We start from the raw sequence: 72,089 nt of genomic DNA, 5'->3' as shown, positions 1-72,089 counted from the left end.
ATGGTATGGCAACTGCTCTGTCTCTGACCGGAAGGCACTGCAGAGGGTGGTGAAAATTGCCCAACGCATCACCGGTTCCACGCTCCCCTCCATTGAGTCTGTCCAAAGCAAGCGCTGTCTGCGGAGGGCGCTCAGCATCGCCAAGGACTGCTCTCACCCCAACCATGGACTGTTTACCCTCCTACCATCCGGGAGGCGCTACAGGTCTCTCCGTTGCCGAACCAGCAGGTCGAGGAACAGCTTCTTTCCGGCGGCTGTCACTCTACTAAACAACGTACCTCGGTGACTGCCAATCACCCCCCCCCCCCCCCCCCCGGACACTTATTATTTATTTTTTATTCAAATCGTTTGCTATGTCGCTCTTCAAGGGAGATGCTAAATGCATTTCGTTGTCTCTGTACTGTACACTGACAATGACAATTAAAATTGAATCTGAATCTGAATCTGAATCTGATATTTCAATTATCCATAAGTTAGCAGACTGTTAAGAGTCAACCACATCTGTGACCTGGAGTCATATATAGACCAGTATGGCAAGGTGGTAGATTTACTTCCCAAAGAATATTAGTGAGCCAAAAGGGATTTGACAACAGTTAGCATTACAGATGCCATATATTAGCTGTATAATTCCAGGTTTATTTAATTACTTGCATGTAAAGTCCCCAGCTGCCTCTGTGGGATTGGATCCGATGCCTGGCATCAAACAACTGAAGCACTGTTCAGCCATATGGTGATGTACAAAAGGCCAGGATTATGGAAATGGACAGTTCCCTTTGGCGAATGTAGAGCTCTGGGGAGTGTTCTTCAGCCAGAGCAAATCAGGGTGAGCTTTTGATCCGAACTGCTTGGTGGGTTACTGAGGGTGCCCAGGACAATGCTGGATTCTCTGCACTGCAGGAGACCACAGCATGGGTGAAAGTTTTGACACGGGGTAAGGTTAGAGCAGATGCTGGAGACGTCATGGGGAAGGAAGTATCTCATCCTTGTGTTGAAGGGAACCTGTGGTTGGAAGCAAATGGTGTGCTGAAACCTCAGAAGTTACACATGTACAGTGAGTAAGTGAGAAGGAGATAATTTAAGCACATTAGCGCCAGCTGGAGGAAGTGACTAATCTTGGAGCTCATAGACTGAAGATACTTTTGAACAAAATGTCTGGATTACAGAGAAAATAAATCTAAAACAATTATTACTTTGAGCTGGAAATGAAGTTGGTCTTATGCCTTCTAGACCAGAATATTTTTGTATTCTCCACTTAGGTTTCAGTTTAGTGCAGAAGCTGCAGTCGTAGTTTAGTTTATTCAGATTCAGATTCAGATTCAATTTTAATTGTCATTGTCAGTGTACAGTACAGAGACAACGAAATGCATTTAGCATCTCCCTGGAAGAGCAACATAGCAAATGATTTGAATAAATAATAATAAGTGTCCGGTGGGGGGTGGTGATTGGCAGTCACCGAGGTACGTTGTTGAGTAGAGTGACAGCCGCCGGGAAGAAGCTGTTCCTCGACCTGCTGGTTCGGCAACGGAGAGACCTGTAGCGCCTCCCGGATGGTAGGAGGTTAAACAGTCCATGGTTGGGGTGAGAGCAGTCCTTGGCGATGCTGAGCGCCCTCCGCAGACAGCGCTTGCTTTGGACAGACTCAATGGAGGGGAGCGTGGAACCGGTGATGCGTTGGGCAATTTTCACCACCCTCTGCAGTGCCTTCCGGTCGGAGACAGAGCAGTTGCCATACCATACTGTGATGCAGTTGGTAAGGATGCTCTCGATGGTGCAGCGGTAGAAGTTCACCAGGATCTGAGGAGACAGATGGACCTTCTTCAGTCTCCTCAGGAAGAAGAGACGCTGGTGAGCCTTCTTGATCAGAGTTAAGGTATTGTGGGTCCAAGAGAGGTCATCGGAGATGTTGACTCCCAGGAACCTGAAGCTAGAAACACGTTCCACCTTCGTCCCGTTAATGTGGATGGGGGTGTGCGTGCCGCCTCTGGACTTCCTGAAGTCTACAATGAGCTCCTTGGTCTTCTTGGAGTTAAGGGCCAGGTTGTTGTCAGCGCACCATGCTGCTAAGTGCTGGACCTCCTCCCTGTAGGCCAGCTCATCGTTGTTGCTGATGAGGCCAATCACCGTTGTATCATCTGCATACTTGATGATGGTGTTAGTACCATGTACAGGTGTGCAGTCGTAGGTGAAGAGGGAGTAGAGGAGGGGGCTCAGCACACAGCCCTGTGGAACGCCAGTGTTCAGGGTGAGGGTTGAAGAGGTGTGCTTGTCTAACCTAACAGACTGGGGTCTGTTGGTTAGAAAGTCCAGTATCCAGTTGCAGAGGGAAGGGTCGATGCCCAGGTTACCGAGTTTGGTGATCAGTTTTGATGGTATAATGGTGTTGAATGCTGAGCTGTAATCGATGAACAGCATTCTTACGTAAGTGTCTCTGTTGTCGAGGTGGGAGAGGGCGGAGTGAAGTGCCGTTGAGATGGCATCCTCCGTACTCCTGTTCTTGCGGTAGGCAAACTGATAGGGATCCAGTGTGGGGGGTAGGCAGCTTTTGAGGTGTGCCAGGACCAGCCTCTCGAAGCACTTGGTGATGATGGGGGTAAGTGCAACTGGGCGGAAGTCGTTGAGGCTTGCCGCAGTGGAGTGTTTTGGCACTGGCACGATGGAGGTGTACCGTGTACGTGTCACGTGTACCGAGGTATCGTGAAAAGCTTTTGGTGCAGGCTAACCAGTCAGGTGTTGAGCTCCACACCTGAATGCCCAGATTTCAGATTTGAATGGTAAAATGTTAAGACCATTACCATGAGTAGACAGTCAGAACAGGTTTGGCTTACTAGAGAACGGCACAAAATTTAAAGGAGTTGTAAGGAGCAGGTTTTTACACAAAGGGTGGTGGGTGGCTGGAACCCGCTGCCAGGGAAGGTGGTGAAGGCAGATATGATAACAGCATTTAAGAGGCTTTTAGATAGGCAGACGGACATGCAGAAAATTGAGCAATATGGAACTTGCAGGCGATGTGATTAGTTTATTTTGACATCATGTTCGGCACAGACTTTATGGGCTGAAGGGCCTGTTCCTGCATTGTACTTTTCTATATTTAATGCTATGTAAAAGTGAAACAATGAGGGATTGATTTAGGATTTTAAGACGGAATTGTGATACCTGGTAAATTGTAAATTGTCCCGAATGTTTAGGATAGTGCTAGTGTATGGGCGTAGTGTATGCTGGTTGGCGTGGACTCAGTGGTCCCTAGGGCCTATTTCCACACTGTATCTCTAAAGTCTAAAGTCTGGGAGTACCATTATTAACATGGATGGAGTTCAGCATTGGAGGTCTGACTCCAAAGATTTTAAAAGAATCTCAACATCGTAATCCTTGAAGACCTTCAGAATAATTTTCTTCCGTTCTGTTCCCCACCACCTTGCTTCTCTTCACCCTTAACACTTTGATGCATCAGGGGTGGGCACACTGGTGTAGTGGTCGAGCCGCTGCCTCACTGTGCCCCATCTATGGACCTGGTGCTGATAGGTGAAAGATGGGCTTATGCAGAGTAGTTCTTTTCCCATAGTCATGATGTGCCAAATGATGTTTTGTGCAGTAATGTTCTGCGACTTCCATTACTGTAAATTGGTAAGGGGGGGAAAGGCTCAATTAGAAAAGATAGTATGTTATAATTCAAAAACAAATGAATATCAGTAGAGTCGATCTCAACCTCCAATGCTCCCTGTGTATAGTTTGCATGTTCTCCTTGTGACTGGGTGTGTTTCCCACTGGTACTCCAACTTCTTCCCACATCCCAAAGTCCAGCAGGGCTAGTGGTTAAATGGCAACTGTAAATTGCTGTTAGTGTGGGTAAGTGTTTGCATCTGGGGAATGCTCTCTGATGAGGAAAGGTTGAACAAGTTAGGGCTTTATTCTTTGGAGCGCAGAAGGTTAAGGGGGGACTTGATCGAGCTTTTAAAATGATGAGAGGGATAGACAGAGTTGACGTGGAAAAGCTTTTCCCACTGAGAGTAGGGGAAGATTCAAACAAGGGGACATGACATGAGAATTAAGGGACTGAAGTTTAGGGGTAACATGAGAGGGAACTTCTTTACTCAGAGAGTGGTAGCTGTGTGGAATGAGCTTCCAGTGAAGGTGGTGGAGGCAGGTTCATTTTTATCATTTAAAAATAAATTGGATAGTTATATGGATGGGAAGAGAATGGAGGGTTATGGTCTGAGCGCAGGTATATGGGACTAGGGGAGATTATGTGTTCGGCACGGACTAGAAGGGTCGAGATGGCCTGTTTCCGTGCTGTAAGTGTTATATGGTTATATATGGTTATGTCGGGAGAATAAAGTTGGATTAATGTAAAAGCAAAGGATGCTTGATGGTCAGCATGGATTTAAAGTACTGACACTTTTGAAAAATATAAAAGTGGATAAGTCTCCAGGTCCTGACAGGATATTCCCTAGGACATTGAGGGAAGTTAGTGTAGAAATAGCCGGGGCTAAGACAGAAATATTTCAAATGTCATTAGAAACAGGAATAGTCCCCGAGGATTGGCGTACTGCGCATGTTGTTCCATTGTTTAAATAGGGTTCTAAGAGTAAACCTAGCAATTATAGACCTGTTAGTTTGACTTCAGTGGTGGGCAAATTAATGGAAAAGATACTTAGAGACAATATATATAAGCATCTAGATAAACAGGGTCTGATTAGGAACAGTCAACATGGATTTGTGCCTGGAAGGTCATGTTTGACTAATCTTCTTGAATTTTTTGAAGAGGTACTAGGGAAATTGACGAGGGTAAAGCAGTGGATGTTGTCTATATGGACTTTAGTAAGGCCTTTGACAAGGTTCCTCATGGAAGGTTGGTTAAGAAGGTTCAACTGTTGGGTATAAATGCAGGAATAGCAAGATGGATTCAACAGTGGCTGAATGGGAGAAGCCAGAGGGTAATGGTGGATGACTGTTTATCGGGTTGGAGGCAGGTGACTAGTGGGGTGCCAGGGATCTGTGTTGGGTCCTTTGTTGTTTGTCATGTACATCAATGATCTGGATGAAGGTGTGGTAAATTGGATTAGTAAGTATGCAGATTATACCAAGATAGGGGGTGTTGTGGATAATGAAGAGGATTTCCAAGGTCTACAGAGTGATTTAGGCCATTTGGAAAAAATGGGCTGAAACATGGCAGATGGAGTTTAATGCTGATAAATGTGAGGTGCTACACCATGGCAGGACAAATCAAAATAGGGCTAGTACATGGGGCTAGTGGTATGGGGAATTGAAGAATACTGGTTGAACAGAGGGATCTGGGTATAACCGTGCGTGGTTCCTTGAAGGTGCAGTCTCATACAGATAGGGTGGTAGAGAGAGCTTTTGGTGTGGTAGCCTTTATAAATCAGAGCATTGAGTCTAGAAGCTGGGATGTAATGTTGAAAATTGTCAGAATAATTTTCTTCCGACCAAATCTGGAGTATGGTGTACAATTTTGGTCGCCCAATTTGAGGATCAGGGTGGTCAACAAAATAGAGTAGAGTAGCCGCTGAGATTTACTAGAATGTTGCCTGGTTTCAACAATAGGTTACAAAGATAGGTTTATAAGTTAGTCTTTATTCTCTGGAGCGCAGAAGGTTAAGGGGGGATGTGATAGAGGTCTTTAAAATGATGATGTTCTGCGACTTCCATTACTGTGGACAAGCTGGTCCCTTTGAGGATAGGGAAGATTTAAAGAAGAGGACATGACTTCATAATTAAGGGACAGAAGTTTAGGGGTATAGTCGGGGGAACTTCTTTACGCTCCCTGTGTATAGTTTGGAATGAGCTCCAGTGGAAGTGGTGGAGGCAGTTTTCATTGGTATCATTCCAACTTCTTTGGACAGGTATATGGATGAGAAGGGAATGGAGGGTTAAATGGCAACTGTAAATTGCTGTTAGTGTGGGTAAGTGTTTGCATCTGGGGAATGGACTTGTAGGGCCGAGAATGGCCTGTTTCCGTGCTGTAAAAGCAAAGGATGCTTGATGGTCAGCATGAATTTAATGTTCCGAAGGGCCACTTTTGTGTTGTATTTCTCTAAGACTGTGCTTCCATGATTTATAGTCACTATTAAAGAATTAAAGACCTTACAAACTTTTTTTTCCTTTCTGCTCCTCACAACATCTTGCTTCTCGTGACAGCCTCTGTACATTATCATTGAAATGGATCTGGAAGATGGCTGAGGACATTGAAGAATCCTTCGACATGCCTGTTGTGACCAGATAGAGGGGGCGGGGGGGACTATGGTAAATAATTGTTTTTGTTCTACTAAGAGCCGCCTGTGGCGATCCACTTTCTGCCGATGGGACAGAAAATTTTCACAACAGCTCTGCGATGGCATCTTCAACAGGAACAGCAACATTCATTTAACGATCATAAATGAGGTTTCACATCCGAAAGCAAACTGCTGGAGGAACTCAACAGGTCAGCCACCATGGGTGGAGGCAGAGAGATGGTCAGCGCTTTGACCCTAATGAAGGTCTTTGAAGCAGGTCCTGACCTAAAATGTTGCCCACACCTCTGTCTTCCACATATGTCACCTGATCCACTGAGCTCATCTAGCAGATTGATGTAATTGTTCAAGATTTTAGCATATGCAGTCCCTTGTGTCTCCAAAATTTGGCTTCACATCAATTTCTGGGATATGAGGAGGATGATCAAAAACCTGATCAGAGAGGTTGATTTTAAGGAGGAAAGGGTTTTAGGGAAGTCGATACAGAATGTTTAGGAACTGGCAGCTAAGAACTCACAGACCAATGTTGAGGAATCAAAGAGTCATGGAGAACATGGAAATAATGGGGTGTCTCATTAAACCTAGGGACTCAATCTTCCCATCTCCTCATTATGGCATGCTGTCTTCTCTAGATCTATGCCAGATATACACAACTGTCCCACGACTCCTGCCTGGCGGATAACTCTGGCTGGACAAATGGCCACGACTTAACTGCTGAACTCCCTCCCCTAAATTGCTCCATTTCTCTACAACTACATGAGAGAGCTAAATCCTGTCCATTTCATTTTGCCTTCCAGTGCTCAATGAAATACAGTTTTGGATGGCAGATAGGACGAGGTTAGTGGAGACACAAGGGACTACAGATGCTAGAATCTAGAGCAAATCACAAAGTGCTCGATGAACTCAGTGGGTCAGGCAGCATCTATGGAGGAAATGGACAGGCAATGGTTTGGGAAGGCTGGCAGAGGAAGAAGATAGTGTTGGAAAAGACCATAAGATTAAACTGCTTCTGGGAGCAAGAGTGATATTCAATATATTTCAAGTTGCGTTTTAAGTGTTTTTTAGTAAGACTATGCAAATCTTCAGGTCTGAGGTTTCCAAAATGTGTGGAAAATTTCTGATCATATTGAATGGTGGCGCAGGCTCGAAGGGCCGAATGGCCTACTCCTGCACCTAATTTCTATGTTTCTATGTTTCTAAAATGTAAAGAAACTGAACTCTTTTGCCTGACTCTTGCTCCAATTCAAGCACATGACTCCTCTGTTGAGTTTAAGTTCTTGGACTGGTGCTTGCTCTCTGATGTAATGCATGTTTTCTGGTTGTTGCTACGATGTGGCAGGTTGCCAGATCTTGGCAGATTGGTGATTGCAGGAATAGATTCATTGATCTAAAACCTGGCAGTGAAGACATTGAGGTTGCAAAGCATCTCCCAAATGATTCAATTTTTATCAGGTGGATTTAAATCATTTTATTCTATTCAATTTAACTTGTCAAAGTCATCTAATGTGCATTCAAGAATACGAAATGTATTTGGACAAAAAGCCATTTGATTTGCAATCTGACGCCATTTCACAAGCTGATTTATAAAGAGAAAGAATTTCACAGTTCGCAGAGTGGAGGTAATTATTAGTGCCAAGGTACACCATCTGGGACGTATACTTCTGAAAAATGTGTTGTGTACTTGGTAAATATGTGAAACTAGAACAGAATTCTTATTTTGCATGGTTGAAGATGGAGTTTTTTGATAAAGACTTAAGGATTTGTTTTGAACAGGAACCTACGAGTCTTTATCTGGTTGATTTCAACTCTATTTTATACACCTTTCATGATGGACAAGTACAGCTTACCAGTGGATGAATAACTCAGGAAAGAGTTACCAGAAAAGAAAGCCCATGGGTGGACAATGTGCACTGTCTTTATAGAAAAGCATGTAATGAACTGATCCAGGACATAAAGGCCACATGAGGGGTTCCCAACTATTTAAAGAGCTGGCTTTTTTTTAACTCGACAAACATTAGTAGACGTATTGGAGAAGGTCAGGCTTTATACATTTATCATAAATCATTATCCCAGGGAACTGGGGTGGCAGATTCCAACCTTCACGTGGTCCACCCTGTTTTGACTAATGCAATCAACCAGGCGTGCTCAAACTGAAGATCAAACATAACAAGTTGTCCTACAACTTTAGGCTCTGCACACCATACGCAAGTAGAAGAAGATCCCAAGGAACTGAAGCTAAACTAAAGTTTAGTTTGGAGTTTAGAGATACAGCCTGGAAACAGGCCCTTCAGGCCATTAAGTCTGCACTGACCTACAATCCTACTTTCTAAGCACAATTTGCAGAAGCCAATTAACCTACAAACCTGCACGCCTTTGGAATGTGGTAGGAAACCAGAGCACCTGGAGAAAACCCATTATTTCCTAATTGCTGACCTTTCTAAAAACAATCCAGCTAAGATATTTCAGCAATGTATAGCACTATAAAAACTTTCCTGCTTTCAAATGCATCATGAACAATTGGTATGGAATATGTAGAAATGATGGAACTAAAGGATTAGCTTCACCAACCTTTTAGTCATATCCAGCCCAGCCTGCCGACCAAGGCGTCCCATCTACACTAGTTCCACCTGCCCACATTTGACCCATATCCCTCGAATCCTTCCCTATCCATATACCTATCCAAATGGGGTGGGAGATTGCAACATTCACGTGGTCCGCCCTGTTTCAACCAATGCAATCAATCTGGCGTGCACAACCAAATAAGATCAAATAGAACAAGTTGTCCTACAACTTTAGGCTGTGCACTCCATACGCAAGAAGAAGATCTGTCCAAATGTCTTTTAAAAGTTGTTATACTTTCTGCTTCAACTACCTGCTCTGGCAGCTCATTTCATATATCCACCATCCTCTGTGTGAACATTTTATTGTCCCATTGATTCCTATTAATTTTTTCCCCTTTCACCTTAAACCTATGTTCTCTGGTTGTTGATTCCCCTACTTTGCATTTGCCTTATCTATCCCCCCTCATAATCTTATACACATCTATAAGATTACCTCTCATACTCCTATGCTCCAAGGGAAACAGTCCTAGCCTGCCAATATCTCAAGCTCTCAAGTCCTGGTAACATCCATGTTTATTGAATTCAATCCTAACATTGGATGCAGCTTCACAAAATGACATTACATTTAAAGTGCTCCAGTTTTCTCCTACATCCAAATATTTGTACACAATTCTTCAATTGATTGCAGATGTAGTGATTTTTATTTTTAATGAAAAAAAACCTGTGGACAGATTGAAAAGTGAAAAATAGATGTTGGATGTGACTCAGTGGCAGCTTTCCTGTCGGAAGCAGAAGGTCACGGTTCAAAACATTTTGGAGACATTAAACCTGCCTCTCAAGTCAAGTGGATCTCCTAACATTGTCCAAAGAAGGGCAGAGGTGTTATCTAGTACCTTATTTGATCTTTAAGCTTCATCTAATGTCGCACAAGTAGAGATTATCAGGTTGTTATTAGTGGCAGATGTTCTGCCTAAATATCGTTGCCAAGTTTCTCATAGAATCTTACAGCACAAAAACAGGCCATTCGACCCACAAAGTCCATGCTGACCATCAGTCACTCATTTGCACTAATCCCATATACTCCCTACATTCTAATCAGCTCCCCCCTCCCCAGGTTCACTTACACACTAGGGGTAATTTACAGCAGCTAATTAACCCACCGACCCATGTGTCTATGGGATGTGGGAGGAAGCCGAAGCACCCAGAAGAAACCAATGGTCATCGGAAGAACATGCAAACTCCGCATAGGCGGCACCCATGGTCCGGATTGAACCTGGCATTGGCATTATGAGATAGTGGCTCCACTCGATGCATCACTGTGTTGCCTGTTGCTTTTTTCATGCCAGTGACTACACTCCTGAAGTATTTAAGCGCTTGTGAAGTACTTTGTTGCATCCTGATGTTGTGAAAATCCCACTAGTAACACCAGTCTTTCTTTGCCTCAGAAGTTGTTGCTGGATAAGATAATATTGGAGGAGTGCTTGCTGCCATTATTTTAACAGATGGTTTAATTTCATTTCCTTTGCCTCTGACGTCTGGACAGATATTATTATTTTTGCTTTAAAAGGAAACAGTTGCAATAGGGTGTAAAAATCACCAGGGAGTATTCTCCCAGATTCTTTACCAGGAGAAAAACTCTTGTAGGCTCTACACCACTGTATAATTTTAATGTTTTATCGCACACTATATTTTTATGTATCCCCGAATTTCCCATTTGTTTCTAAATGTTAACAGAAATACTGTGTATCTGTGGCACATATTCTTCACTGTTCAATATCTTGCTTTTTCTCCTCAGTCAAACACTTTCTTTCCCAATTGCAATAACTTTAGAGTTTACAATGCTATGAAAACCAAGCCCCTCGCTCCCATTAATAGTAGTACATTTATAAAGAACTCATAGCCTCATTGTGTGCTGTTGGTTAAAGTAAAGCTATTGGGCAGGATACTAGAAATACTACTTCTGCCATGGAATTGGTTGACCACTGGTACTAACGTGGGTCAGTGTGTTCGGATCGAGGTGTTGGTGGTGTGGACCACTGGAGGTCCTGCAACAGCCTGGGGCTCAATTACATAAGATGCCGCTCCAAGTGGCCGAGCTTGTGGATCAGGCGCAGCCTGCAGCAGCATGAAACGGCGGAGCAGAGGTGGAAACATAGAAACATAGAAAATAGGTGCAGGAGTAGGCCATTCGGCCCTTTGAGGCTGCACCGCCATTCAATATGATCATGGCTGATCATCCAACTCAGTATCCTGTACCTGCCTTCTCACCATAGCCACAAGGGCCACATCTAACTCCCTCTTAAATATATAGCCCATGAACTGGCCTCAACTACCTTCTGTGGCTGAGAATTCCACAGATTCACCACTCTCTGTGTGAAAAATGTTTTTCTCATCTCGGTCCTAAAAGACTTCCCCCTTATCCTTAAACTGTGACCACTTATTCTGGACTTCCCCAACATCGGGAACAATCTTCCTGCATCTAGCCTGTCCAACCCCTTAAGAATTTTGTAAGTTTCTATAAGATCCCCCCTCAATCTTCTAAATTCTAGCGAGTACAGGCCGAGTCTATCCAGTCTTTCTTCATATGTCTCCGGAACACTCTCCCACCTCCCATCCGTCACCTGGACGCTATTGATCAATTCAAATCACAACTCAAAACATACCTGTTTAGATTAGCATACCCGACATAACTTCCACCATGTTCACCCTGATTTTAATGACGTAAAATGTTTTGTGTATTTTTTTTTTGTTTGTTTTTTTGTTTTTAATCAACTTGATTTTAATATTGATAAATATATTGTGATTTTATGTCCTGTAAGGTGTCCTTGGTGTCCAGAAAGGTGCCAGCAAATAAAATGCATAATTATTATTATTATTATATGAAAGTCCTGACATCCCAGAAGGTCCCCTACAACACTTGCAACTCCAACCCAGTGCCACCGCCCGGACAACAGGCCTGTATGGCCAAGTTAAGAATCTACCATTTTCAACAACTCTGAACGTGAAGGCCATAAGTGGCTCCGGAAACATGGTGACTCTTGTAAACTGCCTCTGTGTAATCTACTATCTTACACTCTTATACTTAAGTAGATTTTGCCTTAAGTACAAGAGTGTCACTGAACTACATGCAAAAAAAGATTCCACTATACCTAAGTACTTGTGACAATAAAGAATCATTTAACCATTTATCATCTGAGAAGAATCTTCAATGGTGCTCCCTCGGTGTGGCTTTTAAGTATTAATCCAGGGAATGGCCTCATGTGGGTACTTGAATCATAAAACTCCTGACTCAAGCAGGAAACAGACTCAACCAACAGGATTGAGCATTGGATAGGTTCTTGCCAAGAGACTGACATTTCTAGAGTTTGGTTGCATGCTTGGAGAGATGTCAGTGATGAAATGTGATGCCTGGGCTAGAGGAGAAAAAAGAGACAGCAGATGCTGATATCTGAAGCAAGAAACAAACTGCTGGAGGTACTTAGGGTTTTGAACTGAAATGTCGCCCATATCTGTAACTTTTTGGATGCTGTTTCACCTGCAGAGATAGTCAAAGGATCATCAAGCAATACAGAAATAGGCATCTGACCTCACTCAGTTAATGCTGACCATGATGCCTATTTCCTTTGGCTCCTATCCCTCTAATCAAGGACCCATCCAAATGTCTTTCCAATGTTGTAATCTTATGGGCCTGACCCACTTAGGCGATTTTTTAGGCGACTGCCGGCGACTGTCACAGTCTTGTCAGATCGCTGAAAAGCCGTTGACTGTACCCCATCGTACCTCTATGTCTAAGACAAGCTACGTTAGCGTATGACAACCTATGACCTAGTCAAAGTCACACTATGGCAAGCTCCCGACAACCGGCGACACAATAGTGGCGACTTAGGACGTCCGCCTTTGACTCATCTATGACTACACCTACGACAACAGAAGTCAAGCTACAACAAGCTACGACCCTGTAGAATCAAGCTGCGACAAGCTACAACCTGTAGGCATCACAATGACAACCAAAGCAATGACATCATCCTATTTTACTATTAAAGGGTTTGCAGGGTGGGGTTTCCAATCATTCTGAGTCATGACTTCCATGAAGAAACTTCAGAGGGCATTGCTCTCAGTAGAAGAAGAATCCCTGCTTCTTGCTGCAGCCCTCATGCTTATAGACCCGCAAGACAGAAGGACAAGAAGAAGCCCAATAAGAGGTTTGTGTGGATGAAACCCTTGTTCCAGAGGAGACCCAGGTTGGGCCAGTATGAGAACCTGATGACTGTGCTCCAGCAAGAAGACCAGGCTGCGTTCAGAAACGTCACTAGCATCCCCCTGAGCTGTTTTGGGGGCTGAAGACATTGGTGGGCCCTCTCCTGGAGAAAAAGGAGACCTTCATGAGGAAACCACTGGAATCAGGCATGGGCCTAGCCATCACCCTCCGCTACCTGGCATCAGGAGACTCCTACAAGAGCCTCTCCGACAACTTTCTTGTGGCCCATAACACCATCAGCAAGAATGTCCGAGAGACCTGTGAGCCCATCATCAATGCTTATGAAGATGAAGTCATGGACCAGATTAGTGGAAGAGAGTGGCGCAGGGCTTTGATACAAGATGGAACTTCTAGCACACATGTGGGGCAGTTGGCGGCAAACATGTGGCCATCAGGTGTCCACCCAAGGGAGGTTCAATCTACTTCTACTACAAGAAGTTCCATTCCATCGTACTCCTAGCTGTAGTGGATGCAAACTACAACTTCCTGTTTGTGGATGTGGGCACACCTGGCAGTGTCGCAGATGGTAGGGTCTGGAAAAGAGACCTCCATTGGGCAAGCACTGGAAGAAGGAACAGCAGGCTTTCCTGATCCAGAACCACTGCCAGGAGAAGACAACCCTGACATCCACTACACAATGATTGCTGATGATGCCTTCCCAATCAGGTCATGGATGATGAAGCCATACCCTCACAGGCAGATGTCAAGTTAGCAGAGGATCTTCAGCTACAGGCTGTCCAGGGCTAGGAGGGTCGTGGAATATGCCATCAGCATCCTCGCCAGCAGATTCAGATGCTTGCTGACTACGATGGAGCAGGAGCCCAAGAATGTGGAGACCATTCTGTACGCAGTGTGTGGGTTCCACAATCTGATCCGTACCAGGAGTGCAACAGCAGCAGCCATGGAAGAGGGTGGCCGAGTGGACAACCAGAAAGGCAATATCACACCAGGCTCATGGAGAACTGGAGGACAGGCAGCACCTATGTTGCCACTGGAGAGATTGCCAGGAAACACCAGCAAAAAGAGAGCCATGGAGCAGAGAGCATCTCTGCACTTACTACAACTCTGAACTAGGCAGTGTACCAGGGCAGAACGACATGATCTGAAGACCAGCAGCAAACATCCCACACTACAAACAGAAGTCCACCACTCCAGGAAGAGAGCCCACTGCAGACCACAAGATAATTCCCTTTTCAGGACCACCCACATCCTCCCAAAAGAGTTTAATTTTAAATGCAGTGCACTGCTTATGTTTGTGTTTGTGTTTGTTTTATTGATCAAAATATATGAAAAGAATTTGCTTTTCAATGCAGTGCACTGCTTGTGTATGTGACCGCGCACTAGATTCAAGTCACCAAGTGGAGCTGTGTACTTATGTTTTTTCAATGCGCCAATCAAATTCACCGGTCAGCACCGGCGACAACCTACGTCAACTGGTGACAGCCTACGTCATCCTGGCGGTCCACTACCACTGCACCTACGTCATGAGAATTCAAGCTACGCTCCATGGCGTCAAAACCACTGTCGCCGCTAAAAAATTAGCGGCGACCAGAATGCCGTTACAACTTGTTGCAGGTTTGAGGAAACTACTCACAACCATGCAGGCGACAACCCGGCCACCACCCGCGAACATGTGGCGACCATGTGGGGACCGCATTGTCTCCTGTAGTCGCCTAAAAAGTCGCCTAAGTGGGACAGGCCCATTACATAAAAACATAGAAAATAAATGCAGGAGGAGGCCATTCGGCCCTTCGAGCCAGCACCGTCATTCATTGTGATAATGGCTGATCGTCCCCTATCAATAACCCGTGCCTGCCTTCTCCCCATAGCCTTTGACTCCACAAGCCCCTAGAGCTCTATCTAACTCTCTCTTAAATCCATCCAGTGACTTGACCTCCACTGCCCTCTGTGGCAGGGAATTCCATAAATTCACAACTCTCTGGGTGAAATGTTTTTTCTCACCTCAGTCTTAAAGAACCTCCCCTTTATTCTAAGACTGTGCCCCTGGTTCTGGACTCACCCAACATTGGGAACATTTTTCCTGAATCTAGCTTGTCCAGTCCTTTTATAATTTTATATGTTTCTATAAGATCTCCCCCTCATCCTTCTAACCGCAAGTAAATACAAGCCTAGTCTTTTCAATCTTTCCTCATATGACAGTCCCGCCATCCCAGGGATCAATCTCGTGAACCTACGCTGCACTGCCTCAATCACAAGGATGTCCTTCCTCAAATTAGGAGACCAAAACTTTACACAATACTCCAGATGTGGTATCACCAGAGCCCTATACAACTGCAGAAGAACCTCTTTACTCCTATACTGAAATCCTCTTGTTATGAAGGCCAACATTCCCATGGCAAGGATTGGGGATGTGCAAAGATTTGGGGGGGAGGAGTCAGTCTCAGTCTACCCCAAGACAGAAGGGGGAGGAGTTGTACAGTTTGATAGCCACAGGGAGGAAGGATCTCCTATGGCGATCTGCCCTGCATCTTGGTGTAATCAGTCTGTTGCTGAAGGTACTCCTCTGGTTAACCAGTGTGTCATGGAGGGGGTGAGCTGTATTGTCCAGGATGCTCCGCAGTTTGAGGAGCATCTTCCCCTCCACGAATCCCCCCCCCCCCCAGGACAGAGCCAGCCTTCCTGATGAGTTTGTTAATCTAGAATGACTGATAATTTCTTGGATGTTTCATTTGTTTTGCTTTATCGTTTAATGTGACTGTAAAGCTGCACCACATATGAATGTAATTGTTCCAGTTGTAGTGCATTTGACAGTGGCACACTCTTGATTCTATCTGCAGTCTCTGGTGTCTCCAGATTTGTGTAATTGCATTGTTCTTCCTCTAGAGGTCAATAATGTACCTCAATGGGATCTTCACAGCCCTGCAATGTCCAGTGAGGCGAAAGGGTGTTTGGTTCGAACAAAGGTGAGTGGGAAATGCTACAGAGGAAATTGGTTCTGCTTGTGTTGATTGTAGAGTGTGCAATCTATATTATTCCTGTTAAGTTTTCAAACATTTTCCTCTGCCTCTTGCACATGGGAATTGTTTATTTTTCTGTATCAGGCTTGAAAGATTGGAATGTTTTATTTTAAATACATTTGACCAAAGATTGAGGCTGCTGAATCCAGTCAATGAGAAACCTCATGTTGATGTCGTCTGATACAGCATTGCTTATTGGTGAGTTGATGGAGAGGTTTTTTGGCCATTAGCAGCGTCCTCCCATCAGAATCACAGAGGTATGACCCTTCGGCCCACCATGTCTATGCAGACTACCAGGTACTCACCATCTTTAGGAGTGTTTGCACTGTGATCTGCTGTCTCAGTGGAGTGGCCATTTGTTGCTGTGTTTGCTGTTGAGGCCACTGGAAAACACTGGCATACATGTCCATGCTAGACACAACCCACTATTCAGCAATGGAGGCATAAGCCTAATAATCTGTCCATTAATGCACACATGCGGCACGGTGGCACAGCGGTAGAGTTGCTGCCTTACAGTTCTTGCAGCGCCAGAGACCCGGGTTCAATCCCGACTATGGGTGCTGTCTGTACGTTCTCCCCGTGACGACGTAGGTTTTCTCCGAGATCTTCGGTTTCCTCCCACGCTCCAAAGACGTACAGGTTTGTAGGTTAATTGGTTTGTATACTTGGTAAATTGTTCTTTGTGTGCGTAGATTTGTGTTAATGTGCGGGGATCGCTGGTCGGTGTGGACTCGGTGGGCCGAAGGGCCTGTTTCTGCACTGTCTCAACTAAACTAAACTAAGCTTAACTAAACTAAACATTGTACATTCTTCCATATTTCTTTATTAGATAAAAAGAGGCCATTCAGCCTATCAAGTCCATGTTGTCCTACAAAGCAATCCCATTCTCCCATTAATCCCCCCTATAATCCATTTTCCCCAAGTTCCCCAAGCCTATACACCAGGGACAATTTATATTGGCTATCTAACCTCACAACTCCCATGTCTTTGGAATGTTGGCAAAACCGGAGCAGCTGGGAGAAACTCACATGGTCGCAGGGAAAACATGCAAACACCACACAAATAGCACCGGTGGTCAGGATTGAACCTGGGTCACTGGAGATGTGAGGTAGCAGCTCTACCTACTGTGCCAACTATGCTGCCTGCAGGAATCATCAAGCGAAAAGTCTGTTGATTGGTTTACCCCCTCTCTAACTCAGGGCTGTTGAGGCCATATCTGGTTTCTAATCTCAGTTATGAACAAACACAAGGTGTCATTACAAGCAAGGAACAGAGGCGCAAACCTATTGTAGATTCTGGATTCTGTTTAAAACCAGCAATTTACTTCAAATGGTGATGACATGCTAGGTGATAAGACCACACACACACACAAACCATAATTAAAGTACAAAGCTAAAAATAGTTTCGGGTCACAAGAACAGAAATGTCACCAGACGATAGTTTCGGTTCACAAGAACAGAAATGCCACCAGAGAATTTCACCAGGCAAGCAGCATCTGTGGAGAGCAAAAACAGTCAAAGTTTCCAGTCAAGGGCCATTCTTCATGTCACTCATTCAGTGGGTTATAATCGGTCACCTCGCACACACAAGCCATTGGGTGTACAGGCAAAAAAAAAGAGAAAATGTATGATGAGTTTTAGCTCTGAGATATCTTGATGTAAGCTGACACAAGTTCTGCCTTGTTACTGCTGGCATTGTACTTCCTGGATCTTAATATATCTGTGGTTCATGTCACATCGAGGGACACCCTGAAGGCCTCAGGAGCAGCATTATAGAATCATAGTCATACAGCTTGGAAACAGGCCCTTCAACCCAACTTGCCCACGCCGCCCAACATGCCCCATCTACGCTAATCCCACCTGCCTGCGTTTGGCCCTTATCTCTCTAAACCTATCCTATTCTTGTATTTGTTTAAATGTTTCGTAAACGTTGCAATAGTACTTGCCTCCACCACCTCCTCCGGCAGTTCCATACAGCCACCACCCTTTGTGTAAAAAAGTTACCCCTCAGATTCCTATTAAATCTTTTCCCCATCACCTTAAACCCATGTCCTCTGGTTCTTGATTCCCCTACTCTGGGCAAAAGACTATGTGCATTTACCCTATCTATTTTTCTCATGATTTAGTACACCTCTATAACATCACCCTTTATCCTCCTGCACCATGGAATAAACTCCTAGCCTGCTCAACCTCACCCTATAGCTCAGACCCTCGTGTCTTGGCATCATCCTTGTAAATCTTCTCTGCACCCTTTCCAGCTTGACAACATCTTTTCTATAACATGGTGACCAAAACTGAACACAATACTCTAAATGCGGCCTCACCAACGTCTTATACAACTGCAACATAATAACACAATACATAAATGTGGCCTCGCTAATGTTTTATATAACTACTCTAAGCTGATGGCCCAACATAACAGTTCCCTGCCTCTATTTCCCCATTGTTATATGGGAGCTGAGTGCTGTCCACGTGTTATGAACTTTATGAAGATGGTATGTGCAGCAGTACTGTGTTGGGAAAATTAGCAGCAGTTGAGAACACAACAACGATGCCATGAGGATTGTTGATGCAAGGAATTGGAAGGGGTAACTTTGAGAAGGTGCGTTCAGTGACAGTCTGTTGAATGAATCCTAAGTTGTTTAAAGTGACTTATCAACAACCCCTGCCTTTTTGATGTAACTCAGTGCCTTCTCTTCTGACTGGTCCATGTTTGTTTCTACTCTATGGCACAATTGTATAATAGGAGCCCTCTAATATGCTGGGCCTTCAATTCTTATTTTCATTATAGCTATGGTGGACAGAAGACTGACTATTGGTCACATCTGTGCTTGACATCTGTATGCCAGGGCCACAGAAGGGCATGAGTCGGGTTCACAGTCAGTAAATGTGACCTCCAGGAAGATATCTGTTCAATTGAACCTTTTGTCTGTGGTCAACCTTGATGCTCTTCTTGAGGCCAGGCTGTGCTTTGTGGAACTAATTTGTCGCTGTTTTGAATGAACACAACTCAACCTCCACTGCCCTCCATAGTGTGAAACTCCACTCCAAACACTGTGAAGCAATTTCTCCTCATTTTAATCCTAAATAGCCTACCCTTACTCTCAAACATTGTCATCTGGTTCTATTCTCTTCAGTCAGGGAAATAAAATCTCTGCACATAGTCCGCTGAACCCTTTAAGAACTTTGTAATTTCAATGGGACCAGCTAACTCTTCCTGGATTGCATGCGATCTAACCTTCCAGAGCAGCCTACCATGCAGAACCTTATCAAAGGCCTTGCTGTAAGTCTATATAGACTTTGTCCATGGCACTGCCTTCATCAAGCTTCTTGGTTACTTCTACAAAGAATTCAATCAAATTTGTGAGGCACTACCCCCCATGCACAAAATCATGCTGACTCATTAATCAACCTCTGCCTTTCCAAATGGCAGTACATCTTATCTTATCCCTCAGAATCTTCTGCATTAACTTTCCTACCATAAATGTTAGGCTCACTGGTCTATAGTTCCCAAGTATTTCTTGATAGCCCTTAAGTAAAGGCATGTTAACACAAAAACAAAACAGATAATATACGATAAATAATAACACAATAAACGATCACTTGTACACACTACGATAGTACAAGCCGACGTACATAGTGCAAACTATAAGCAATCCATAATTATTCATTGTTGAAGTAGGATTGTGGTTAGGGTTATGGAGTGTAGTTCAGGAGCCTGAGAGTTGATGTAAAAGAAGCAGTTTCTGAACCTGGAAGTACTAGTTTTCATGCTCGTGTATCTTTTTCCCAATGGTAGAAGCAAGATAAGAGCATAGCCCAGGCAATATTGGTCTTCAATAATATTAGCTGCATTCTTTAGACAACACCTCCTGTAGATCCTGTTGCACAGTTGTGATGCTGGTAGAACCGCTGCCTCATAAGGTCGGACACCTGGGGATAAACCTGTCCTTGGGTCCTGTTTGTGTGGAGTTGCCCCATATGTTTAAGGAATGGGATAACATGGGGTAATTCTGTAAAAGTGCCCCTAATGTTAACGGGGTAACATAGAACTACAGTGAATGGGTGATCAGTGGTTGGCATAGACTCGGTGGGCTGAAGGGCCTGTTTCCATGCTGACTCTAAACTAAACTAAAAATAATGCTCAATGGTGGGGAGGTCCAGACCCATGATGGACTGAGCAATGTCCACAACTTTCTGCAGCTTGTTTTGTTCTTGGGCGTTCAAGATACACCCTGTGATACAACCAGTCAGTATGCTCCCCACCATACACCTGTAGTAATTTGATTGTATATTTGTTGACCCAGGATAGGGAGGACTAGAGGGCACAGATTTGAGGTGAGAGGGGAAAGATTTAAAATAGGCCTGAGAGGCCACCTTTTAATACAGTGTATGGAAAGTATCTTTTCATGTACATACATGGAACGGGATGCCAGAGGAGGTGGTGGAGGCAGGAACAATTATGACATCTAAATTACATGATCAGGTATATGGATGGGAACGGTTTGGGAGGATATGGGCCAGGGGAAAGCTGGTGGGACATGTTCAGTTAGGCAACATCGATGATCTGGGTCATAAGGGCTGTTTCTGTATTGTTTTGCTCTATGACACTTTGACTTTGTGATTCTTTTGCTAAAGCTATTCAACTTTTGAGTGCCTCTGCCAAATGCTCATTTATCCTCCTTTTCTCCATTCTGAACACTCACGAGTTAAATAGTGAAGTTTGCTTCAGATTGTTCGTCATTCATTAGTGGTAATGCATTTTGAAACCTTACCTCACATCGCCAGAAGTGTGGGTTCAATCTTGACCTTTGAGATCTGTGGAATTTCCACATTGCCTCTGTGACCTTGTGGGTTTCCTGCATGATGCTCTGGTTTCCTTCCACATGCTAAAAATGTGCGGGTTGGTAGGTTAATTGGCCATTGATAATTTCCTCTACTGTGTGTGGGTGGATGGTCCAATCTGGGGGGGGGGGGAGTTGAATGGAATGAGGGGAGAATAAAATTGAATTAATGTGAATGAGTGGTTGATGGTTGCCATGTTCACAGTGGGCCGAGTGGTCTATCCCGTGATGTATCTCTATTATTCTGCAACCTTGGAATGCTGTTTCTCATCCATCATGCTCAGTTTGAACACTGAAAGACAGATGTCTTTACAATTCAAGAATCCTCTATTATTTTGTGCAGGCCACATCCACCAGATGTTGAAAGATCCTTCCAAAGGGAAAATAAAATCCAGTCCCTTTTTCTGAAGTGAAGGAATGGTGCCCATTGGCAAACTGTGCTTCATTTACCTGCTTCACACATGAGTACACTATTCCTTGGCTGGTGTTCCTGGTGCTTTTGTCAGCTAGGAATGAGTTGGAACTGGAAAATTTCAAGTGTAAATTAACCAGAGCAGATATTTGTAACCTCAATCAAGCTCGTGTAGGGTCTGGTTGCAGATTAGTGTGTCAAAGTGTGCCATGGCACTGTTACTTCCTTCCTGCTGTGCGTTCTACTCAACCATGTCTAACACCCAAGCAGATTAATGGTAGTTGGAGACACAAGAGGGATGGAAGATTGCAACCTTCACGTGGTCCGCCCTGTTTCGACGAATGCAATCAACCCGGCGTGCACAGATCAAATAGAACAAGTTGGCCTACAACTAGGCTGTGCATGCCATACGCAAGAAGAAGAAGAAGAAGAGGAAGAGGAAGAGGAAGAGGAAGAGGAAGAGGAAGAGGAAGAAGAAGAAGAAGAAGAAGAAGAGACACAAGAGACTGTACATATTGGAATATCGAGGGAAACCAAGTTGGTGGAGGATCTCTTGGGTCAGGCAGCAGATAAGGAGGCCGAGGGATGATGGATGTTTCGAGTCAAATGAAATGAAATGAAATGATTCAATTTAATTGTCATTGTCAGTGTACAGTACAGAGACAACGAAATGCATTTTTAGCATCTCCCTTGAAAGGGAGACACAGGGCGTCGCGGTGTGCCCGCGCCTGCCGCCGTAATTACATTCCATTACACACAGGCAAAGGTGGGTGAAGTGTCTTGCCCAAGGACACAACGACAGTATGCACTCCAAGCGGGATTTGAACCGGCTACCTTCCGGTCGCCAGCCGAACTCTTAGCCCATTGTGCTATCTGTCGCCCCTCCCCTTGCATCAGGATCTGTGTCAAACTTCCCTTTGGCTCTACAGTTACTGCTTGGTCTGCTGTTCCTGCACAGTTTGTTTTCTGTTAATGGTGGATGGGCCAGGTACACAATGCAATCCAGCTTGTAATGCAACCTCCTATCTTCCTCACCCTTATGTTTCAATCAGCTCGCACATATAATAAGTGATACTCAACAGGTACACTGGTTACAATGTGGACTCAATTACTTTCAAAGACAAGGGCTCAGAACATAAGAACACGGGAAAATAGGAGCAGGTGTTGGCCAACTGGTCCTGCCCCACAATTCAAAATGACCATCGCTGATCTGTCTCAGGCCTCAACTCCACATCTGCACCACTTCCCCACCAGCCTCAATTTCTTGACCCTTGAAAGAGGTATTTATTTCCACCTTCAATATCCCCAATGACCCAGTCTCCACAACTTCCAGGGAAAGAGAGTTCCAGAAATAGCCACCTTCTATGAGAACTTCCGTCACACCGAGATGCCAACTTCCTCATCTTGTAGCCATGTCTCATCAATCATGACTCTCCAACTAGGGGAAGCATGTCCACATCTACCCTGTCATGCCCCATCAGGATCTTGTATGTCTCAATATGATCAACCCTCACTCCAAAGAGAGTGCATCTGCTTGGCATCAAAATTCATCTCTTCTGCTCGCTATTATCTGTCAGAAGAGCAGATTATCTGATCATTATTACACTGGAGTTGGTGGGAGCCTGCAGTGCATGATGTTTGCAAGAGTTAGATATAGCTTTTAGGGCTAATGGAATCAAGGGATATGGGGAGAAAGCAGGAGCGGGGTACTGATTTTGGATGATCAGCAATGTTCATATTGAATGGAGGTGCTGGCTCGAAGGGCCGAATGACCCAGTCCTGCACCTATTTTCTATGCCATTTCTGTCAATACATGGGGATGCTTGGCTACTGGAGCACAAAACTGCTGGAAGAACACAGTGGGTCGGGCAGCTTCTGTGAAGGCAAGAAATGGTCACTGTCTCAGGTCAAGACCCTGCATTAGGACAGATGCTGTTTGACCTGCTGGGTTTTGCCAGCAGTTTGTTCAAAAGTAATTTGTTGGTGATAAGCTGCCCTGAAGACATGCAATGTTCTGTGGAAATTATGGATTATCTTTTCTCTTTCACGGTGCTGACCTGAACAAGAAATAAAACCCAGAACGAGTTAATCACAGTCAACAACCTTGTTGGCTGCCCCTTCACATCTCCTGTAACACACGAGGGAAAGTTTGAAAAAGTGCAAACCTGGAATAAAACTGGCATGGATGTCGAAATGACGGCATTCCTGGCACGGTTCAATAAATCAGTGAAGGTCCTGTCTATATTTGGCTCAGATCCTCAGCTGAAATCCCAGGCAGGATTATACGTCGCGGCCAAATACGGTACTAAAGACTAGCAGAGTTCTGCAATGCAGTTAGCCTCTGAATCAGTGATGGCGATGAGCAGTATGTCAGTCAATCAGAAGTGATTAGTGCTAGTCGTATGGTATGAGGGTGATGGTGGTGCGAGGAAGGGGATGAGGATAGAAGAGGTGGGTTGGTTGGCTCTGTCTTGCACTGAACCATTTTCTAGGTGGGGTTTGAGAGTGTAGTCGATGGGTTCTGTGTAGGTGTCCCGGTGATGAGGTGAAGATGAGTTTAGTTTAGTTTAGAGACACAGTGTGGAAACAGGCCCTTCGGCCCATCAGGTCTGCGCCGACCAGAAATCCCTGCACATTAACACTATCCTACACACACTAGGGACAATTTTTGACTTTGACTGATTCTTTTGCTAAAGTTATTGAACCTTGGGTGAATTGGTGTGAGGCAGATGCTTTGGAGGGTCTCAGAGGCGGTTGGAGACAAGTTGTGCAGTGCTCGGTCCTATGGTGGAGAGGAGGTTCAATGTTCCAATGGTGCATTATTGTCACATGTGCGATGTGTAAATGCACAGTGAATTTATTTTCTTACACACAGTCCAGTAGAGTATTACCATACCCCCCACCCCCCTCCCCTGATTAGCAATTGTACAGCAAAGCCTACTGACCTACATGCAAGAGGTGCCATGTTCTGGATTGGTGTAGGATTAGTGTAACTGAAAGTTTAGTTTAGTTCAAAGTAACAATGCGTAGACCCTTTGGCCCACTGAGTCTGCGCTGACCAGCGATCCCCATACACTCGCACTTTCCTACACAGTACGGACAATTTACAATCTTCACCGAATCCAATTAACCTACAAACCTGTACTTCTTTGGAATGTGGGAGGAAACCAGAGCACTCAGGGAAAATCCACACAGTCATGGGAAGGCCATACAAATTCCGTACGGACAGAATAGAATAGAATGCCTTTTATTGTCATTCAAACAGCTTGGTTTGAACAAAATTGCATTTCCCGACAGTACCCGTAGTCAGATTCAAACCCAGGACAACAACTCTACCGCTGTGCCACCGTGCCTCGGAGTGGTTGTTGATCAATATGGAATCAGTAGGTCAAAGAGCCAGTTTCCACGCTGTATGACTCCAAGTTTTTATCCTGTCACTATCAAATTATTTCCTGTAGGCCAGCATACTCTCTGCTACATTTCTAACTACTCAGTTCCCCACCATCTCATCCTGCCATCTCAAAGTTAAATTCTCAGGTTTCAGAAGCAGTTTTGCAGCTACATGTAACCTGCACAGGTCATAACAAAGTGCCGGGGTGCAGGGACCAACACGAAAATTCTGGGAGAAAGTGGTCCCAAAGGGTACCACAGATTAAGGCATGTCAAGTGGTAGTAGAATTAGAGAACATTCCTGTTTGCCTGCAGTTGATCCTCTGTAAAAGTTGGCAGACGAGACAGTGTCTTGGAATGAGAATGGAAACAAAAGGGATTATTTTTTCCCTTGAGGTAAGGTAATTTGTCCCAATGCTCCACCTCCCTTCTGCACTGTGATTTAAGAATCCCCACCCTACTATTAACTCAACAGCCTCCCAGCAGATTGGCACAAAATGTTTATCACTCTTTTAAGCAAAAGTGCATCTTTCCATGATTTATTTTGGCTGTAACTGTTTAATGATTTAAGTTAATTTCCCTTGGCCCCACTCATCCAACTTAAAGTTATATATCCAGCTGTCCTTATCTAGAACAATGCACATTTAAACCCGGTGCAAGTAAAGGTGCCCTGAGCTGCTCGACAGGATAAGGTCAGGTTTGTTTCCGACACCCTCCACCTTCCCACTCTGCTGCCATACCTCCATGATTCACCCATCTAAAAATCTGGAAGAGAAGAACTTTGTTTAATTTAGTTTGGATAGACAGCACAGAAACAGAACAGTACAGAATTAAAGGACGTTCTTTTAGGAAGGAGATGAGAATCAATTTCTTTAGTCAGAGGGTGATGAATCTGTGGAATTATTTGGCATTTTAATTCTCTGCCCACGTATCATCACTGAGTTCTCCAGTGGATCTCCTATCCCCGAAGGGATGGCAAATAATGTGACAAGAGACGGAACTCCTTCATATGATTAAACTGCAGCATATCCCCCATAAGTTCAGGGGATTTGAATTCCTTGTCAATATCCCCATAGTCGGATTTACTTATGTAATAATCTCCAGTACTCCCCTCGACTGAGCGGGAGCCAAAATGACGCAACCCTGAACCAGGTGTTGCTTCCCCTCTTTTGAGCGGGAGATATTGAAATGCAAACCTGAGCCAGGTATTGCTTCCCCTCTTCTGAGCGGGAGATATAACGCAACCCTGAACCAGGTGTTGCTTCCACAGGCATCTGACTGGAGCAGCCTGTAAGTCTCTCCTGAGCCAGGAGCACAATTCTATTATATACTGACTGGACAGGTCGCACCTGTTAATGAATCCATGTCCGGGCTTGCTCCCTTCTGGAGCTTCAACGGTGGTAGCTGCACCGGCCGAGCCATCAGCCTATTGATTCCAGCTGCCTGCTCCTTTTCGGAGCCTCCACGGCAATAGCTGCACAGGCTGTGCCAGATTCTCCGGGCCCGCTGCACCTATTTTCGGAGTAGCAGCCCGTTCTTGAAACAAAATTCCTTATATGGTTATACGGTTATAGTTCTTTACCTGCCAGTATCTCTGACTCCTGGTCGCCTTCCTTATTGGAGCTTCAGGACAGGGCAAGAACAGGAGTACGGAGGATGCCATCTCAACGGCACTTCACTCCGCCCTCTCCCACCTTGACAACAGAGACACTTCTGTAAGAATGCTGTTCATCGATTACAGCTCAGCATTCAACACCATTATTCCATCAAAACTGATCACCAAACTCGGTAACCTGGGCATCGACCCCTCCCTCTGCAACTGGATACTGGACTTTCTAACCAACAGACCCCAGTCTGTGAGGTTAGACAAGCACACCTCTTCAACCCTCACCCTGAACACCGGCGTTCCTCAGGGCTGTGTGCTGAGCCCCCTCCTCTACTCCCTCTTCACCTATGACTGCACACCTGTACATGGTACTAACACCATCATCAAGTATGCAGATGATACAACGGAGATTGGCCTCATCAGCAACAACGATGAGCTGGCCTACAGGGAGGAGGTCCAGCCAGCAGCATGGTGCCTGACAACAACCTGGCCCTTAACTCCAAGAAGACCAAGGAGCTCATTGTAGACTTCAGGAAGTCCAGAGGCGGCACGCACACCCCCATCCACATTAACGGGACGGAGGTGGAACGTGTTTCTAGCTTCAGGTTCCTGGGAGTCAACAGCGATGACCTCTCTTGGACCCACAATACCTCTACACTGATCAAGAAGGCTCATCAGCGTCTCTTCTTCCTGAGGAGACTGAAGAAGGTCCATCTGTCTCCTCAGATCCTGGTGAACTTCTACCGCTGCACCATCGAGAGCATCCTTACCAACTGCATCACAGTATGGTATGGCAACTGCTCTGGTTCCGACCGGAAGGCATTGCAAAGAGTGGTGAAAATTGCCCAACGCATCACCGGTTCCACGCTCCCCTCCATTGAGTCTGTCCAAAGCAAGCGCTGTCTGCGGAGGGCGCTCAGCATCGCCAAGGACTGCTCTCACCCCAACCATGGACTGTTTACCCTCCTACCATCCGGGAGGCGCTACAGGTCTCTCCGTTGCCGAACCAGCAGGTCGAGGAACAGCTTCTTTCCGGCGGCTGTCACTCTACTAAACAACGTACCTCGGTGACTGCCAATCACCACCCCCCCCCGGACACTTATTTTTTTTTTTATTCAAATCGTTTGCTATGTCGCTCTTCAAGGGAGATGCTAAATGCATTTCGTTGTCTCTGTACTGTACACTGACAATGACAATTAAATTGAATCTGAATCTGAATCTTCAGCGAAGTTCCATTGCAGACCAAGTCTGACCACACCTTGAGCCCCATGCTTGCCAAACAGCTCCCTTCCAGAGCTCAAAAGCGACATTGCTGTGCAAGACACACCTGTCAGCATTTCTGAGCCCAATAGGACAGACTGCTCCTTTGGCCTACAGCCTCTTTGGAGCCTTGCTGGAGCTTACTGTGCAGGGCACGCTACCAGTTTTACTCCCAGCCTGGATAGCCAGGCCGCTCCTTCGGCCCCTTCTGTTCCATCGGAGCCTTAGTATTCTGAGTTTAATTTGACAGCCTTCTGCCTTTTTTGGCAGATCGCGCTGCCAGTTTCTCCCAGCCTGAATTGACCGGCTGCTCGTTTTGGCCAGCTGCTCCTTCGGAGCCTCAGCGGGGCTTACTGGACAGGTCACGCCTGCCAGTACTGTAAACCTGGACCCACAGGCTGTTAATGTGGGGCCAGCTAGTGACTCCCGACTGCTCCTTTTTGGAGCTTCAACGGAGGAAGCTGTACGGGTCGTGCCCTTCAGCTTCTCTGTGTACCGCTGCCTGCTCCCTTCTGGAGCCTCCACGGAGGTGGCTGAACAGTGCGCCCGTCAACTCCGTGGTCAGCCGCCTGCTCCCATCCGGAACCTTACTGGCAGCAGCTGTCATGGCCTGTAACATTCTGAAGCCGCGGTCTCCAGTAGGAAAGCGCCGATTCGGGACCTCCAAGCCGCGAAGTGTGTTCGACCGCCCCAACAAGAGGGCCTGTACATCGGGCTGTCCGTAGCGGCGACTGCAGAGGTTTATGGCCCCGACCACGGGTGAATAATGGAGGAGGACTGACTGTCCTTTGTACCTTCCACCACAGTGAAGAATGCTGTGGTGGATGTTTGTGTTAAATCTTGTTGTGTGTTCTTTTTTGATTGTACCGCTGCTGGCAAACTCATTTCATTGCACTTATATGTGTATGTGATTAATAAAACTGATTGGTTGGTTGATTGGTTGATTGATTGATTGATTGATTGATTGATTGATTGATTGATTGATTGATTGATTGATTGATTGATTGATTGATTGATTGATTGATACAAAAGGACACAAAGTGCTGGAGTGTCAGTAGATCAGGCAACATCTCTGGAGAACATGGATAAGCAAAGTTTTGGGTCACGACCCTTCTTCAGACCATTGTGAATGACGCAAGTAGTTGGTACTAATTGAGAGAGGGTTAGGCTGTGGGCCAAGGAGCTTTATTCTGCAGTTTCGTGACCCAAGTCACCAAACTACATGAAATTTTCACATATTGTGTAAAAAAAATAATATAAATCATCCCTGAAACTAGATATGAAGATGACTTGCACCTTTTAGTTCGAGTTGGTCCCTGGCTGTCTAAATCTTTGTGTTCCAGGACCTCAGCAGGGACTTTGCTTTCAAGGCTTTCTTGCACTTTAATCCACTTCGCAGCACTTTCTTCAGCCTTTTTAATGCTTTTCCCACTAAATACAATTACCTGCTGCAAGTTTCCACGACATTTATTCCACAGAACCACAAATCGGAATCTCCAGTAAAACAGGCATCTGTGAAGCCCCCTCAGCCATTTTGTGTGCTAGCCTGAAACAAAGCGCGTGATTGGCCAACTGGCAAACAAATCAATGTTAAACGTGCTTTGATTGGACTAAAAATTACCCGAATATTTTCCGGTTTTTCTCTAATTTAATAAAACTGTGCACGTCTTCTTCATATCGAGTTTCAGGGGTGATTTATATAATTTTTTTACACAATATGTCAAAATTTCATGTAGTTTGGTGACTTGGGTCACGAAATCCCATTTCTAGACACATTTTTGATGCTCGGCCCACAGCCTAGGTGTGAAGAATTGTTAATCACAGTTAACCTGCAGAATAGGTGTAAATAGGAGATGAATGAGGTTTGAGGAGTGTGTAAAATAGAACTTATTCAATTGTGAGATAAAAACAATACAGTGGCTGGGACTGAAATCGAAGGGAATGTTAAATATAATGAGTCTTTAGGGAGAACGAAAGAGTGCTAACATCAGAATGAGTCAGTTCTCACACAAACAGGAAAGGCTGGTTATCTGAAATTGTTGCATTCAATGTTGAGGCTTGAAGGCTGAAAAATGCCTGATCAGAAGATAAGGTGTTGAACTTCTTACAACAGTCTAAGGCATTCCCTAGACTACACATTAACAATGTGCATACCCTCACATTGGGAAACCAGATAATGGTCTTGACCCCAAATGTCGTCTATCCATGTCCTCCAGAGATGCTGCCTGAACTGCTGAGATTCTCCAGTACTTTATGTTCAACGCAAGATTCCAGCATCTACAGTTCATTGTGTGCGGTTCATTTGCTGCTCCACTGAAAAATCTCCCCAAGGTATGCTTACTTTCAAGAAGTTCTCCATGAAATAAGGGTCCCGACCCAAAATGTTGCCACACTATTTCCTCCAGGCAGCGATGCAGTCTGACCCGTTAAGTTACCCCAGCACTCCGTGTTCCTGCAAGATTCCAGCATCTGCACTTTCTTGTGTCTCCATTGAACACAGTAATTTCTGAAAACCAGCCTTTCCTATCTGTATCAGAACTGGCCAGTTCTGTTGAAAGATCACTATCTTACCTACTTTTTTCCACAAATGTTGCCTGATTTGTGTAATATGTCCAAATTTTCTTTTACTTAACATTTCCAACAACGATTTTCATCTTTCTGGTATTTTTTTTCTCCCTGCTTTTCTATTTTCACCCCTTCTCTCTATTTACACCTTTTGCTGCAATGACTCAAACTCCTGAAAAATCACCTGTGATTTACAGACCATCCTCACCAAGCCCTCCCATATCATTCAGTCTCTGTTCATCTTGTCCAAACATTCCCTTTCTTAACTTTTCCCCTTTGTGCCGCAAAGGTTTGGTCAAAATCACAGATTCTTTAGGAGCATTTTGAAGTGCCTGCCAGTTTATCTCACTGGATATTGTAGTGCCATTTGTAGACACAAGGAACTCCACATGCTGGTGTACAATGAGGTGTTGTCATATTTTGTTCGGGTAGCTTACAAATCTAATGTATGAACATTAAATTCTCCAATTTTATGTAAGTAACCTGCAATACCCACCACCTCTTTTTTCCCCCCCCTCCCCCCCCCCCCCCCACCCACCCCAAACTGTGCCCCACCTGGATATGCAGTCATTTCTCCCTCTATTCTACCTGTCTCCTCATCCCCTGTAACCTTCCACCTATATCCCTTCCGTTGGCCTCATATGTTGCACCTCTTCTCTCCTTATCTCACAATCTTAGGTCTTCCTCCCATCTCTTGCCTTTGTCCACCCTTGACAATAACCCCCCCACCCCCATCCCTTCATCTGTGTCCACCTATAACTTGCCTGGCCTTTACCAGTCCTACTTCTCTTGCAGTTTTCTACCACCCTACTACAACTGAAGAAGTCCCAACCCACAACTTCGCCAATCCATGTTCTCCAGGGATGTTGCCTGATGTTTTCGGCAGGTGGGACTAAGGGGAAAAAAATTTGTTCGGCATGGACTTGTAGGGCCGAGATGGCCTGTTTCCGTGCTGTAATTGTTATATGGTTATATGGTTATATGATCCATTGAGTTATTCCAGCACTTTAGAGTCTTGTGGTGTTTGCGTTTGTTGGGTTTGGATCTATCTGCAAAGAATTTCACACATGTTTAGATAGATTTGTCAGATAATCTCACAGAGCATTCAGACACTTACTGCGAACACTGCTGACAAATTTTGGAAGACTTCAAATTTACTTTAAATAGTTCTCAGAGTAATTTTTATGCTCAGCTAAGGGAAAGGAGCTGCCGGCAATTTGGAAACCAGTAACAATAGCACATCTGTACTGAAGGAAATGGACCTCCCGCTGAGAATAAATATCAGCCGGCAATGTGCTACAAGACTGCAGCTCATAAAGGGTTTGGATGATGTCATGAACTGCACAAATTACTTCTGAATGTTAACACCTTCCAAAACATTGCTTAACTTTTACCAGCTTAGGCTCTTATTTTTCTCACACAATTATTATCCAGTTTGAATTCTTACCTTTCATTCAGACAGGAAAAATGCCGGAGAAAGATTAGAATGTAGGTCCGCTAGCTAGATTTTAATGGAGGAAGTATTTTTATTGGATTTATTTACAGGATATTGCAGGGCCAGAGTCAACATTGTTGTTATTCACCACTCACTTCCCCTGATGTAAGTGACTTGCCAAGAAGGGTCTCGACCCGAAACGTCACCTATTCCTTCGCTCCATAGATGCTGCCTCATCCGCTGAGTTTTGCCAGATTTTTTGTCTACTGCCAATTTCAAAGGGTAGCTAAGAGTCAGCTACATTCATGGATATCAAGTCACATAAAGTCAGTCAAAGAGCCATAGAGCATGGAAACAGGTTCTTCGGTCCCAACTTGCCATGTCATCTAAGTTGCCTATGCTGCTAGTCCCACTTGCCTGTACCAGGTGCAGATCCTTCCAAAACTTTCCAATTCATGTAACTGTATAAGTGTCCTTTGAATGTCGTAATTGTACCCACCCCTACCACTTCCCATGGTAGCTCACTCCATATACGCATCATTTTCTGTGTTAAAAAGTTAATCCTCAGGTCCCTTTTAACTACTTTCCTTCCTTTTTTAATCAAAATAGATAAGAAATTCCTTTCCTGAGGGCATCTAGCTTTTGATGACTGAGTTGTGATTTCATTTCATTGTCATCGCTATTATATGGATTTAAACTAGCCATTTGCAACTGTCAGAATTGAATTTATGTCCCCAGATTAACAAGGTCCAATGATTTAACATTTATCCTCCCATTTCACTCCCTCCCAGGAACAATGTGTGGGGAACTGGCAGTAAGGAAGGAAGTAGAGAATGTGTGTGTTTGGACTTGGAGGAGGCATTTACTTACCTATCCAAGGGTTTGCTAAAACCCCAGTGCTGGAGGCAACACAGACGTTGAATGTGCATTGAAGAGTGAGAAGGATCAGAGGAATGACAATTGGTTAAATGAAAAGTCGCTGAAAAGGGTCAACATGTGCCAGACCATTGATGTGAGGCTAATGTAGTCTGGGAGACATTGCATAGTCTGGTCTATTAGGACATTCAGTTTCAGTTTCATTTATTGACACATGTACCGAGGTACAGTGAAAAGCTTTTATTGCGTGCTAACCAGTCCACAGAAAGACAATACTTGATTACAATCAATGCATTTACAGTGTATGGATACATGATAAGGGAATAACAGTTAGTGCAAGGTAAAGCCAGCAAAGTCCAATCAAGGATAGTGCGAGGTATGGGTAGCATGGCAGCAGGGCAGGTTAACCAAAGAAAATAAATCAAGAGGAAGAAAAGGAGAGAGGTTGATAGTGTTCACAAATGGCTAGTCCTGGTACAAGGCCAAGTCATCTGAAGTTGAAAAATTCAATATTGCGTCTTGAAGATTGCAACGTGCTCAGACGAAAAAGTACGTCAAAAATATTCTTCCAATTGGGGACACATTGGGGGTTTAGCATCTTCTGGCGAGAGCACCTTAAAGTTTCATCAAACAATACTTGTTATGGTATTGCAACCAGAATGCTTGTGCTGACATTTCTGGAGTATGGAGGTTAAAAGAAATCCTCTTGATTTATAAGAAATCATAAAAGAAAACATAAAAGAAATCCTCTTGATTTATTTTCCTTGTTTAACCTGCCCTGCTGCCAATCTCCAAAGTTGGAACGAAAGCTTGTTGCAACAGCTGAAAACTTGGTATTTTTAATAGAGGCATCATGTGAAAAAGCAAGAATCTAATGTAAATCTTTATAAGGCACTGGTTAGCTGCAGGTAGTATCATGTTCAATGACAGTTAAAATAAATTGCAGAAAAGCATTGAATTGAATTGAATACTTTTTTGTCACATGTGACAAACCTTTCATAAGTTCATGTTCATAAGGCAGAGGACCACAATTAGGCCATTCGGCCCATCAAGTACACTCCGCCATTCAATCATGGCTGATCTATCTTTCCCTCAACCCCATTCTCTTGCCTTGACACCTTTACTAATCAAGAATCCGTCGATTGCTGCCTTAAAAATGACTTGGCCTCCACAGCCGTCAGTGCCAATGAATTCCACAGATTTACCACCCTCTGACTAAAAAAACTCCTCCTTATCAACCTTCCTAAAGGTATGCCATTTTATCCTGAGATTATGCTCTCTAGTCTTAGAAGCTCCCACTAATGGAATCATCCACGTCCACTCTATGCGGGAATTTCACTATTCGGTAGGTTTCAATGAGGTCCTCCCTCATCCTTATAAATTCCAGTGAGTAAGGCCCAGTGCCACCAAACGCTCATTAACATTAACCCAATCATCCCTGGGATCATTCTCGTAAACCTCCTCTGGATCCTCTCCAATGCCAGTATATTTTTCCTCAGATATGGGGCCCAAAACTGCCCACAATACCTTCTTCTTAGTTATAGCCACTTCACTAATTTCTGCCCCCTGATTCTCTTGAGTTTCAGGCACATTGCTGGTATCTGATGCAAAACAATGTATTCAATTCCTCTGTCATTTCTTTAATGCCCATTATCACTTCTCCAGCATCATTTTGCAGCAGTCCAATGTCCACTCTTGCCTCTCTCTTACTCTTTACAATATCTAAAGAAACTTATGCTATTCTCTTTCATTGGCAAGCTTATCTTCGTATTTCATCTTTTCACCCTTTTTAGTTAACTTCTGTTGCTTTATAAAAGCTTCCCAATCCTTTCGCTTCCCACTAATCTTTGCAATATTATATGCCTTCTTGTTTACTTTAATGTTGTCTTTAACTTCCCTTTTCAGCCACGGTCACCTCATTATCCCCTTAGAATCTTTCTTCCTCTTTGAGATGAAATGATCCTGTGTCTTCCGAATTATTCCCAGAAACTCCTGCCATTGCTGCTCCCCTGTCATTCCTGCTAGGGCCCTTTCCAATCAAGTTTAGTCAGCTCCTCCCTTATGCCTCTGTAGTTACTTTTGCTCAGCTGTAATACCTCACACATCCATTTTCATCTGCTCCTTCTCAAACTGCAGGTTGTATTTTTAAATATTATGGCCACTACCTCCTAGGTGTTCCTTTGCCCTAAGCTTCCTAATCAAATCCGGTTTGTTACACAATACCAAATCCAGAATTATCTTTTCTCTAGTAAGCTAAACTACAAGCTGCTCTAAGAAACCATCTTGTACACCCTCTACAAAATTTATTTTCTTGGCATCCAGTTCCAGCCTGATTTCCCCAGTCTTTTTTTTTAATTTTTTAATTTAATTTAAATTATCATAATTCACTTAAATTTTTATTGATTTTTAAGAGATATATACAAAACAGTGCAACACCATCACCATAAATAAAACAAAGTAACACAGCAATCAAAATAAAAAAAATAAGTAGATATGTGCAAAAAAAAAGTAAATAAATTTAAAAATGGTTCACTTACCAACTTAAAAAAAGAAAAAACATTACATTGATTAGTTATCTGGAGATAATTCAATATTCATACAAACATACCATCTAGTTCTATATAACGCAATCTTCCCATATCTAGCTCGGCATTTAGCTAATTGGTGTCATGGCTCAAATAAACGGTTTCCCCAGTCTACCTGCAATTGGAATCCCCCATGACTACTGTAACATTGCTTTCTTACATGCCAATTGTATCTCTTGATGTAATATGTACTTTACATCCTAGCTACTGTTCGCAGGTCTGTAAATAACTCCCAACAGGGTCAATTTATTTTTGCAGTTTCAACCCCTCAACCTTCACTGTCAAGATGGCAAGAATTGAACCAGTTACCAGCCGTAAGCATGCCCTTTATAATGGGGCTAAACTTGAATGGGAATAACACAATATGACAAGTAGCCAAAATGATCTGAACGGACGAACGTTGGATCACTTGTGTACATGTTAACCCAGGGAAAAATGTCATGGGGTCATACAGAGGAGAAACAGTCTGTTAAATATGCGCTGGCATGAAGCATCTAATCCTGTACTTTCCTCCCAAATTCCAATTAACACTTTCCAAATTCCAACCCTCACTCTCATACTCTGAGGAATTTACTACCAGATCACTTGGTGAAAACCCACTCAGTCACAGAGAGAGCATGTAATTTCTGTACAGACAACTCCAGAGGTCAAGATCGAACCTGGGTTGCTGAAGTCATGAGCTGGTACTGTGTCATAATCTGTGCAGTTATTGCGGTATATCTCTCCCTGCTCCAACGGAGCGACTGGAGAAGTCTTCTGCTTTAAGAAACTTTAACATGAATGGATTTCACACTTCAAAAAAATGTTCTCTTTACACTGGCTTAACAACTGCCTCCATCAAGATATCTTTGTATAGGTGAAAAGGATGTGTGGTTCACAGAATGTTAGGTTGTGGACGCAATTAAATATGTGTAACTGTTGTCAAAATTGCTGATATTTAACAAACTTTGTGGATTTTCACTATTATTAATAGCTGGAGCAAGACCTGAGAAGCTGGAAAGTGGAAACAAAGTCGGAAAATGGCTGTCAGTATCGGTGAGGAGATTGTCGTAGGCACCCCCTCGGTCATGACTGACCATGGGTGATGCATCCTAGTTGTTGGCTGCTTGCTCCAAACCTCGGCTAGAGCAGCATCGCTTGTGGCTGAAGAGACCAATGCGGGAGTGACAGTCTTTGGTTTGTTGAAGTTGCTGCGCTCCTTTCTACGTGCCTGCTTGTCTGCTGCTGCGTTCAACAGTTTCTCTTCCCCACGCGGTTGACATGACCCTGCCACCGCAGTCTGTGCTGCCTGTGTAGAGTGTACATACTGGGAAGACCAGCGCGAGACAGGATTTCGGTGTTGGACACTCTGTCTTGCCAGGATATGCCCAAGACATGGTGGATGTTTCTCAGGTGGAAGGTGTTGAGTCTTCTCTCCTGCCTGGCATATGTAGTCCATGTCTCACTGCCATACAGTAGCAATGTTACAACATTTTGAGATTTAAAAAATCAAGGCTGCAATTTATCCCATCAGATAAAACATAAAAAGAAGTTTAATTTGACACCAAATTCACTAATTCAAGTTATGGCCATTTTCATACTCGGAAATTGCATCTTGTTCCCTATTGCTTTTCCATTGACAACACAAAAACTGTGATCAAGGACAGTCAAAAGCCCATAACTTAAAAATTAAGAGAACTGAATGACATTTTCAGTTATTATAGATTGAAGCATTCTGAAACAAATATGAAGCATCTTGAATTGAATTGAATTGAATTTAATTGAATTTCCTTTATTGTCATTCAGACCTTTCAGTCTGAACGAAATTTCGTGCCTGCAGGCATACATACAATAATGCAATAATAGACAACAAAACAGACAGTAAACACAAATTAACATCCACCACAGTGAGTCCACCAAGCACCTCCTCACTGTGATGGAGGCAAAAATCTTAGGGCTGCAGTCTCTTCCCTCCTCTTCTCCCTCTGCGCTGAGGCGATACCCCACCGGGCGATGGTAAAATCAGTCCCGCGGCTCACCGAGCTCCGCAAACGGGCCGGTTCAAACACCGCGGCCCGGGGTGGTCGAAGCTGCCGCCCTCCAGTCCAGCGGACGCAGCTGTTGACGACGTCGTCCACTGGCCCGCGGCCGAACCCCGGACTCAGGCCGCCGCCGCCAGAACGCCGTCTCAGCCACCGGAGCACCGTTCCAGCCCCGAGCCGGGTCGTCCTCACGGGAGCGTCTCAGCCCCGCGCCAGGCCGCCCTTACGGGAGCGTTGTTCCACCCTCGAGCTGTGCCGCCCCGACGGGAGCGCCGTTACCCTCAAGCTGGGCCGCCCCGACGGGATCGCCGTTACCCTCGGGCTGGGCTGCCCTCACGGGAGCGTCTCAGCCCCTCGCCAGGCCGCCCTCACGGGAGCGTCACAGCCCCTCACGGGAGCACCGTTCCAGCCCCGAGCTGGGCCGCCCTCACGGGAGCGAGCCCAGGGCGAGTCCTGACTGGCTGCCTCCGGAGCCTCGAGGTCGCCATTAGGCCTCAGTGCACACGGAGGCAGAGAAGGGGTATACGACAAAAAAGTCGCATTCCCCCGAAGGGAGATACATGGGACTAAAACTGATATTTAGTATAAAAATATTGACTATGGATAGACAATAACACAAAATATAGATGATTTAGATGCTCATGACATGATTGTCCAAAAAAAAGAGCATTTAAATCATTTTGCGAGTGGGTTTTTCTGGAACGTGATCGATTGGAACGTTGCATTTGCGGTGAATTTGAACTCCATATCGGCAGGAAAAACGTTGCCGGTTCGTATGGGGCCCAAATCACATTTTCGCAGCGTAAAATTAGATTAAAGCCATCCCAAGAAGCAAGATTATATGTAAAATAAATGACTTGCAGCTGCGGCTCGCCTGCAGTCCGTTTTAATACTTTTTCATTTTTCATCTCATTTTTCCCATTACAATAAGAAGCCAAGAGATCCTGAACCCAAAACATTGGGTCTCTGTCTCTCTGCGGTGATGCTACCTGACCTAGAGAGGTCAATTAACATCTCTGGCAGATTGTTTGCACTTGCATGCACATGATAAACAGACGTAAATCATATGAATAAAATCAAACCGTAAGCAAAGGGTTGCATGGTGGCGCAACAGTAGAGTTGCGGCCTTACAGCGTTAGAGACGCGGGTTTGATCCTGACTACGGGTGCTGTCAATACGGACATTGAATGTTCTCCCTGTGACCACATGAGTTTTTCCTGGGTGCTGAGGTTTCCTCCCGCACTCCAAAGACGTACAGGTTTGTAGATTAATTCACTTCGGTAAAGTTATAAAGTGTGTAGGATAATGCTAGTGTACGGGCTGATAGCTAATCGGCACGCACTCGGTGGGCTAAAGGGCCTGTTTCCGTGCTGTATCTCTAAACTAAACCTTTTATTTTGAATCCTGCCATCTTATCCATTTCCCTAGTCTTGTCCTCTCAGCACTGAAAGTTGAGGGGATTGAGATTAATTGTTGGTTAGTTGCCACTTTATTTCCCGTTGTCCACGAGTACAGGAGAGCTGCAAAAAGGAACGTGAAACTACCTTATTGTGCATGTGTTTAAGCTGTATTCCAGGATGGACAACAACAGCCAGGATGCCACCGACCATAGCAGTGGCTGGAGTGAGTGTCAAACAGCTGGAATAGGCTTTCAGTCGCATGGACACAAGCAGACAGCTCCCCCCCCCCCCCCCCCCACACACACAGGAACAGCAGGAATGGTGCTCACGTGTAATGTTTCAGAATATCCCTGGGTGAGTGGAGATTCAAAAGTACCCCTGTATATAAAATTATAGGCGGCATAGATATGAAAGACAGTCAGTCATTTTCCTAGATTGGAAATGTTAAAAGACTGGAGGGTATAAAGCTTTAAGGTGAGAGAGGAAGTTTTAATGGAGAGTGAGTCAAGTTTCTCACACAGAAAGTAGAAGATGCCTCAAATGCATTGGCAGGGGTGGTGGAAGAAGCAGATATTAAAGTGAGGTTTAAGTAGCATTTCAACAGGCATGTTAACAAACAGGGAATTGAGGATATGGATTGTGGTTTTCCTTTAATTTGGCATCATGGTCATCACAGATATGGTGGGCCGATGGGTCTGTTCCTATGTTGTACTGTTTTGTGTTTCACACCCTGTGCCTTCAGAGAGTGGTGAGGACAGCGGAAAAAATCACTGGGACTTCTCTTCCTTCCATCATGGACATGGGGTACAAGCGCTGTCTGAGTAGAGCTAAGGGCATTATCAGAGCTCCCACACACCCACAAGTTGGACTGTTCATACTGCTTAACTCTGGGAGGAGGTACCGCAGCATGAAGAGCGGGACAACCAGGTTCTGCAACAGCTTCATCCCCCAGGCCATAAGATTACTGAACAATCAAAAAACCGAGGCTAGAACTTTTTAAATATCGTCACTTTTAAAAACTTTTAATATATATTTATTTTACAGAACCATGCGCATGACGCATTTTTATGGACGCACCTGGAACTTTTAACTTTTAACTGATTTTGGAGAGTCAAATGCAACGAAATTTCGTTCAAGGTGCACTGTGTCTAGGTGTATATCTGAATGACAATAAAGTTTTCATTCATTCATTTTGTGTTCTAAGAGTGATATGGACTGGGCCACAGCTCACCACCAATGAACTGAAATGTGTTCTGGAATGTTTCTGGAGCCTGTAAGAGTTTTGGCTCAGTATTCTGTCACTCCTTGAAGTTTCAAGTTCCACAAGCTCCAGTCTGGTCACCCACACCCTGTGTATGTGTGTACAGAGTTGCACTCAGAGCTGTGAATATTTATATCAAAGAGGAACCTGAGATTATGTGCAATTGACACTGCGTCTCTGTATTTATCACCAGCCGCTGCTAACTGGGTCATTGTCTCCCTGATTTATTTTTCATATTGAAAGCTCGAACAAAGCTCTACCTTTGCCAAACATTTCTATGGATCAAGTTTGCTTCAGTAAGATATGACTGAGAGAAGTTATTGGCCAGGCGTCACTGCTCTGTGTTACAATAAATTTCCGTCCCTTTGAGCAAAGAATTCTTTTAGTATGATGTAAAGCTAGGACCAGTGGTGGAAACACATTTTAGATTTATAGCACAGTTTATGTTATTGAGACACACAGTTCACAAAGATTGTTTGGCAAACTATTTTCAATTGTACTTGTAAACTTTCTAATGTGGCAGCACAAATTGGGAACCCAATGCAAATGGATGAAGAGATGACCTTGTCAGCTTTAAACTGATGTAGCACTCCTAAACACAACAGCATTATAAAATTCTCAAGGCCGCTCAACCCCACGATTGGGTGGATGTGGTCTTAAAGAGGTTTGACTCAATAGTACTTGGGTTATGTCAGGCAAACTTCTGGGCTGCTCCAGTTTCCATAGAAACTCAAAGTCAAACACATAGAGGTGAGACAGATAGCATTGCATAGCCCACACATGCCCAGTCACCATATTTTGGCGCCATTTACAAAATTAAAATATCCAAAGTCCGCATGTTGAATGTACCAGAGCGACCCTGGTCCAAGTAAGCCCAGATAAGCCCCAGTCTGCTGCAGGGCCTCCTCCGTCGCCCTCAACTGGTGCGACCCCCGAACCAACGTCTCTCTCCTCACCTGACCTTTGTGTCCCGTGGGTGCCTCCCACAGCCAACCTTGAAAGCATCGGAGGCAATAACCAGTCCCTCTCAAGTGTCAGAGGTTATGTAGAGAAGATAAGAGAATGGGGTTAGGAGGGAGAGATAGATCAGCCATGATTGAATGGTGGAGTATACTTGATGTGCTGAATGGCTTCATTCTACTCCTATTCCTTATGACCTTATGACCTCTCCTACCGACCCAGTCCTCACATCCGTTATCGCCAGTGACTCTCTCCTCTTCGACCAGTCTTGGGGGCCATGCGAGCATCCGAGCTTCTCCTGCAGGCAGCGGCCCACCGGGTCCTTATTTGCAGCGGCAAGCCGGGCCTGCCTCTGCACGTGGCTGCGGGCAGCCCACCAGGTTCGTCTTCATTCACGCCAGCAATTCTCCAAGCTGGCCTCTGAGGGGAGCAATAGAGAAAAACTTTCAACTTTCAATCAACATTTCATGATTTTAGAGCAACCCAAAGCACTTTACAACCAATTAACTACATTCAGAGAGTGTCATCACCTTGGTAACTTTGCCGTCAATTTGAACACAGCAAGATCTCACCGACAGTAGAATATTCCCCAGCATATCATGGATTACTTCCTTGGCCTGATTCAAACCCATGGGATCCTCTACATACACCTGAGATCCACACAGGTATAATGATTGAGGCAAGAGTGTTATCTTAGGGAAATAGTTGGTGTAGGTGAGAGAAAAGTCCTGACAGGAACTAGGAGTTGGAAGAAAAACAGATGCAAACTATGACATACATTTAAATGGATAAAGAAGATAATTCTTTATTGAGGTAGATTTTTGGTAAAGTGAGTGACTTATTATCCTATTGAAAGCACAAATGCTGATGTTTATCTTTTTATTAAAGTTGAAAGACTATTAATTGCAGTTTAATATTAATCAAAAAGTATATATTTTTAATTCAAGTACACACTAATATTGTGCTAGAGGGTATCCAAAAATTCCCGTTCCAAAAATGCAACAGAGGTTGGCTGGACAGAGGGTGTGGATTTTTTTTTCTCGGCCTCTGGGAGAACGAGGTTTTAAGATAAAGAAATCTCATTTATTTTGAGATCACTAGCAGAGATTATGTTGCAATAAAATTCAGCAAATCACTCCACAGTGGCTGCAGATTGGAGCAAAGTAAAAAAACACAGGTTCCTTTGAGATGGCAAAGCAGGGATTGAGATTGAATTACTCCTTCAAACTGCCAGCACAGACACAGCGGTCGGTCTCCAACGATGTAATTAACTTTTATGGTCACTACCTTACTTGATGAAAGAGGAGAAAATGCTCATAATCGATTCCACAGAAAAATGGCATGAGCGGAAAGATTAAAGAAACCCTGAACTGACTCTCAGGTGGTTACTAAATCGACATTCTTTTACTATGTTGTTCCCCCACTCTTGCTTGTACATGGCTGATGCAACCAGGGCATGTTGGATGGTACGAGAATAGCAGATGTCACAGAGCTTCTCTGCAATGCCTTTTCATCTCTGCTGCATAGTTGTTATTTGAACTTGGTATTCTTGGAGGGAAATTAGAAAGGACTTTCTTAGAGGAAGGGCAATCTGGCGTTCTCTCTCACTGAGTGCTGTGGAGATGGCTTTCCGGGATAGACCGATAATTGTTGGAGAAGGGTGCCATGGGACATGATGCAAAGTTCAAGAGTGAAGAGTGTTTTATTGGCATACGTCCCAGACAGAACAATATAATTCTTACTTGCTGCAGCTCAACAACATATGTAAACATAGTACTCTGCAAACAATATAATAAATGAGAAAAGAAGTTCAATGTTTGCATATACATATACTGTACACATACATACATACATACATATATACATACATACATACATACATACATACATACATACATACATACATACATACATACATACATACATACACATAGAAAGAAACAAACAATAATAGTACAAAAAGACAAAACCAATGTCTCCAAGTCTATGTAGTTCAGAGCTTATTTGGAGGTTGTAGCATCGTGTGACTGATGTTGCATTGTGGGCATTGATGGTGGGATCAGCCACTGGGGCAGGAAGGCTACTTTCAGCTGCACTGTATCAGCCTCGCAACTGCACTGATTAAATTCTGCAGAAGGAAAACAGACACCTGTCCACAAGTGGGAAAATAAACTTAATTGGCAGGATTTAAAGAATTATTTGTTCATATCAAAATACCATCAGTGCCATCAGTGCCAGAACCCTGCTCTGCCAGACCACAGACGATGTCAACCAAAGCATTTCACATAGGACAATGCTGACCAGCAGACAAAGAGGGCTTTTGTTCCATTATTTCTGCTGAATGAGAAGTGAAAAGATGAAAGCCCTCTTTTCCTGTGATGAATCGTCGTTATGTCCCATTCCTCCAAGATTAAAAAAAAAAAAATGATGTACATGCAGCATCATTACACCTTCTGAGAAGGTCACGTCAGGACTTGATCCAAATCAAATGCAGCGCATCTTATTTGACCAATAATTATCATTGTGTACATACTGTATGTGAATGCAAAGCACAGTGATTACAGTGATTACAGAAGTGGGTTACGAAGGATGCTTTTTCATACCGAGTCACTTTAAAAATCCTAGTGATTCAGAGGGCTGCAAAGTCCCGGGTCTTTTATGAAAGATCATGCAAGTTGGCTCATGTTGCCTGTTTGAAGGGTCAGGGTTCATTTGGGTAACCAGTTACCGAGCAACTCATGCCCTGGTTATGCAGTTATTCCTTGTTTAATAACTATATGTGAAATGTGCCCACTGCTAACATTCAGAGGGCTGCAATCAGGCTCCCGTCCGTTCTTTTACTGAAGAACGAAGATGACAATATGATGCTCAAGTCACAGTGATCACTGTCAGAATGGTGCCTGTTTGAAGTAGTATTCAGGGTTCATTCATTTGGACAGATATTAACCTTGATGAAAGGTTTAGAATGTGTGGTCACTGTTCCCTTTCAAATCAAGACAATGAGCAACATGATCTAACTAAAGTCCTGAGGACTGGAGAGAGCAATGACAAATTTATTCACCATGTGCCAGAACATGGAGATTCACATGGCAAAGATTCAATAAAATGGGAAGATGGAGTCAGGCGGAGCTTGTTTACAGTTAATGTAAATAATATGGAACATAGAACATGGAACAGTACAGCACAGGAACAGGCCCTCCGGCCCACAATGTCAGTGCCAAACATGTTTCCAAGTTAAACTAATCTTCACTGCCTGGCCATGATCCATATCCCTCCATTCCCTGCATATCTATGTGCCTATCTATAAACCTCTTAAATGCCATATCACAGCTGCTTCTACCCCACCTCCCCTGGCAGCACATTTCAGTCACTCGCCACTCTCTGTAAAAAAATCCTGCCCGTGCATTTCCTTTAAACATTTCCCCTCTGACCTTTAAGCTCTGCCCTCTAGTATTTGATAATTCCACTCTGAGAATAAAGGTATTGGCTACCCTACCTATTTCTCACCTAATTTTATATACTTCTATCAGGTCTCTCCTCAACCTCCAACGCTGCAGATAAAGTCCAAACTTTCCTTTCCGCTATTACAATCTGTTCTGAGCAAAATTCTGATAAATCTCATCTGCACCCTCTCCAAAGTCTCCATATCGTTCTGGAAGACCAGACTGAACACAAATGTGGCATAACCAAATTTTTACAAAGCAACAACATGACTTCCTGACTCTGATACCCAATGCCGCAACTGATGGAAACAAGCGTACCATATGCCCTCTTTACCACTCTGTTTACTTGTGCTGTTACTTTCACTGAGCTATGGATTTGGACCTCAAGATCTCTCTGCACATCAATGCTGTTACAGATCTTGCCATTAATCTCCCCCCCTACATTCATCCTTCCAAAGCGCAACACCTCACACGTGCTTAGATGACACTCCACCTATATGTGTAACTGAACAGTTTTCCACTGTATCCTATGGCAGCCTTCTTCACTGTCTGCATCTCCACCAATTTAATAACAGAGAGATTGAAAAGAAGAATGATGCTGGAAGACAAGAGAAGGATTTGACAGATTTAGAGAGGTGAGATGTCTTTCAATGCATTAAAATAGACAAATTCGCGCTTAGCTAAGTGTGGCGTTTCAGTCAGTGTAATTTTGAATATCACAACAGCGTGTTTGGAAGGAGGTCTCAAGCATGACCTAATGTTTGGCACAAAAACATGTATTTTATTGGGATGTCCTCAGAAAATTCTGAACGTTGATTTTGATTGAGATGTCTGTGGATTGAATTAAAGCTGGTAAAATCTGGTTTTATTGTTATGAAGATGCTCGAGTCCTTTCAGAGCATTCTATGGAACAGGGCGAGAGAGAGAGAGAGACTGTGGATCAGTATTCAAATGCTATAGAATAGAGCAGATATGAAACGGGAACCCTCCGCTTACTTCACCAAAGAGCAAGCTTCTTCGAGTAGAATTTCACTTTTGCTTAGTTGTATGCTTTTTGAGTGTATCTTAGTTAGGAGGAAAGTATATTAAACACAACATATATTCAAGGATTAGAATGACAATAATCCTTCTGACATTTCACATCTTCTCGATTTCATAATCTTTATTGAAAACCTTTCTTTATTTAAGTTTCTTGACACATATTATAAACGACAACTCATTGTCATTTATAATACGTTCTTTTTATTAACAAGGGCTTTACTGCAACCTGGTCAGATGATTCCCTATTATTTCTGAGCCAGAGTTCAGTAAGTGTTCCACAAGCACAAATTACATTATGCAATCATAAACCTTGTTAGATTTGGGTTACAAGATTAGAACAAGAAACCAGATGTGAGATGCTTCACTGTTCTTTTGGAATAACAGTCCACTTGATGTGGTTAATTAATGGCACTGTATGTCATTGTAGGCGCTGGGTTAACCCTGTGTTAGGTCATCTAACCTGAGTTCATTGGAGAGAATGTAGAAGAGATGGGATAAAGTGTTTTTCTTGCTTGGGAGAGAGAGAACATATTGATCAACCTTGAGAAGGTGATAGGGGGCTGGGGGCTTGGGCCATCACACTCCTTGTGTCTCCTCCAAGATAGAGTTCTCTTGCGGTGGGAGTGTGAGGAAGAAAATATCCAGGTTCTGACCGAGGAGGGATGAAGGAATGGCATCATATGTCATACAAGGAATACATGGTTTGAAAGAGCATTTGGCGATCACTGTGTTCCCATATAATTGATGGTCCCATACTTCTTGATGAATGCTGCAGGGAAGGAGATGCGGTATAAAAGGTCATGGTGAGTAGCTAGGCTAATCAATGTGGATGGTGCACATTGAAGGCACTGCACATTTGGGTCGAGTTGGATGATGCTAAACTGCATTTCGCTGTACCCATACTTGTATCTGTGCAATGACAATAAAGTTGAATTGAAATTGAATGAACCTTGAGTATTGGTTTTATATTGATATAGAAAATCCAATTCACCTTCTAACCAGAGTGAACCCCCCACCCTTTCCCATAAATCAAATGGTATCTAGCATTGGAGAACCCATGGAAATATACTCTAAAGAGCCATCATCTTCAGGAGGCAAATCAGGAAAAAGAATGGAATTTTTCCTGAATTTAAATTAAAGGGAGTGAAGTATTGACTGAGTGCAAAAAATGCAGTACATTAGGGTGGCATGGCGGTGCAGTGGTAGAGTTGCTGCCTTACAGCGCCAGAAACCTGGGTTCAATCCTGACTATAGGTACTGTCTATATGGAGTTTGTACTTTCTCCCAATGATCACATGGATTTTCTCCAGATGCTCTGATTTCCTCTAACATTCCAAACATGTACAGGTTTGTAGGTTGATTGACTTTGGTAGAAATTATAAATGGGCCCTGTGTGTATGATAGTGCTAGTGTATGGGGATTACTGGTCGGCACAGACTCAGTGGGCCAAAGGGCCTCTTTCTGTACTGTATCTCCTAACTAAACTAAATCCGACCTTGTATCTCAGCATGTTATTTTAGCTGATTAAGGACTTGCTCTGCGCATATTAGCTGCAATGATTTTCTACATGGAAAATAATTTAATCTACATCTGGGAAAAGTAATTTTTATTTGGTCAGAGATATTGTGGATACTCCTGTGGTCATTGTAGATTGGCTATTTCCTACTAGCCAATTATAGTGCTTGTTAGTAGTGACTCCGCCTATTATGCACTTTATATTATCAAGAGCTTGCCTACGCTAGTTAGTACGAGTAGCTGCTAGAAAATGTAATGTCCTGTAGATCTATGCTGTAAGTAGATTTAATAAACATGTGTTGTATCGTGATATGTGTTTGACAGCTCATTACATGGTGTCAGGGAGTGAATCTTTCCCACCGCGTTCATGTTTATCGGGTTTTGTTTTTTTAAATTAGTTTATGTCCCTACTATATACATCATGGCAAATTTGTGTCGCCATCCTAGTTCTCTAATCTTTGGCTCTGACATTGCTGAATGCTGCCGTCTTTTCGAGCGAGACTACACTCATTATGCTCGTATCGTTCATCGCAATGACCCCCCCCCCACAATGTGCGTGCTTCTGTAATGCTCAACTTAGCGGGACCTGAGGCAATTAATCATGCCGACAATTTCACATTTGAGCCTGCTATCAATGAAATGCCGGTTCCTGCTGATACCGTAAGCCCTCAAAGGGTCCTTGGAATGGTCAACTACCTGGGGAAATTTATTCCCAACCTCAACGACATATCTGCCCCCCCTTGCGAGAACTGACACACAAGGACACTGCATGGTCCTAGTATCCGCAGCACCAAAGAGCTTTTGACACTTTCCAATTGGAGCTGGCTAGCGCATCTACTCTTGCCTACTTTGCTTTGGAGTTACCAGTAACGCTCACCTGCGATGTGTCTCAGTACGGACTTGGCGCTGCATGCCTGCAGACCACTACCGATGACGACTGCAAGCCCATTTCTTATGCCTCTCGCACAATAACTGACACTGAACAACGTTACACCCAGATCAAAAAAGAATTGCTCGCAGTAGTTTTCGCCTGCACAAAATTCAAGAAATTTATTTTTTGGAAGTCTGTGACTATAGAAACTGACCACCAGCCACTGGTCACTATTTTGAACAAATCCATCCACGACTACAATGAATGATGATGCAGCTGCAGCGATTTGATTTCAACATGGTCTATAAGAAAGGCAAAGACATGCACATAGCTGACACGCTATCAAGAGCCCCACGCAAAACCAACGAACAACAACTCTCTGAACAGGACCAGTTCTCAGTAATGAAGGTATCATATGTTACGACTGATTACCTAAGCAGCCTAGCAGAACACAAGGCTGCTGTTGAGACTTTACAATTGCTGTCTGCAGTCATCGGGTGGCTGGCCAGATAAACAATACAACCCGCTCGCAATCCGCCCATGCTTCCTGGTTTGTGACAAATTGGTATTACAGGACGGGATTATAGTTAAGGGCCAGCTGTCCTCCGGGACACATACTTCGACGCCATGCACAGGGGGCACCCCGGCGTGGAGGCAATCCTACAAAGGGCACAAAGCATGTTTTACTGGCCTGGTATGACCAAGTACATACACGAAAGAACAGAAGTTTGCGCCATCTGCAAAAGCGTGACACCATATCAGCAGAAGCAGCCTTTACTGCTGCACCCGGTCCCTCCTCTCCCGTGGTCCACGTTAGCCACTGACATATTTGAATGGCACGGAAAACACTGTCTGTTTTTTGTTGACTCTTACTCGGGCTGATTCGAAATTGACTTACTTCAAAACATTACTTCTGAAGCGGTTATTGAGAAGTTGCAGCATCACCACTCCATGCACGGCTCCCCTGCACGTCTTCTGTCTGACAACGACAGACAGTTCACTAGCCAAGCTTTCAAAAACTTTGCAAAATGATGGGACTTTCGACATATTACCAGCAACCCTGTGTTCCTGCAGTCCAACATGTTAATAAACATGTGTTGTATCTTGATATGTGTTCGACTCAGCTCATTACAGTCATGAAAGGTCCTATAGAATTGGATATCTTCCATTATTGCCTTAAAGTCTATTTTTAGTCAAATAATTGGGATATGAAACAATGATCACTCTATCCGAAGTACATTATGATCGCATTAAATTCCTATTATGTTCAGTGTGACCATGGGATAGCTGTATTCTGGTCACTCTGTCCTTACTGGCAGAGGTAGACATCACAGAGAAGAGCATTACATTGCGTGGTTATACATCACTGGTCTAAAGAAACTATTACGATTAGGAGGGATCAGAAGAGAAGATGTGAAGCAGCTTGGGGTGATATGTGCATAAGATCATGAGACGGTCAAGGCATCAAGGGGTATGGGGAGAGACCAGGAATATGGCAGTAACATTGAGGATCAGTTACAATTGCAGTGAATGATGGAGTGGTCCCAAAGGGCTGAATGGTTTACACATGTTCCAGTTTTCCGTGATTCTGTCGTAATATAGCGGCAATACTAAAGACCAGCAGAGAGAAGCAGAGTATTAGGAACCTTAATATTTCTGGGTCCAAAGCGTTTGGGATAGATAATGAAGGAATAAAGGAAACATGAGGCAGTATTGCAGTACTGGAAATGGACGATATAGTTATCCAAATAGTCACATGGACTTTATAGTTTAGTTTAGTTTAGTTTAGAAATACAGAGCTGAAACAGGCTCTTCGGCCCACCAAGTCCACGCTGACCACTGATCCCTGCACAGTAGTACTATCCTACACACACTAGGGACAATTTACATTTATGCCAAGCCAATAACCTACAAACATGTACGTCTTTGGAGTGTGGGAGAAAACCGAAGATCTCGGAGAAATCTCACGCGGTCATGGGGATAACACACAAACTCCATACAGACCGCACCCGTAGTCAGAATCGAACCCAGGTCTCTGGCACTGTAGGTGCTGGAAGGCAGCAACTCTAGTGCTTTGCCACAGTGCTGCCCACATAGCTATAGGTATCAGTCTGAAGAAGGTTCATGACCTGAATCATCGCCTATCTGTGTTCTCCAGGGATGCTACATGACCCATTGAGTTGCTCCAGCATTTTGTATATTTCCTTGGTAAACCAGCACCTGCAGTTTTGTGTTTCTATATAGTAAAGCCATTATTTTAGGTTAGAATTAAAGAATGATACATGGACTATTATTTTATGCAGGAGGAATGTAGCAGGAAAGAGAAAATGGACCAACTCCATTGCTATCTGCAGATTAGTTCTTTCTGCCTTGATGCAGTCCTTTCTCCATGAACACTAACCCTTCCCCCTTACACCACGTTCTCTGCCTCTTTGACCATTTCCAAATCCCTGGCCCTACGTAACTCATTTTTACTATGCATGGACAATCCCCCTCCACCTCCACACTTCAACAGTGCAGTAAATATTTTAACAGGGGGGATGGGGAAGCCAAGCCACACAGTGGGTTCTCTTCAGAGAGGTGGTTAAATCCTGTTTGAACCTTTAGCTGCAAAGGGTACTTTTTCTAAGGTCAAAGCGCAAATCTACAGCCCAAAATAACCACAACTTCAGCCCAATAGACAGTAAACTCACAACACACACCCCAAAGGTCTTGTAGGAGCAGCAAATCAGAGCGGCAGGAGGGAATGTGCTGAGTTTGTTGAGGGACCATTATCAGGACAGTGTACAATGTACCTGTTTGCTACTTGGTTATCTAAAGCAGTGAGTGGAGAGGGAAAAGCAAACTGCTGGATGAGATCAACAGGCCATGCAGCATCTATGAGGCAAAAATGACAGAAGATGTTTTCGATTAGGACTCTTCTTCAGACTGATGGAGTGGAGTTGATGGTGAGTACCCCCTCATCCTTCTAAGAGGATAGGAAATGGGATGAAGAACATGTGGGTGGTAGAGAGCAGGGAGGAAAATGGGGAAAATAGAGTAAGGAGAGAAGGCATATGATGGAGGAGGGGAAAGGATCTTGGCGATCAGCGCTGTGGTAGTGGAAAGAAAGGCGAGTGTGAAGGGGTTGGGGGAGGGTGGACTGGGTAGATGAGAATTTTATCTGAAATTGGAGAATTCGGATTTCATGCTATTGGATTGTAGCCTAGCCAAGTGCAAAACAAGGTGCTATTCTTCCAGTTTACGTGTGGCCTCACTCTGACAGTGGAGCCTGTCTGTTGTCCCTGTGCCTGTAATTGTCCTTCAAAAGAAGAATTCAATTTTAACAATATGTGCTTTCTTTCTGACTCCAATAATAACCTTTCAGCTTTCACCCGGAATTATAAATAGGGCACAGATTCTTAAATGAGATCCTTAAACATTTATAACAATCATTTGCCTGTGTGTTTTCAAGTTATGTAAATCCTCTATTTCAATTATTCACTCAAACATCTTGCAACTTCCAGTAGAATGAAAGAGAAAAGGTGCCATAATTCATCCCCTGCTCACTATTTCATGAACTATACTTTCAGAAAATGATACCTTCAGATGTTACTGAGCAATTTGCTTTGAGCTCTTAAGTAGAGGTTGTCAATTGTAAAGTGAATAGCTGGCAGCATGTTTGAATTCTTTTTTATGCAAACTGATTACATCCTACAAAACCTTAAGCTGCATATAATTTTGTAAAATGTTTTTATGTGTTTGTGGGTTGACCCTTCTGATTTTACAGTTTGTTGCCGCAGAATTTCCCAAGGGAATGACCACATTAATTTCTCAGTAAATCTCATGATCTTGAAATGGGGATATTTAACATTTTGTGTGTGTGTATTTTGTTTGTATGTATATGTGCGTATGAATGTGCATATTTGTACATTGTGTGTTTTGTGTGTGAATGTGTGTGCATGGTGCAAACATTCTTATGCTCGCATGCACAGCTGTGCGCATGTTTGCACACATGCATGTGCACAGGCACGTGTGTGTATGTGTGCGATCATGTGTGTTTATGTGCATTATATTTCATACTTTGGTTTATGTGTGTTTGTGTGCATATGTGCACGTGCATGCATGTGTGTCTGTGTGTGTTTGAGTATATTGGAACAAAAATGATCAAGATAAGATACTCTCCCTTCATGCTGGGTAGATTCGATTTTCTTGTGACAGCATAGATGGCAGTCTGCGCAGTGCGTCCCATTTACTTGCCTGGTAAAATTCGACCGCCGTTATCATTAAATCGTAATTAGAAAGATCGTCAGCACAGCAGAAAATCAGAAATTCAATGGTACACTAGGAACTGAAGGGGTGAACACTCATTTTGTCCATTGCATGCAGGAATTGCAGACACTATTTATTTTGTTGTTCTGACACAGGAAGTTGAGTGGCTTGCATTACCCATCCCTACTTTCTCTGTACATGATGGTGTTGATCCACCCTCTTGAACTGCTGCTGTCCTCATGGTGAAGGTGCTCTCTCAATATTGTTTAAGACATTCCTGTATTCAGACCCAAAGGCAACAGAAGAACCGCCATCACTGTCCAAGACATGACAAATGTGAGAATATTGTTTAGGGGATAGAGATTGCAGATTTCAGAGGAGCTGTCAGTGTTGCCATAGTGCAGTTGCATATGATAATTGTTGGTGCATTTGCTGGGGCCCTTTGCAGATGGCGCAAAGCGACAGGAATTGTGAGGCGGTGTGAACCCAGTGAATGTGTGAGATGGTGGAGAGGATGCAAATCCTTCAGCTTTCTATGACTTGGGTGATGTCAAGTTGCTTGAGGCTACACTCAAGCAAGCAAGTGAAGAGTATCCCTTCACAGCCTCATCCCCATATAATGACACAACCATACAACCATATAACCATATAACAATTACAGCACGGAAACAGGCCATCTCGGCCCTACAAGTCCGTGCTGAACACTTATTCTCCCCTAGTCCCATCTACCTGCAATCAGACCATCACCCTCCATTCCTTTCCCATCCATATACCTATCCAATTTATTTTTAAATGATAAAATCAAACCTGCCTCCACCACTTCCACTGGAAGCTCATTCCACACAGCCACCACTCTCTGAGTAAAGAAGTTCCCCCTCATGTTACCCCTAAACTTCTGCCCCTTAATTCTAAAGTCATGTCCTCTTGTTTGAATCTTCCTTACTCTCAATGGGAAAAGCTTATCCACGTCAACTCTGTCTATCCCTCTCATCATTTTAAAGACCTCTATCAAGTCCCCCCTTAACCTTCTGCGCTCCAAAGAACAAAGACCTAACTTATTCAACCTTTCTCTGTAACTTAGTTGCTGAAACCCAGGCAACATTCTAGTAAATCTCCTCTGTACTCTCTCTATTTTGTTGACATCCTTCCTATAATTGGGCGACCAAAATTGTACTTACCAATGATGCTTCAATAAAATTAATTGTTGACTTCTATTGTTGAAGAATACAAGAACAATTCATGGTCACCTTCACGTTTACACATTTCAAGATATTTTTGAGTATGTTATTACATAATGTATTACTGAATGAAACAAATGTTATAAATACACGATTAATTATTGGAACAGATTCAATTGTTATGTCTTCCCATAAAGACCTGAGCTGAGCTCTCGACATTGCATCCTCTACATCATAAATGCAGGCATCATAATGATCTGTTTGCCAGCCTAGCCCATAAGATAAATGGGCCCCTTTCCTCAGGTATTGTTCCCCTCTTCAAAATACTCCATCAATGCCTCCTTTGCCTGGCAAACTAGGCCCGTCTCCAATGTTCTTGGATACTTCATTTGCTTATCTTTTGGGCAAATCCTTTTTCACTCTGGTATTACCACACCACTGAAGCATGTAAATGATACTCCATGTATCAGGAGAAAACATCCTTGCTTCTCCCTCCCGCAGCCTCTGAAACAATAGATTGAGTTGACATGAATCTTACTGAGCAACATTGTCATCCTCTGAGATACACAAATCTTCCAAAATAATCTCATATGTGTCCTTGAAAAACTCATCAGTTGTTGCGCAATGACACAGCTAGTAGAGGTCCTACCCAACAGCATCAAAGGTTTAATCATCACCTCGGATGCTGTCTGTGTGAAGTTTGCATGTTCTCCCTGTGGGTTTGTGGGTTGCTCCGTGGGTTGCTCCACCTAAGGACATGCAGATTGGGAGGTCAATTGGCCATTGTAAATTGTCCCTTGTGTGTACGTGTGGGAGAATTTAGGAGGAATTGGTGGGAATGTAGGGAGAATAAAGTAGGATTAATATAAATAGGTGTCTGATGATCGACATGGACTCAACAGATCACAGGGCCTGTTACCTCACTGTATGCCTCTTTCATTCTTTAGCTCCATTAATGCCACAGTTAATCAACTGGGCAGACCAGAATAAAGCTCCACATCACGACTGAGACAAGCTTTAACAGATGGAAAAACCTCATTCTCAGTTTTAAATGTGTTCAGATTTTTCAATGCTCCTGAATATCCCTTACACTAGGAAAATTCATAAAACTATTAAATATTGATTCAGTGATTAAAAATTGTGATTTGTTTTAAGAAGGTAAAATCGTATGAAAGTGTCAGAACGTTAAATATTGAAAACATGATTTGCAGATAGTTTTTAAAAAATGTTCTTTTTTAACGCTTTTCCTCACTTTGTAAAAATGCGACTGAAATGAACAAACGTGGAGTTGGTGTAAGGTGCAAGACCATGGAGCAGAATCCCTGTTTAATTTCTGGGCGATTCTAGTGAACTGTTGCTCCACTGTTAGACTCTGTGCAGAGCCTGGCAGCAGAGTGTATTGCCTCACAAATAACCTGGAACTGCATCAACATGCCTATCACCATAACAGGTCAACAGCAGGTGCTATCTTACTCGCTTTTCACTGTGCTCTGGATTATATGGATAACAGTACACCAGCCTGTTGTTTATCGACAACAGCTTGGCGCTGAACATGTTATCCCCTCCAAACTCATCACTGAGCTCTGAACTTTCCCTTTGCAACTGGATCCTTGATTTTCTCATCGGACACCCCGAATCAGCACAGATCGGTGACAGCATTTCCTCCGGATTGACCATCAGCACAGTTCACCTCAAAGCTGTATGTTTATTGAGTCACAGAGTCATACAACATGGGCCAGTAGGCCGTGATCAACCAGTATCAAGACAGTCTAACTTGCCCATGCAGATCAGGATGCCCCATCTACGCTAGCCTCACCTGCCCGCGTTTGATCCATATCTATCTGATCCATGTTCCTGTCTAAATTTTTGTTAAAATGTTGATATAGTACCTGCCTCAACCACGTCCTGTGGCAGCTCATTCCCTATACCCAAAATTCAAGATTCAAGATTCAATTTAATTGTCATTTGGACCCCTTGAGGTCCAAACGAAATGCCGTTTCTGCAGCCATACATTACAAACAAATAGACCCAAGACACAACATAATGTACATAAACATCCATCACATCGCTGTGATGGAAGGCCAAAAAAACTTATCTCTCCACCCACCACTCCCCACTTGAAAATGTTACCCCTCAGGTTCCTATTAAATCTTTCCCCACACCTTAAAACTATGTCCAACTCAAGGTAAAAGACATTCACCCTATGTATCCCCCTCATGATTTTATTACACCTCTATAACATCACTCCATTAGCCTCCTGTACGCTAATGCATAAAGTCCTCGCCTGCCCAGCCTCTCCTCAGAACTCAGGCCTTCAAGTCCTGGCAATATCCTTGTAAATCTTCAGTGCAGTCTTCCCAACTTACTGACATCCATCCTATAGTAGGGTGACAAAAAATAAACACAAGACAGCAACTACCGCTTCATCACTGTCTTGTTCAACTGTAACATCCCAATTCACCATTGCTTTGATCACGTGCCCAGCTGATCAACATCCTGCTATAATTTTTGACAACCATCTTCACGATCACCGATACTACCTATTTTAATGTCATCTGCAAGCTTATAATCACGTTTTCTATATTCTCATCCAAATCGTTGATATAAACCACAAATAGCAATGCACCCAGTGACTATCCCTGAGGCATACCACTAGTCACAGGCCTCCAGTCTGAAAACAACCTTCCACCATCAGTCTGAAGAAGGGTTTTGGCCCGAAACGTTACCTATTTCCTTCGCTCCATAGATGCTGCTGCACCCGCTGAGTTTCTCCATTTTGTGTACCTTCGATTTTCCAGCATCTGCAGTTCCTTCTTGAACACTTCCACCACCACCCTCTGTTTCCTTCTATGAAGCCAGTTCTCTATCCAGTCAGCTAGTTCTCCCATGGTTGCAGGTTCCCATGCAATCTAACCTTCCAGAGCAGCCTACCTTATCAAATGTCTTGCTGAAGTCCATATGACAACATCTATGGCTTTAGCCTTGTCAACCTTTTTTGTTACAAGGCTCTGATATAGTTCCTGCCTCAACCACCTCCTGTGGCAGCTCATTCCCTATACCCACAACTCCCTGCTTAACCTAACCTAAAAGTGACATTTGAAAAGCTCAATCAGACTCATAAGACATGATCTCCTATTCAAAAACCATGATGTCTATCCCTGATCAAAAACCATGATGTCTATCCAAAAACATATATATACTATCACTCAGAATCCTCTCCAGTAATTGCCCACCACATATGCTAGCCTCATATCAGATGTTATCCCATGCTCTACTCGCTTTACACTCGTAACAGTAATGCCCCTGTCCCACTTAGGAAACCTGAACGGAAACCTCTGGAGACTTTACGCCCCACCCAAGGTTTCTGTGCGGTTCCCAGAGGTTTTTGTCAGTCTCCCTACCTGCTTCCACTACCTGCAACCTCCGGCAACCACCTGCAACCTCCGGGAACGTAAGTGGGACAGGGGTATTAGTAAGCTTCCCTCCAATACCACCTATAAATATGATGATAACACCATTGTGGTTGGGCCAATTACTGGAGCTGATGAATCATTGTACACAACAGAGATAAAACACATGTTGGAGTGGTGTCACAACAACAACCTCTCACTTAATGTCAACAAGACAAGGAACTGATTGTTGACCTCCAAAAGGAAAAGTGGAGAGACCGCTTGCTAATCTATATTGGTGAGGCGGAGAGAGTTAGCAGCTTCATATTCCTGGGCATTAACTCCAAGGATGACCTGTGCTGGGCCCAGAACATAGATCCCAAAGAAGGCTCACCAGCATCTCTACTTTCCTAGAAGTTTAAAGAGATTCATTATGTCTCCAACAAAGTTTTACAGATATACTGTAGAAAGTATCCTGACTGGTTGCATCATAGCCTGGTATGGCAATTCCAACCTACAGGAATGCAAGAGACTGCAGAGTGTGTGAACTCAACCTGGTCTATTATGGGCACAGCCTTCCCCAACATCTACATGAGGCGTTGCCTTAAAAAGGCACCATCTATCATCAAGGTTTATCACCATCTGAGCCATGCTCCTTTCACACTTCTCCCATTAGGTTGGAGTTACAGAAGTCTGAAGCCCAACACCACCAGGTTTAGGAACAGCTACGTCCCGACAAGTATAATGTGCTTGAACCAACATACATGACCCCAACCCTAAGCTCCAATAGACTCTTCCACTACTAATTACTTTTGTACCAATGTCTTGTTTTTCATTGCCTTTGCCTCTGTACCTCATTGTACTTGTGTATATGGCATTGAACATGAACTTGAACTTGAATATAATTAGGAAGTCACCAAATTACTGGAGTAACTCAGCGGATCAGGCAACATCTCTTGAAAAAAGGAATGTGACATTTTGGATCAGAGCCCTTCTTCAGGCCCCTTCTTCAGCTTCAGACTCAAAACATCACCCAGTCCTTCCTCCAGAGATGCTGCCTGACCCGCTGAGTTACTCCAGAATTTTGTGTCTATTTTTGGTATATACCAGCATCTGCAATTCCTTCCCACACACTATACAATTTAAACTTCTTGTTTCAATATTTGAATCTAATTTCCTCACCTTTCCTTGAACCTCCAACCTTAAATCCACTTAGGGTATCTTTTCTTTCATTTTCCACTACCTTCTCCTACCCAGCCCTCTCCCTTTGCCCCATTGTTGACAACCAGATTTCTAGACCTCTGGCCTGTGGTTTGAAATTGTCTCTTTGAATCCCTCCTTAAATTCCACCTCTATCAAGTTTTTGGTCACACCTTCCTTAACTCTTCTTTGGTTCAGCACTCTCTTGTGTTCAATTACTCTCCTAATATGCATCTCTTTAATCAGTATCTTATATGGGGTAACAAAATGTAAAATCAAGGAACTGCAGATGCTGGTTTACAAAGAAGGATACAAAGTGCTAGAATAACTCAGAAGGGTCCCGACCCCAAATGTCACCCATTCATATTCTCCAGAGATACTGCATGGCCCACTGAGTTACTCCAGCACTTTGAGACCTTTCTTATATGGGGTGCTAGCCACCACAAGAGGGCACTAGGAAGCCTTCAAAGCCAATTCTCAAGGGTAACCTCTGATATCATGGCTGAACTTGGCGTTGCAGCTGTAGGGAATTCATTCAGAGTTAAATTAGGTTCCAACGGAATGTGGGAAAAATAAGTGCTGAGGATTGTTGTTGTGGCATTTTGAATGGTCTCCCAGGGGACTGCGGTGAAGCCGGACGGTGAGGCCTTTCTGGGCCGAAGGAGCCTCAGAGGTGACGGTGGTGGGAGCCTCGGCGGTGGCAGTGGGTGCCTCAGCGGAAGTGGGGCCTCGGCAGTAACGGGAGCCTCGGCGACAATGCGGGCCTCAGCGGCAACGGGAGCCTTGGTGGTGGTGGGGCCTCGTGGTCGATGAGTGTGAAGGGGGAGGGGAAGAAAATGGGGATCCAAAGTGGGGGGACCGCCATGAGGGACGGTGGGAGAACAGGGGGCACCCAGTGTTCATTTGTTCCGGTGAAGGTGCTGTGCACACGACAGTCGATTGTCTTTTTCTTTTTGTTTTCACTTTTAATTTCAACTTTTTGTGTACCATGTGTGTTGTGACTGTCGGCAGACCAATTTCCCTCTGGGGATGAATAAAGTCTTATCGTATCGTATCGTCTTGTACTGTATCGATTAGAAAGCCAACTGTTAAACTCAAAGATTTTAGAGCAAAAAGACCTTTCCTTGAAGATTCCACACATTTGTCTTCAGTGCTTCTTATTTTTGCAGAAGTGTGGAAACTATAAGGAAAGCTAACTCCAGGCAGATTTCAATATGAATCGGATATCTTAACAGGAGACAGGAAAAGAAAAGGTGAGGCATTGAATAATATATTAGCGTTCAAGTAAGAGAGGTTTACATTTGCACCTTCTACAACCATAGAACAGTCCAACGGGCATTCCCAGCCATATAGAAATATTAATGTATGAATGGGGCAGATTTATGCCTGTATCATACCATCTACTTTGCACTTAATGTTCCTTGATTCCATGGCAATTTCTTTGTCAAAGCTTGTGCTTGATAAAGCCACCTTTTTCCACACCACGGATATGGAAAGGTGGGCTTTCTGTTTCAGGTGTAAGCAGGAAATAGATCATTGCACATGTTTCCACTGAAGTATTTGCAAAAGTTTTCATTAAAAACTGTTCCTATTAAATACTGCAGAATATTTTTTATCCTTAACCTTCAGTGATTTTACACACGTTTCTCATGGGGAGGACTGAAGAGAGTTTTTAAAATGATTCTTCTTCTTAATAAACCCAGATTAGGTCAGTACAGTTGCGAAGCAGTAGTGTTGCTGGCCAACAGCCACCAGAGACCCGGGTTGGATCCTAACTACAGGTGCTGTGTGTACGGAGTTGGCATGTTCTCCCCGTGACCATGTGAGTTTCCTCTGGGTGCACCGGATTCCTCCCACACTCCAAAAAAATACAGGTTTGTAGGTTAATTAGCTTTGGTAAAAATTGTAAATTGTCCCTAGTGTGTAGGCTAGTATACGGGGCCGCTGGTCGATGCGGACTCGGTGGGCCGAAGGGCCTGTCCGCACGCTGTATCTCTAAACTAAACTCATTTTAACAGTATAAACAAACCGCTGCTAATCACCACTTAAATACTCTAAGGAATACAGCATAATGGAGAGAAAATAAACAATTATGTTGTTTAGCAATTTCCTTTGCTCAGGGAAGAATTTAAAATTGAGATTTTAATAACAAGCCTAACTAATGCTTTCCCAAGTGAATATCTTCAGATATGCCCAAAGCAAACCCATTGGCCACAATCCCTCAGGAACAATAGAGAAACTAGAGAGAAGTTGATCCACCTACCTCCATGCTGTGGCATTCTACAATTAAATTATCATAATTTTATTGCTCCCATTCTTACATAGTTCCTGAAGACATACATGGCTTATTGTTGCTAAAATGCTGAGAGTATCAGTTCACATGAGATTGAATTGATTAGTCCTTTAAGATTTCATTAATGTTGTGTACATGCTGAAATGTTCATAAAACATGAATTTCCTAATCAATAGTTGCCGCCCTATCACTGACCATCAGTAATACTTCTGCTAGCTTGGATGTCTACAAAAATCTGATTCATTCCAGCATTACCTGAGGATATACGTTTCCAGACCCCATTTGTTATCGCTCACACCTCCAATGGGATAATTAATCTGCTTTAACGCTCTTCGTCTTAATATCGATAAAAATAATTTCAAAATACAGCCTCAAGTTCTCAATACCTATCAATCGTGGTACCTGTAGTTTCGTGCTGTCCTTGAATGGAAACGCTCTCTTGAAATCTTTCTCAATTTTAAAGATCTCTTTAACATCTGTCCACACTGGGGAAAGAAGCAATGTATGCTCATTGCTTGTTCTCCATAAGTCCTGGCACCTACCCTAGAGTCTTGCCTTGTTACATTATCTCTACTAAACCCTCAGCACCCCATCTCATTAAATAACTTGCACTCTTGTATTATTGCAACTTACATTTGAACAAAAAATTGTCAGCAACACTTTCAATTTTACCGTGAAATTATTTTACCTAATTACAAACGGTAAACCTTCAATCATGTTATTAACTGGATCAACAGCATGTCATTAATGTACAAAAATGCTTCCCCTGTGTATAATCTGACCAAAAATGATCTCAAACCTAAAAACGTAGGAAGGCTGACAAAATACTTGGTCAGAGATACTGCAGGGTTTGGTGTATTATTCTCCTGGTTCAATGGTTCAATAGTGCTTTATGTCACATGTGCAAATGCACAGTGAAATTCCCAATCGGTCGAGCACAATCCCCCAATTAGCAAAGTGTCAAGGGTTATGGGGAGAAGGCAGGAAAATGGGATTAGGAGGCAGAGTGTTTCTAATCCCTTACCTTGCCGGAGATGCAATTTATTTTCCATATCGTATCCCCGTCCGCACTGCGGCCTAACATCGCGGAGTTGGCGGCCTTTGCTGGAGACCGACTTCAGGAGCTTCACCACAGGAGGCTGCAGGACTTACCACAGGCCGCAATCCCTTTGCCAAGGATCGACCCCTGCGCTCCAAACACGGGCGCCTGAGGACTTTAACATTGCAGAGCTCGCTGTATCTGGTCGGAGACCAACTTCGGAAGCTCCAAGCCGCTGGAACTTAGACCGCCCTGACGCGGGAGCTTCGATCACGCTGACACAGGAGCTTCGATCGCCCCGATGCGAGGGCTTCGACCGCTGGCTGCAGGGGCTTCGATCCTCCCGACTGGGGATGTTTTGCCTGGCCTGACTGCGGGAGAATAAAGAGGAAGAAGATTAGACTTTATTGCCTTCCATCACTGTGAGGAACGTGGGGAATCCGCTGTGGAGGATGCTTATGTTCATTTTTATGTCGTGTGTCTTGTTGCTTTTTTTTAGTAAGGCTGTATGGTAATTCAAATTTGACTGTATCTTAATTGGTACATGTGACAATAAACTGACCTTGAAACCTTAAAACCTTGAATCCTTGAGATCAGCCATGATTGAATGACGGAGTAGACTCGATGGGCCGAATTCTACTCTTTGAACTTGTGAACTTGTGACAATGTACAGAAATAGTCCATTGAGCCCGTATGCAAGAGGCACCATGTTTGACACCGTTTTCAAAGTCCTGTCGCCCTCTAGTTTTCATAAGCATTGCCCGATCCAGGCAAGCCCCAGGCTGCTGCGAAGCCTCCAGCCATCACCTTCCTTAGACGTCTGGATCGACCTGCGAACCGATGTTCATCTCCTCACCCATCCACCTTTGTTCCCCAGGGGTGTAACATGCAGCTGACCTGGAAGGCGCAGTAGGCCAGACCTTGGTCCCTCTCCTACCAGGCTTGCTCCTCAACCGTCGTATCCGTCGTCTTCATCGCAGGCTCCTTCCTTCAGGTCTCTGGTCTTCGGGGAAGGCCAGGGCTTGCTCGGCAGCTTCCTTGCAACTGATCGAGGCTTGTTGGGTCTTAGTGCATCTGGCCGCAGAGAGTGACCAGGGGCTGGCCTCTCGTCAAACTATCATAGCCCACCGGGTCTTAGTATATCTGGCATATATATATATATCTTAGTATATATGGGGGACGAGCAGGACCGGCCTGGCGAGTTCCCGGCAACTGGACGCGGCCTGCTCGGAGCTTCTATGTATCAAGATACAGTGAAAAACCTGTACAACACAGGAACAGGCCCTTCTGCCCACATGTGATCCATATCCCTCCTTTTAAGTTTTTGTATCTTTTGTGTGAGTGGTCCTTGATTATAAAGTCATAGCGAGTCATTAAATCATACAGCACAAAAACAGGCTCTTTGGTCCAACTTGTCCATGTCGACTAAGATGTCCCATCTAAACTAGTCCCATTTCCCATGTTTGGCCCATATGCCTCTAAACTTTTCCTGTCTGAATAGATATTCTAGTGTCTTTTAAATGTTGTTATAGTACCTTCCTCAACTACCTCCTCTGGCAGCTTGTTCCAACTTCCTATCACCCTCCAAGTTAAAAGGTTGCCCCTTAGGGTTTTATTAAATCTTGCCTCTCTCACCTTAAACCTGTGTATATCCTCTGGTTTCTGATTCCTTTACGTTGGCTAAAAAACACAGTGCATTCACCTTCTTGATCTATTCCCCTCTTGATTTTATACACCTATAAAATCACCCTCAATCTGTTGCATTCAAAGGAATAATGTCCTAGCCTGTACAACCCCTCCCTATAGCTTAGTCCCTCTTGTCTTGGTAACACCCATGTACATCCTCCTGCACGCTTTACAGCTTAATGGTATCCTTCCTATTGCAGGGTGACCAATACTGAACACAATACTCCAAATGTAGCCTCATCAATATTTTGTACAACTGTAACAAACCAGCCCAATTTTTATATTTAGTACCCCGACTGATGATGGCCAATGTACCAAAAGCCTTTTTACTTCCCCATCTACCTGTGACCCTCTATCACTGAACCATGTACCTTGACAACTAGATCCCTCAACTATACAACACTCCTTATTTGTTGGCTGCTTTCCCTTTGGCAGTGCTACATGTAATGTAGATGGAGTTGATGAAGTGTGTTGGGGGTGGTGGGAGGGTGTGTATGGGTGGGGGGGTCTGAAGGCTGTGCATCCACAATAGGATGCTCTCAGTAGATATGGGAGAACTTGAAGGATTTAACTGAGGCCATGTCTCTTTCAGTGTTTGAATAGCCTGAGGCTATTAAGTAATTTGCCTTCACATTGCAATGAAAGATATAGAAACCAGGAACAGCAGATGCTGGTTTACAAATAAGAGACGAAAGTGCTGGAGTAACTTATCGGGTCAGGCAGCTTAGTTAATGGTGATGTTTCATGTCGGGACCTTTCATGGTGGGGAGGGGGCGGGGGCGGGAGGGTTGAGGTGAAGGAGTGTGAGCAGGGGCTGAAGTGAAATATAATTGGGTAAATGAAGGTAGGAAAATGGAACCAGTGCATTGCGTTGGAGAGCTGGCACCAGTTCATCAAATAAAAATAACGGCGTGTCTCTGCTGGAGCTCATTCAGCAGCGTGAAGGATGGGATTCCCTCAGCCTGCCCCTCTATTTAATGATTCAACAGTGGAGTGCCCAACGTTTGCTGCTAGAGGTCATTGAATGGAATATTTGTTTCTGTCACATTCATGTGTGGTGCACCTCCTCTGACCTGTCATATAAATGTTGACCAATGTCACATGCAGAACCTGCCAGCATTGGGTTTGAAACACATTGAGTGCAATGAAGATACCTGTGGTAGACTAGAGTTGTTGCTGCTTTCTTGCCCAGTGTGACCGGATTCAGGAAGAAGCCTATAGATCAGTCCTCTGCATTCTCTTCATCATGGCTCTGTAATCTCCAAACTCCAATATGCAGGAGCAACCATGGAGAAGTTACTGTTTAAGAAAGAACTGCAGATGCTGAAAAAATCGAAGGTAGACATAAATGCTGGAGAAACTCACCGGGTGAGGCAGCATCTATGGAGCGAAGGAATAGGTGACGTTTCGGGTTGGGACCCTTCTTCAGACTGATGTCGGGGGGGGGGGGGGGGGGGGGGATATTAGCAAATCATTTAGGAGAAATCCTACTCCAGTAGCGGACTGGAAATCCATTGCATGCCTATGGTCTGGAGATATCTGAAATAGTTGCAGACTTTTAGCCAATGCTCTCAGAAAAATGGAGTGGATTAGTTTCACAGTCTCTGTAATCTCATCCGGCCCTGCAGCCTTTTACGATCTCTGCATTCCTTTTTCTCTGACTTCTTGCACATACCTGATTTTTTTTTTTCCACCATTCTCAGGCAGCTCTATAGTTTCTCAGGCTCTGGAATTCCGTCCCTCAGTCATTCAACTCCCTTGTTCTCCATTTTTAAGACATACCATAAAGCACACCTCCTTGGCCACAATTTCAATCACCTACTGCAACACCACCTTCAAAGCCTCAGGTGTAAAATTCCATTTAATAGTGCTTTCCATCATGACGTACTGTAGATATCTTACTATGCTAAATATGCAGTAATTGCTATAGGCTGCTCCTTTATCACAGGAGTTGTCAATGGAACAGTATACTGGAATACTTAGCAAGCTATCCATACCTGAAGGTACCCCGCCTGAGAAATTCCTCTGGTGATATCCCAAGATTGAGATGACTGCTGTCGCTAAAGGCCATCCGATGAAGATCCTGCAATGTACTGATGATTTATTCTTTGCATTTTTGAAGTGTGGGATGTACATAGGGCTTCAAGCTGTATGTAAGTATGTTTACTTTTTGAAATACAAATAGATAAGAAATAACTAAAATTACTAAATATTTGGCAAAGAAATGTGGGAGTTTGTGGCTTGCAGAATATATCTCTTGCAGGGGAAACATTATCTCCATTTATCTAGAGCAGTGACCAAATAAAGTTCTAATTGACCATTAAATAACGAATTCCAGTAATTGCTCCATCATCAGTCATCACCACAATGACACAATGCAGAATTGGCTGCATAGTACAAATAGCAATCTTCAATTAATAACTCTAGATTCTGGAGGCAGTTGTTTGCATCATGATGCTTCATGTCAGATGCCAAAGAGCTATTTGAAGTCTCCAAAAAAAAAGGAGATCCAACTAATCTTTTCAGTTCAAAAAGGAAAATGGTAACCATGCTACTGGAAGGTTTGGGCAACTTTTAATCTGCTCTGCCTCTCTGCACCAATTTATTTATTTCCTGGGCACTTTTCTGCAGAATGTTAATAAGACAATTTGGAAGAGTTGAGCCCACAACTAACCATTGGCTGATTCTGGAATGTGTTGAAGGAGAGGACAAAGAAAAATATCCAGGGAAATAAGGTTAGTGATCTTGGGGAAGGATCATTTAAATGGACCAGCTTACTGTCTAAGCAGGAAGTTGCAGTTTTTACAGCTTTTCTTGGCTCTCTAAAGCAGCGCAGCTCCCTCCTGTATCTCACACAACTCCCAGATTGCTCTTTCTCGCAATGTTTGTCCTTTTTTCCTTCTATTTTCATTTGATTGAAACTTTGTAATTGCCTTCATGAGACTCCCACACCCCTTACCTGTTAGCTTGTATAGTTCTAATGGGATCATAGCACATAACAGATGGAAACAACTTACGCATTAATTTCTGATGAAAGTTCACTGTCCCAAGCCATTAACTCTCTTCCTTTTCACAGTCTATACCTGGCCTGTTGATGATTTTCAGCATTTTATTTGGCACACCAAATAGATATGTTTGGTCCCTCACATATTTCCGTTTCCATAACTCTTCGTGCATTGTTTGGCAGCAGGGAGATGCAGGTGTGTAGTTGAAATGCCATTCTCATGCATCCCATATCGTTCCTGCCATGCTTGTCCCACCATCCTATCATCTCCTCTCCAGTTGCCTCTTTAATATTTATTTGTCAAGATCCAACAAACCTCGCTCCTGGGATGCTCGGCAGAACGTTCCCGGGATGTGCCGTGGAGCCAAACAAAGATGGACCCAGCGGGCCACCGTGAATGACAACAGACCCGATGGGTCACCCGTGGCCATGTCCATCAGCAGGTCTGGCGTAGCTGCCCACAGGGAAAACTCGGAAGGCACCGAGCTCGGCTCCGAAGACCAGAGAGACAAGGAGGAGGGAGCCGCTGCAGACAACAGACGAGTGGAGTGGGCTGGTAGGAAAGGGACTGGGGTATTTCCTCCTGAGCCTTCAAGGTAGGCTGCTGGAGGTGCCCCACTGGGACACAAAGGCAGTCGGGCGAGGTAAAGGATGTTGGTTCAGGGGCCGAGTCAGTCGAGGGTGATGGAGGAGGCCCTGTAGCAGCCTATGGGGCACTCCAGTACATTCAGCAGTACATTCAGCATGTGGAATGGACTTTGAACTTTAGAATTTTCCTTTGTGTAAATAGCCCCAAAAAATGGGGTCTAAATATGGCGCATGTGTAATCTATGCAAAACAAATTTCACTGTGCAATGCACACGTGATGATAAAGAACCATTGTACCATTGAAGTCAATTTGATTCCATGCATTGCTAACTTTGGATCACAACTGCAAAGTTGAGTGTGGGAGCTACACAAGTAATGGAAACGGCACTCCTCCTTCATTTGGTTTATTTGTGAGCTGAGCCTGGAAACATGGCAGACCTAGACCGTAAACCCAACACTGTGTCACAGAGATCCCTTTGCAGTTCAACAGAGACCAAAGGATATCCAAGTTTAAAACCAAAATAATCTACGTACCAGACGGTGCATTTGCTATGCATCACTCTTATTAACCAGTGACTCTACTAAATCAGTCTTTGAATCCAGCTCTTTGATACATTCACTTTGAGACACTGGTGTGAATTTTAACTCCGGGTGAATGCAGTCTTCCCGACACCTGGCATAACTTGTTTAACTCACTTCTGCAGTGCCCAGGGAGATAATTCTCTTCTTTCATTCTGTCCCATTCCATTGGCCAAGGCAAACATTTACCCAAAGTGCTCAGATTGGCATCAGATCAGCACAGTTGACTTAATCAGCTTATATTTGTTCACTGACCCTGCTCTAGGCTTCCCTTAATAATATAAACAATTTTGTTTAAATTACGGTTGTGTACGTCAGCTAGTTTTAATAAGTAAGCAATAAACGGAACACTCAGCGTCATTTTTATGTAGCTTTCATTGATGATTTCTTTTTCCACTCACATTCAAAGGGCTTGGTTTCTGCCTGGGAAATTCCAGATTTAACCAAACTCAACGGTAAATACATCTTGCCGTCTTTGCGTCTGCTTTCCAAATATCCTTGCAGTCGGCTATGTCCATTGATGCTTGACAACCGCATCACCTTCATAGGTCCGAGCCATACTCCAACCACATATCTGCACCTTGCGGTACAATGCAGGATGGAAGTGGCTCCAGTGGGAGTCAAACTGCCCACCTTTGGATAAGATGTTAAACCGAGATCCCCAGCTAACTCCATAGGTGATTCCCATGGTAATGTTTCAAGGAGGAACTGGAGACACTTCCCTGTATGTCCTGACCTACATTTATCCATCAACTAGGGTAATCATTTTTTTTAATGGACTAATTGGATGGTTTTGCCATTGTTGGGATGAAAGTGGCTCTCATATTTTCCAGTATCTCATAGAGTATAGGAAATAGGCCCTTCGCACCTGGTTCACCATTCACTAAGACCATGGTGATTTTTTAAAACTCTAACATCACTCTCCTCCACTCATCCAATTTCTATGCTGTGCTTAATGTGAAAAAATCTTGAGTATCCACAGTGACTAAGCCTTCACAACTCTCTCAGATTCACTCCCAATAAAGAAGTATCTTCTCAAGCCCGATCTGAGTAACCAATTGTTTAAAGAGTGTGACCCCTGGACCTTGGCAGCCCCACCTGGGACAACACCAGCCCCATACCCATCCTGTCAAGCCAAATGTGAAGTTTACATTATTTCATGAGATCGCCTCTCGTTCTTGTGAATATCAATAGTGCTTCTTTTACCCCTAGGTTCTGACAGGTGCCAGTATTTTCCTGTACTGTTTGTGGAAGACTGTTCACAGACCAAGATTCATTACAGCTGAGCTCCCAGAGTCTCTGTTCTTTGACATTGAGACTCTGCCCTTTGACATTGAGGCTACTCAAATACCACCGGATGGAGACAGAGATTATTGCTCCATTGTGGCATGTTGGTGTCACCAGCAATTGCAGCAATGATTGCCCGTCTGTAGTTAACATACAAATACCATACAGACAGCACCCGTAGGCAGGGTCTCTGGCACTGCGAGGCAATAACTCTACTGCTGCGCCACCCATGCCCTTGACAAAAGACTTGAGAAGTTCCTGATGTACGCCTTATCGATGGTCCTCTCGTTCTTGTTAATATCAATAGTGCTTCTTTTACCCCAAGGTTCTGACAGGTGCCATTATTTTCCTGTACATTTTGGGGAAGACTGTTCACAGACCAGGCTTCATTACATCTGAGCTCCCAGAGTCTCTGCTCTTTGACATTGAGACTCTGCCCTTTGACATTGAGGCTTTCTACTTGTGTGCAGGAGTCAGTGCTTAAGGCAGTAGGTGTCATGAAAACTAACCAGGATGGCTTGTTCCAATGTGTGAAGAACAAACATCGTGGAACATCCAGACAAGACTTTTCCAAAGCCTGGTTTGTAGATAAAAAACAAACTCCTGCAAGAACTCAGCAGGTCAGGTAGCATTTGTGGAGAGAAAGGATAAGTCATTCTTTTTGGTCAAGACCCTGTGTCAGGATTGAGAGAATACGGGGAGATAGCCAGTATAGAGTGGTGAGAGGGTGGGATCGGACAAGGGCTGGCAGCAATAGGTGGGACCAGGTGAGGAGTGAGATGATGGAGGGGGAGGAAGAGGGGGTGGGGTGGAGTAGAGAGACAGTGGCTGGTGGGTGATAGATATGGACAGATAAAGAGAGAGAAAAAGCTGAAAGATTGAGCCAGATGAAGGGAAGGGAGGGTGGATAGAGATAGAGGCTTGAATAGGATAAGCAAGAACTAGAAACTGCAGATGTGAAATCTGACAAGGAAAGTGATAACTGGAACTGGATAAGAGGGAGGGATAATGAGCAGATGAAATCAGTTGAGGGTGAGGATAGGAGAAGTAGAGGTGTAGTGAATTGAAGTGTGGAAACAGGTTCGGGGGACGGACAGAGGTGAGCCTGTCCCACTTAGCTGTCATTCACGCCCCAATTAAGAAGTGCCTCAACCCAAAATATCATCCATTCCTTCTCTCCAGAGATGCTGCTGGTCCCGCTGAGTTACTCCTGCATTTTGTGTCTATCTTCAAATGACGTCACATGCTCCAGACGGCTGTGCGGCCGCCACGTGTCAGTCACTACCAGCCTGTCGCGTAAATGACGGCCAAGTGGGACAGGCCCTGTAGGAACACAGGGAGTGTTGGTTGCCTAATGTTAGGATGGGAAGATGTGACTGGGTCACATTGAAAACATTCTACACACTGAATGCGGTGTATAATGCAACACTCCAGTAACTCATAAGTGCAATTTTAAAGTCTGAAGGAAAAGCGGAGGATAATTAACAATGGTTTTTTCTTAGGAGAAGAGTCGGTATAAGTCCGAATTCTACAATATGATTAACTGAGGTAAATATATCAAGAGAAACAGAGAGTCATCACGATAAACTATTCTGCTTGCTTTTCAAATTACAGACCTTTTGTGATCCACAAATCGCTTTGCACTCTATCAACGTTTAAGCAGATAACCATATAACCATATAACAATTAGGCAATCTCGGCCCTTCTAGCCCGTGCCGAACACTTGCTCTCATCTAGTCCCATCTACCTGCACTCAGACCATAACCCTCCATTCCTTTCCCGTCCATATACCTGTCCAATCTATTTTTAAATGATAAAATCCACCACTTCCCCTGGAAGCTCATTTCACACAGCTACCACTCTCCGAGTAAAGAAATTCCCCCTCATGTTACCTCTAATCTGCCCCTTGCCCCTCCTAACCGTGACCCGCTTGTCTTCCTCCCGTGGTCTTGGAGTGACCACCTTTCTATAACTCCTCTCTATGACCTCCTCACTCTTCCTGACCAGACAGAGGTCATCGAGCAGCTGCTCCAGGTTCCTAATACGGTCCCTTAGGAGTCCCATCTCGACGCAACTGGCGCAGATGTGGACGGCTGGAAGGCTATCAGACTCCATGACTTCCCACATCTGACATCCAGAACAGTAAACTGCCCTGGGCCTCATTCTCCCCCCCTTACCCAGGATACAATACAAAGTGCTGGAAGAAATCAGCAGGGATCTGACTCCCAATCAGCTGCTTCATCTAGTCCGCTTCCACCAATCAGCGGCTTCCACAAGCTCACTTATTTTGAAGTGTGATGGAACATTGCAGAGTGGACGCTCCAACCGCTCCTGGGCCTCTGTGGAACAAAGCCCCGCGCTCCGTTTGTAAACTCGCTGCCCGGACGCCGCTCCAACCGCTCCTGGGTTTAAGTAGTGTGCTCCTTTTTTATTTTTTCCTTATTGGAGGTTAGAGGTTGAAGGGTAGCCTCTTTCACTCCGTCCATTGTCATTTGCACAAGTGCAGCGCCAGTGGTTGACTGGGCCCGCATGAGTGCCGGGGGTCCGATGGACCCATGGTGGGTGCCGGAGGTCGGTCGAGGACCTGCTGCCAGGAGAACAGAGAGGGGCCCGGTGTAGGGGGGTCGCCGAGAACAAAGTGGGACCCGGCACGAGTGGGGCTGCCAATAACGAAGAGGGGCCATTGGGGCTAGACTTGATGGGCTGAATGGCCTAATTCTACCCCTATTTATTATGATTACATTGAACACTTTGCAACTTTATCGGTGGCCTTTATGTGGCACCTCTTTGCATAACTTGTGCAAAGTATGCGAAATAAAGAATTTTGCTGTAATATGTCACGTAACAATAAAGTATCATTCAGCAGGCTCTTTAAGAACCAAGATTATTCTCGTGTTATGAACAATCCTGCCCCTCCAGAATACTGAAAAAGTACCGTCCACAGTGGATGCAGGCAAGGGACTGAGTAAGAAATGTCCATCTGCTGTGGACCTGGTCAAAATACAACCCATTGAGTCCTCGCTCCTGGGGTTCCAGCAGGGCCAGTACATCTGCACACTTCCAGCAAAATAATGAGCCACATTCACAAACTCCTGGCACATTCCAGAGAATGCATTCTTTTGTAATGTGATCTTCTAGTCTATTTTTAGGTTGTGCTGACATTTGGTTCCTTGCTTTGTTGAAAGCATTCTTTCGCAATCCACTGGCACACCATTTAGTTTTAAACATCTTTCTTGAAATGTAACTGAAGAGCTGGTTTGATCAAGCATTGTCACCAGTGATGTAGTGCTTTTCATTGTGTAGACAACTGTGTGCACATCGTGTTAATAAGCCTGGAATCAGAAAGGTCTGTAGATGCAAGATTCTGGAGCAAAACACAACCTGCTGCAGGAACTCAACAAGTCAAGCAGCATCTGTGGAGGGAAATGGGTAAATAACGTTATGGGTGCTGCTTCTCAGAAGCTGTCTCATAGATACATTGACAATAGGTGCAGGAGTAGGCCAATCAGCCCTTCGAGCCAGCATCGCCATTCAATGTGATCGTGGCTGATCATCAACAATCAGAACCCCGTTCCTGACTTCTCCCCAAACCCCTTGATTCTGCTAGCCCTTAGAGCACTATCTAACACTCTTTTGAATGCATCCAGTGCCTTCTGAGGCATTGAATCGGCCTCCACTGCCTTCTGAGGCAGATCATTCCACAAATTCACAACTTTCTGTGTGAAAAAAGTTTTTCTTCATCTCCGTTCTAAATGGCGTACCCCCTATTCTTAAACTGTGGCCCCTGGTTCTGGATTCCCCCAACATCGGGAACATGTTTCCTGCATCTAGCCTGTCCAATCCCTTAATAATTGTATATGTTTCCATAAGATCACCTCTCATCCTTTTAAATTCCAGTGAATACAAGGCAAGTCCAGTTGCTCCAATCTCTCAGCATATGACAGTCCCACCATCCCGGAAATTAACCTTGTGAACCTATGCTGCGCTCCCTCAATAGCAAGAATGTCCTTCCTCACATTAGGAGACCAAAACTGCACACAATACTCCAGGCGTGGTCTCACCAGGGCCC

General features: G+C 44.0%; 1 long non-coding RNA gene across 1 annotated transcript; it reads right to left on the bottom strand.

The window, feature by feature from the left end:
* Nucleotides 1-39,320: 39,320 nt before the first annotated feature.
* Nucleotides 39,321-63,972, bottom strand: LOC129698973 (uncharacterized). Its single transcript, XR_008723756.1, has 3 exons — nt 63,717-63,972; nt 60,862-61,247; nt 39,321-41,076 (listed from the first exon to the last, which is right to left on the bottom strand). It is a non-coding gene; the product is annotated as an uncharacterized LOC129698973 (long non-coding RNA).
* Nucleotides 63,973-72,089: the final 8,117 nt, after the last annotated feature.

The sequence above is a fragment of the Leucoraja erinacea genome, chromosome 7 (assembly GCF_028641065.1).
Source record: "Leucoraja erinacea ecotype New England chromosome 7, Leri_hhj_1, whole genome shotgun sequence".
In the NCBI taxonomy this organism is placed as follows: Eukaryota; Metazoa; Chordata; class Chondrichthyes; order Rajiformes; family Rajidae; genus Leucoraja; species Leucoraja erinaceus.
Note: the sequence above shows the minus strand (reverse complement) of the source record. Positions and strands in the feature narration are given on the sequence as shown.